The 60,948-nt window shown below is 36.0% G+C and overlaps 8 protein-coding genes and 2 pseudogenes across 12 annotated transcripts; 7 read left to right on the top strand and 3 right to left on the bottom strand.

Annotated features, from left to right (window-relative positions):
* Positions 1 to 2,836: 2,836 nt before the first annotated feature.
* On the bottom strand, positions 2,837 to 4,444 carry LOC147278995 (transcription repressor MYB6-like). The gene is made up of 4 exons (XM_086250294.1): positions 4,312 to 4,444; positions 3,629 to 3,758; positions 2,989 to 3,512; positions 2,837 to 2,931 (listed from the first exon to the last, which is right to left on the bottom strand). Exons 1-4 carry the CDS (start codon positions 4,442 to 4,444, stop codon positions 2,837 to 2,839), a joined length of 882 nt encoding a protein of 293 aa, XP_086106420.1.
* Positions 4,445 to 8,028: 3,584 nt separating this feature from the next.
* LOC147278994 (replication protein A 32 kDa subunit A-like) lies at positions 8,029 to 11,167 on the bottom strand. Its single transcript, XM_086251904.1, has 10 exons — positions 11,041 to 11,167; positions 10,625 to 10,735; positions 10,347 to 10,444; positions 10,066 to 10,107; positions 9,887 to 9,964; positions 9,114 to 9,192; positions 8,881 to 8,985; positions 8,718 to 8,797; positions 8,477 to 8,545; positions 8,029 to 8,363 (listed from the first exon to the last, which is right to left on the bottom strand). The coding sequence occupies exons 1-10, from the start codon at positions 11,143 to 11,145 to the stop codon at positions 8,279 to 8,281; spliced, it is 852 nt and encodes a 283-aa protein (XP_086108030.1). The 5' UTR covers positions 11,146 to 11,167; the 3' UTR covers positions 8,029 to 8,278.
* A 3,115-nt stretch (positions 11,168 to 14,282) lies between these two features.
* ACDO1 (Protein kinase superfamily protein) lies at positions 14,283 to 20,773 on the top strand. The gene is made up of 14 exons (XM_086251615.1): positions 14,283 to 14,725; positions 15,176 to 15,382; positions 15,713 to 15,802; positions 15,922 to 16,068; positions 16,603 to 16,767; positions 16,934 to 17,074; positions 17,165 to 17,344; positions 17,758 to 17,953; positions 18,741 to 18,868; positions 19,193 to 19,264; positions 19,587 to 19,699; positions 19,795 to 19,942; positions 20,064 to 20,133; positions 20,415 to 20,773. The coding sequence occupies exons 1-14, from the start codon at positions 14,408 to 14,410 to the stop codon at positions 20,477 to 20,479; spliced, it is 2,040 nt and encodes a 679-aa protein (XP_086107741.1). The 5' UTR covers positions 14,283 to 14,407; the 3' UTR covers positions 20,480 to 20,773.
* Positions 20,774 to 22,558: 1,785 nt separating this feature from the next.
* Positions 22,559 to 28,972, top strand: LOC147278992 (Translation elongation factor EF1A/initiation factor IF2gamma family protein). 4 transcript variants are annotated; one of them, XM_086252230.1, is made up of 13 exons: positions 22,562 to 22,661; positions 22,996 to 23,158; positions 23,241 to 23,347; positions 23,840 to 23,998; positions 24,371 to 24,592; positions 24,765 to 24,842; positions 25,349 to 25,824; positions 25,985 to 26,095; positions 26,177 to 26,664; positions 27,296 to 27,464; positions 28,032 to 28,271; positions 28,357 to 28,491; positions 28,598 to 28,972. In XM_086252230.1, the coding sequence occupies exons 3-13, from the start codon at positions 23,245 to 23,247 to the stop codon at positions 28,727 to 28,729; spliced, it is 2,313 nt and encodes a 770-aa protein (XP_086108356.1). In that variant the 5' UTR covers positions 22,562 to 22,661; positions 22,996 to 23,158; positions 23,241 to 23,244; the 3' UTR covers positions 28,730 to 28,972. The 4 variants fall into 4 exon arrangements, with proteins under 4 accessions (XP_086108358.1, XP_086108357.1, XP_086108356.1 ...); XM_086252233.1 differs by having other exon boundaries at positions 22,586 to 22,661; positions 22,996 to 23,052; XM_086252232.1 differs by lacking the exon at positions 24,371 to 24,592 and having other exon boundaries at positions 22,559 to 22,661; positions 22,996 to 23,052.
* A 2,341-nt stretch (positions 28,973 to 31,313) lies between these two features.
* LOC147278991 (tubulin alpha chain pseudogene) lies at positions 31,314 to 31,724 on the top strand (annotated as a pseudogene).
* Positions 31,725 to 32,799: 1,075 nt separating this feature from the next.
* LOC147278990 (E3 ubiquitin-protein ligase, putative (DUF1644)) lies at positions 32,800 to 35,840 on the top strand. 2 transcript variants are annotated; one of them, XM_086251178.1, is made up of 4 exons: positions 32,800 to 32,981; positions 33,847 to 34,891; positions 35,317 to 35,353; positions 35,599 to 35,840. In XM_086251178.1, the coding sequence occupies exons 2-3, from the start codon at positions 33,990 to 33,992 to the stop codon at positions 35,351 to 35,353; spliced, it is 939 nt and encodes a 312-aa protein (XP_086107304.1). In that variant the 5' UTR covers positions 32,800 to 32,981; positions 33,847 to 33,989; the 3' UTR covers positions 35,599 to 35,840. The 2 variants fall into 2 exon arrangements, with proteins under 2 accessions (XP_086107304.1, XP_086107303.1); XM_086251177.1 differs by having other exon boundaries at positions 32,800 to 32,991.
* An 882-nt stretch (positions 35,841 to 36,722) lies between these two features.
* Positions 36,723 to 39,477, bottom strand: LOC147278989 (Zinc finger protein 622). Its single transcript, XM_086250512.1, has 5 exons — positions 39,243 to 39,477; positions 37,860 to 38,444; positions 37,591 to 37,760; positions 37,239 to 37,457; positions 36,723 to 37,109 (listed from the first exon to the last, which is right to left on the bottom strand). Exons 1-5 carry the CDS (start codon positions 39,345 to 39,347, stop codon positions 36,950 to 36,952), a joined length of 1,239 nt encoding a protein of 412 aa, XP_086106638.1. The 5' UTR covers positions 39,348 to 39,477; the 3' UTR covers positions 36,723 to 36,949.
* Positions 39,478 to 46,279: 6,802 nt separating this feature from the next.
* On the top strand, positions 46,280 to 48,139 carry LOC147278988 (PR5-like receptor kinase; annotated as a pseudogene).
* A 917-nt stretch (positions 48,140 to 49,056) lies between these two features.
* On the top strand, positions 49,057 to 54,989 carry LOC147278987 (flocculation protein). Its single transcript, XM_086252655.1, has 13 exons — positions 49,057 to 49,393; positions 49,821 to 49,894; positions 50,056 to 50,183; positions 50,447 to 50,532; positions 50,636 to 50,769; positions 51,106 to 51,288; positions 51,438 to 51,687; positions 51,852 to 51,925; positions 52,091 to 52,133; positions 53,015 to 53,093; positions 53,942 to 54,027; positions 54,109 to 54,208; positions 54,289 to 54,989. The coding sequence occupies exons 1-13, from the start codon at positions 49,144 to 49,146 to the stop codon at positions 54,725 to 54,727; spliced, it is 1,926 nt and encodes a 641-aa protein (XP_086108781.1). The 5' UTR covers positions 49,057 to 49,143; the 3' UTR covers positions 54,728 to 54,989.
* A 1,525-nt stretch (positions 54,990 to 56,514) lies between these two features.
* LOC147278986 (COP9 signalosome complex subunit 5a-like) lies at positions 56,515 to 59,899 on the top strand. Its single transcript, XM_086250605.1, has 6 exons — positions 56,515 to 57,046; positions 57,530 to 57,811; positions 57,907 to 58,054; positions 58,171 to 58,253; positions 59,331 to 59,408; positions 59,536 to 59,899. The coding sequence occupies exons 1-6, from the start codon at positions 56,624 to 56,626 to the stop codon at positions 59,623 to 59,625; spliced, it is 1,104 nt and encodes a 367-aa protein (XP_086106731.1). The 5' UTR covers positions 56,515 to 56,623; the 3' UTR covers positions 59,626 to 59,899.
* The last annotated feature ends 1,049 nt before the right edge of the window (positions 59,900 to 60,948 follow it).

The raw sequence follows: 60,948 nt of genomic DNA, 5'->3' as shown, positions 1-60,948 counted from the left end.
TTAGGAAACCCAAATCCCGGCCCAAAAGAAGGTTGGGCTGATTCGCAGAAATCGGGTCCCACAAAAGGGGAAAAAAAAATTTCATCCCATCAAAAGGTTTGGCAGCGTGACCACATGCACTACTTTTTTAGAGGCCATGAAATTAAACGTACAAGTAGAAAATAAGAAATAGATATGTAGCAGGAAATTACATTGCCCCCGGTACTATTGTCTAATGTCTAGCATATGCTTTATAGAATGAAGGAATTCCCATTTGAAAAAAACACTTCATTAATTTTTATTGGTAATATATGAAGGCAACAGCACATGCATGTTTAGTATACTTAATCAATCAAACTTCTTATATTAGGGATAAATTTTGACATTTGAGCAATCCTGAGATAATGTATATATAGTTACCATTAGATTAAATTTGTAATTGTCGAAATTAATAATCCATTACATCAATATAATAAATTCAACTATTAAGTGCAATAAGTGTTCAATAATGCTTTAAATTTGTCTTTAAGGTGAGCATGACTCTGTAATTAGTTTGCATTAAGTTGAAGACCTCATGGTAATGGTAGCTTAATTAGTGTGTTTTGTGCAGTGCGTGAGCTTCCAAAAATTTAATTTATACTCGTTCAATTTAATGTAATTTTAGAAACTCATAAAATGCAAGATTCTGATGATCAATTTCAATATTTGGAAAGTGAGAATAGAGATAATATAATTATTACAATATCAACGAAATTTATTTTTTGAAAATAAAGTACAAGCTAAGGTATTATATAAAAGAAATCTCATACTAATTCTTAAGTAGGAGTGGGTACGGTTCGGTTCCGCCCATTTTACTCCTGAAACCATGAGGCAAGCCCAGGAGGCTATTACGGTTCAATTTGGTTTTAAAAACCATGTAATACTTTAGAAAACTAAATTAATTCGGACATTTTTTGTTCTGGTTCAATTCGGTTGTACATTTCGGTTTTGGGCCTCAAGCTATTTGTTTTTTTAGGGTTCACATTTGGTTTTTGAACCATTTATGCTTCAAACCCAACCAAATTAACAAGTTTTAGTAATGAACTTAACCAAAAATACATAGTAAATTACAAAGTTAAGTTAAAGCACATCTTACCCTACAAATTTATATTACAAAGTTAACTTACAAACCAACCAAAAAAATAACAAAGTTAACTACTTAACTTACAGACAAAGTTACAAACAAAGTTAACTTAGAGACCAACTAAAAAAATAACATAAACCCAATTAATAAAAAGCAATTTAAATTACACTAAGTCATCATCTGCCAGTAGCCTTGCACCATATATAAAACTTAAGACCTGCACTAAACCAACATTATTTCAATTTTCAACTTAATACATTAATTTAACAGTTGTACCAATCGTTAATGTATGTGAATTAATCATCACCTACAGTTGCTCATGATTAATTGATTATAGACTATGATTGTCATGTCTATGGATATATGTAAATCTCAGTACTCTAGATCTAGGTTGTCACATAATATATACACAGGCGCTTGGACTGTGAACATAAACACGTGACATGAGGACAATGACCACGGGTGTTCAATTGTGTTACAATTAATAATTGCTAGCTGCACATGTTTTCAGTACTAGTGCCTAGTGGGATGGGCCCAGCAAGCCGAATTTAGGGTTGAAATTTCTAGGGTTTACCTAGGAATTGGGACATGTACTAAGTCTACTACCCAATAGCGGCCCAAAAAGAAAAAAATAGGTTATCAAATTCGATTGTTTTTTTGTCTTTGTATTGTTCAAGAAACAAGGTAGTTTGAAGATTGACTTTAATTAAAATCCAATGTAATGTTTGACAGCCGGAAAAATAGGAAAACGGAGAATGAAAACGTTTTGATTTTCTTTGTTTAAAATTACACGCCTCTGCGCGTATGGACGGACTATACTCTGGGATCCTAGTCTGGTGCCAATAAATCTGATTAGGGATCCACTTTCTTATAATTTAACAATATTACGAAAATCAATTAAAGTTTATCAAAACAATATTCATATGACAAATTAAGGACTGTTACATATGGTTGACCAGACCAGTGTTACATATGTTTTTTTTTTTTTTTTTTGAGAAAAAGTGTTACATATGTTTGAATTGATATTTTCTGAATCCAAGAAACTGAATTGATCAATTTAAATAATGGATTTTGATTTAATTGGTTCTAGTACTCGATCTCTTTTTGAGAAGGAATTAGTTCTAGTATTCTTAACTACATGCTTTTAAATTAATTATCTGTAAAATGAATTTATTTTATGTGCGACTGTGTTATACACTTATACATTTATAAAATTATACTAGTACTTCAATTAATGAGAGAAAAAGCCTCATCAGTTGTGCAACCATTCACTCAATCGTCCATGATTCACTTTGTATTGCCGAACAGAGGCTCCAAAACATAAACCTCAGCAAGTTTGTAATTGAATTTTCTGATTAATGACAAAACATTTTTCTTCTTGCATTTGATTTTGCCACTCTTTTATAGCTACACATTATTGATTTTCCATCAAATAATAAAGGAGATCGAGAGAAGGACACACACAGAGCTAGAGAAAGTGAATTTTGGTGGGATTAATTGGATGATCATCAAACACAAATTATTTTGCATGGTTGCCTACTCAATTGGACTAATAACCACGAACCCTGTGCTACAAATAGTTTTATGATCTCAGCCAAGATTTTACCCCACCCAACAGCTAATTAATTATTACTAGTTGCACTCATTATTCACAGTATTGAGACAAAACATATGGGGCCTTGGTAGCTAGTTAGCTATAAATTAATTAAGCATACAAAATCTCTAATTAATTAATTAGTCAGAAAGCATGATTTTTAGATCATTCCCAAGCCAATCCTCATCTGCCTCCAGAAATGAAGCCAAGGACCCAAAATCAGGAGCACCAGTATCTGCAGCAGCTTCATGACCACCATCACCATACTCATCACTCCCACCACATAGTTGGCTCTTCCCCATTATCTGCTTTGGTAGTACTAAAATTGGATGATGACTATGTTCATCATCAACGGCATTGCTCAAATGGTTCATATCAACCCCACTGAGCTTTGCAAAGTCACAGTCTAGAATTTTGCAAAAATCCTCATCTGTGTTAAAATCCATCATGAAATTTGGGCAATGGTCATCAGCTCCCATTTCACCCTCATCAGTAGAACTAGCTGTTGATGGTGAGCCTTCACTGGATTGTGACTCAAACTTTTTAACTACCAAGTTGGGATTATTTATAGGTACTACTCCCACCCCCACATTAGTGCTCTCATGGTTTTGATGAGCATCTGTGTGTTTCTGTGGAGTGACCATTATGACCCTGTTGCTAGGTGATGAAGGTTTAGTATTTATGGGTTTCTTGTCATTGTTTTTAGAGTGGAATGGTGGGAGATCTTGTGCCAATTTTTTGGCCAAATTGGAGTTCCAGTAATTCTTGATTTCATTGTCTGTTCGCCCAGGAAGTCTTCCTGCTATCAGAGACCATCTACAAACACACTCGTAGAATGAAAAATTGGTTAGAATTAAGATAAGTCGAGGGTTCGATCTTTTTCAAATTCTTTTATTTTATAATTACAATTTACTGAAGAAAAATAAAAGTACCTGTTGCCTAGGAGCTTATGCAGCCTGATGATTAATTCTTCTTCATCATCTGAAATGCTGCCTCTTTTGATATCTGGTCTCAGATAGTTCATCCAACGAAGCCTGCAGCTCTTGCCACATCTCTTAAGACCTGCAATATCATTATGTGGACACAAATCAACCTCATGCATGTGATCATGCATGTGCATGTAATTAACATGTATATCCTCCTCATTTATATATAGTTTAAATTTGTTTATTAATAATTATAATTAGCTAGCTTACTTACTATTCAACAGTCAACTAACTCCTTCCCACCCCCAAGAAAAACAAAAGAAGAAGAAATTTCTCTTTTTCCAAAACTGTTTCGATCCTCCTTTCATAAATTGTTGAACACAAAGTTTTATTGGGATTGCCATTCATAAAAGACCTTGTCATGAATCTGATTAATGAAAAATAAACCTAGCTCTCTCACTTAACAAACAAGCAATCCCATAATGGCTAAATTAAAGACCAATATTTCTCACGTAACAAACAAGTAAGCAATTAAATATAATGCTGTTCTTAATTAGTGGTCAAAATTCAAGTAATTAAACCCAAGTCTCTGAATATTGGGTTTGTTGCTGCATGTTCAATTTTACAACTTCAACATGAAAATGGCAGCTAGGGAATTGAAAAGGAATGAAGTTATAATTAAGATGTACCTGTTTGTTTGGCAACATTGCTCCACTTTCCTTCACCATTAGATTTGACATAATCCATGAGCAATTTGTCTTCGGCAGCCATCCAAGCCCCTTTGTTCAGTCCATCCTTAGAACACCTTGGACCTCTACCCATCTCTCTCTCTCTCTCTCTCTCTCTCTCTCTAATGAATAGTGGCAATGGCACAAATCACAGTCTCTGTTAGTTTCCAACTGTGGGGGAAATGAGTACTGATTTTTATAGATGAATGTTGATTCATGTGTACCGTACTGTTATGCACTAATTATATAATCTGTCACTTTTTTCTTAGAGATCTGAGCCAAGCATCCGACCAATTAGATCGAATACATTTAGCCTACAAAGAATTGGATCACACACACACATATATAAATTAACAAGTTCCAAGGTGCATGGACCCAACCATTAATAAAATGGAAGACTGCCATGTTCCACTTGTCTTGAAGATTTCTTTTAATTAATTTTGGCTTGGGAATGAATATCCTCTTTCTTCTGTAATATAGAGAACGTGGTCTGCGTACAAATACATCTTGTAAATCTATAACAATAAATGCTATGTACATGATCACTAAATACATCTTGTAAATCTATAACAATAAATGCTATTAACATGATCACTAAATCTGCTCGTTAATTAATGCATCAATATTTTATTTTGTAAAAATAATCGTGGTGATTCACTCAAATTTAAAGAAAAATGTTATTTATACAAATATTTCTTTCCAACGAATCTAATTAAGTAACAGAAACACCACCACGTTATTTGGTGAACAAAATTTGATAATTAAATTTAGTGAATGCAACGTTACTTAATTATCAATTTGAATAAAATACAACACTATCAGTACATCATTTGAAAAATAAACTTGGGTAAGTGTAATAATACGTACTCAATCTGTAATATACTAATTTTATGGTTTGAGAGAGAGAGAGATAGAGTGAGAGAGAGAGAGAGAGAGAGAGAGAGAGAGAGAGAGAGAGAGGGGGAGGGGGGGAAGGGAGGGAGGGAGTAGGAGCCATGCAGATAGTTTAAGTTTTATCGGGTTGCCACCCTTCTAATATTTTAATTAGGGTTTTGGATTCACGTGCTTGTATGCTTACAATTAATAATCTTGATTTTTCAATTAAACTATGAATTTGAAATGTGATCAACTGCCTTTCCTAGCTACATAGTTAGTTACTATATGACGTTTGTCATTCAACCAATGACTTTAGATACCAAATTATAATGTTTTTTCATTTCAACTACTAAAACATTTATGTCATTTCACTTTAGGTACTAAATTTTAGTTTAAGTACCAACTTTAAAAAACATGGTTATGTCAAACTGTGACTGTCTAACAATCAAAACTTTTTTATTGATTTGTTGTTTTTTTAATATTTGCAAGGTTTAAACTTTAATGTTTAGTCTTTGGGTTATAGGATTTCATCCCCCAAACCTAAATCAAAATTATGAAACCCTTAAAAATTTTGATTTTTTATAAATTTTAAATAGTCACAACTGTGACTGTTCGACAATTACAACTGTAACTGTTCGACAGTCACAACTGTATAACAAACGGATTTGTGACCTAATCCAAAATGTTTTACTCTAAATTAGTACCTAAACTAAAAAAAATTAGTGTCTTGCTGCTTTACTAAAAAAAATTAGTGTATTGCTGCTTTACTAAAAAACTATTGATATTTGATATTTAATCCTAATTTTCTATTAAATTTAGTGAATGCAACGTTACTTAATTATCAATTTGAATAAAATACAACACTATCAGTACATCATTTGAAAAATAAACTTGGGTAAGTGTAATAATACGTACTCAATCTGTAATATACTAATTTTATGGTTTGAGAGAGAGAGAGATAGAGTGAGAGAGAGAGAGAGAGAGAGGGGGGGGGGGGGAAGGGAGGGAGGGAGTAGGAGCCATGCAGATAGTTTAAGTTTTATCGGGTTGCCACCCTTCTAATATTTTAATTAGGGTTTTGGATTCACGTGCTTGTATGCTTACAATTAATAATCTTGATTTTTCAATTAAACTATGAATTTGAAATGTGATCAACTGCCTTTCCTAGCTACATAGTTAGTTATTATATGACGTTTGTCATTCAACCAACTCAAAGAGAAGTTGACATTCAAACAAGGTTAAGAAAAAGTTGAAAATTCGTTAGCTGCTGAAAGTTAATTGGTGCAACAATCTTTTTGGGAACACTAAAGTTAAGGTTTACTTAGGCACTAAAGGTCAAAATTTGATTAAGTATCAACCATGTCACAGTCACATACTCACATTACGTATGTAATCAATCTATTAATTTATTAATGAGTTCCTTAATGAATGATCGATCACATTGAAATTTAGGTGAATCATGGTCTTAATTAGTTGGTCCATTGTTTGGGCTCAGTAAGGCAAAATCTTTGTCATGATAACTTGTTGATTGATTTCTAACATTTTTAACTTACATGGAGGCACCATGCAAATGTATTTTTTAAGGAACTTTTAGTATGTTTTGGCTCTCCAGCTAATACTTTCATATTATATGAGCTAATTGCCTGTGTTTAATTAGTGCCTCAATTATTTCCTACAAGACTAGATCAATGCATCAATATCAACATTTTCATATCATATAGTCCTTGTCATAGCTTGCTTGTGTGTTACCTAAATATTGTTAAGGTTATATTCTAGCTAGCTACCTATATGCTTTTGGTAGTTAATTAGGGTTCTATTTTAGCCTATGAATATGCTTCTCATGAGTAAAACACAAATAAGCTTATTTTTTAATCAATAAAAATGTCTCTTTGAGAAATGGATCATACAAACAGCAATATTTCCTTCACCAGTCACTATATGTTCAATGATATTATTACATACATATAATTATCATGACAAGGGAATATTTTAGTCGACATTTCAATGTTTGAAGTATCATGGGTGACATCACATGATTTGTAGTAAATCAAAGAAATATTTATTCAACAGATTACTGATTGGATATCTAGCATGTTATTGTTATGTTGACAAACCTAGACTATATCTACGATAATAAAAAATAAAAAATTAGGCTAGACATTCAAACAAGTGGTTTCTAGATTGCAAGAGCCCAAAACAAACGTGCAAAAATAACAATTTAGACTTTGAGTAGTCAAGTGAAAAATAAAAATGTTTTACAATTTTCAACCTAACCATAGAATATACCTCCTCTTTGTTGGCCAACAGAGACCACAGTATACTTCTTAGCCTACTCGAACCCAAACCTAACTCCTTTTCGTGGGCCAATAGACCCTATGCGGGCCATACTGCTAGTTTTTCTATCAGCCCAAATTTGAAGCCCACTCGGAAATATTCCCTCCCCTCATCGTCTTGAGAAAAAGACAAGTTAAAACAACCCAAAAGCAAGTATGGGCTTGGGACAGAAATCTGAAATACTCGACCCAATTCTCCATTTGAAGCCCAATCCAAAATACCTAACCCAAGCTTCTTTCTCAAGTAAAATTTCTATTTAACAAGAGCATACAGTACTCAATATCTATCTCTTTCATTTGATTCCATATAGAAAGAAATGAAAATAACGTTAAAGTATCAAGCTACTATAGTAGCTGGCAATTTCAAAAATGCCTTTCAATATAAAAAGTTGATATATTTCAACCAAAAAATAAGAGTTGATATATTATTATTTCTAATAAGCTCAAATTATTAGACTGGTAACCCACTATTGTTTTATATTTTTATCCGAACTATTGTTTTATATTCCAACACTAGTGAATGTTCAATCTAGAAAATTGTCTGGCAGAGTATCACTCTTCACAACTAACATGATCAATCTAACCAGAACAACAAACAAGTCAAATTGCTTGAACTAGGGTACTAAACCACTTGAACATCCAAAGGTATGATTTTCTACATAACAGCATTCATACAAGTAATTTCCCACCGTATCACAAAGTTATATTCGTGAATAATATTAACCATATGCAGCTGACTTGTAGTGAAACTCATCAATTGTGGAATATATTAAGCCTTCCTCTTCAAGTGACCTAATAGCTTCCCTGGAATAGAAAAAAAAAGAAGGTGAAATTATGAATATAAATAAGTTACTCCTGCACACCTCAGCGAGTAAGTGTGTGTGTGTGTGTGTGAGTGAGAGAGAGAGAGAGAGTACAAGATCTTTTCCACAGGGATTTTCAGATGCTGGGCAAGTTCATCTCTGTGTATCCCTTTTTCTTTCCCACTGCAACAGAAAACTCATCCCAAAAGTTCAATATGGTCAGCACCAAGATAAATAACAGGTGAAAAAACTGCTACCAAACACCACCAACCAACACATTTTACATGGAACAAGGCAACAGTAAAAAAATTTAAAAAACTAGAACATGAAAGTTAATGGTAAAATGGTAACTCACATGCTTGAAGGCTGCTGAAGATAGTCAAGGACCAACTGGTCACATCCCTTTAGTCCATCAGCACTAATTTGCCCCGAGAACTACAAAAATTGAACATTAAAATCACATGCTAAACATAAGTAGGATAGTTTGAAATGTAACTTCTCATATTCAGATAACTTACTTGGTTGGATGGAGCTGTCTGATATCCAGTTGAGCCACTCCGCACAGGAGTGTGCAGATCAGATGCATCCACAGAGTGCGGTTGAGTTGCACCATTTCCTTGCAGCTACAAATTGAAATACACCATATATAAATAAAAGGACACAAGATGCGAATAATATTCAAATTCATCTTCAAGTGAATGCATACATAAAAAAATGTTATTGCTTCATCAATTCAAGTTGGTATTGATACCTGTAGCTTGGATCTCTGTAAGTGGTTATGTATGCATTCAATAAAGTGGAAGCTAACTTCATCAAAGTTTGTCACAGGCCTGGAACACAAACCAAAGTTCAAGGTTGACAAGTCTGAGTACCAAGAAAGGCAGCGTCAACAAGTAAGATACACAGCAGCCATAGATTTTTCAAAATTAGAAACATCCAACCAGACTATTACTAGATTTTGTTTTCATTCATGCAGTGAACCAGTAATTACCAGAAATAACAATTCTCCAAATAATGTCTCACGAAATATTACAACCAACAAAGAAAGAAAATAAACTCACCAAAAAGTTAATCAAAGATCCAAAATTAAAATCCAATTCAAAACCGTTTTTCAACAAGAGTTGTTTGGATCCAACTTCTTTAACAGTACAATATTTTAAGATGTCGACAGAATCAAGGAAAAAGAAGAAAAAAAATCTCCAAACAAGTAATAAGATTGATACAAATTTCCATGTTTTGCTTCAACCATATGAGATGCAATGTTCATGTGTGTGTGTGCGCGCTCTCACACTGTGCCCCTGCGTGTATATTATGTGTAAATATATATGCGGCACCTATTTCAATGGCATCATCCTACTTCTATTAAAAATATATATATGTGTAAATATATAGTCAAATGAAGCATTGACGACAGTTATTTGTCTAAGTACAATGAGAATGGTTAAACATAAGAATTAAAAACAATTAAAAATATCCTCAGACATCCAATTTGCTCAAATAAAGAGAGAATTTTTATACCCATACCTCACAGAGAAGGCAACTATTTGTCGAATGCCTTGAAAGACTTTCAAGTGTCCATTAACACGAACATACATTCCATCTCTGTTGCAAAACAAGTTAGAAAATAATATATAAGAACCTCCAAATGTTTTGATTGTTCATTAAATCTGATATCTATGAGAGGGCTTTTGAGTGAAACTTACTGTATTTCCTCCATTTCTTTTGAGTCAAAGCTCTCATTCACCCTATTAAAAGAATAAAACACAGAGTTTTAACTCATATTGCAGAAATCAGAGTGGATTCAAAACTTAAATTACTACCAGCCCATCTATCTATGTCTGTGGATGCAATTGGTGTGTATAATTGAAAAACCTTTTAGCTTCTGTTGGTAAATTGTACATTGCAATAAACGCTAAAATCCAAATGAACTCTTCAAAACTTCTAACAAAGTAAAATTTTAAACTGGAAAAATTGAAAAGATTACCATCTTCGACATTTTATTTGCCCTGTTCCATCGTCTACAGTGAACCCAACATCAGTGTTCCTTTCAGCTTTATCAAAAACCATCCCAACCACCGATACCTAAACCAACCACACATATCAGGAATCCCACATAATAAAACAATCAGGGAAAAACATTCAATCTCACAACTGCACTAAAAACAGTAATACTGAAAATGCTTTCCAAAATTAGAAAGGAAAAAGGAAATGAAAGTTAAATATAATTTAATTGACTGCTACGAAAGTTAAAATGATCAGTACATTGGCAACATCTGCACCACTGATCACAAAATTTGATTTTTCATCACCAGCCTGATGAGCTTCACTTATCTGCTTCACAGTCACAGGAACCAATCCTTGAGTCTCGCGACTCTGCAACAACAATCAAAGTAACAATACTTTAAAATACAGAAATAAATAACGGTAACAAAACATAAACCACTGCTTGGTCGCCAAGAAAGCAGCCAAACACTGACTTTGGTCAAAACCCTAAGTCGTATAAAAACCCTTACTTAATCAACTATTTTTAAATTTTCCTTTAATTTATTCGATAATTGTGCAATTTCATTTGACCTAAAGTTAATTCGAGAAGCTAGAGAGGCAGATGAGAAAGTAGAGAGAGAGAGAGAGAGAGAGAGAGAGAGAGAGAGAGAGAGAGAGAGAGAGAGAGAGGTTACCCTGGCCGGAGAGGGAGTGGAATCGCCGAACTGAGTAGACTGAGAAGCCATAAAGCCGCCGCCGGTGAAGGTGGAGGTGGAGTCAAATTGGCTGCCGGAGAACATCGCTGAAACCGTTAGAGAGAGAGAGAGATCTGAGAAAGAGAGGGAATGAAAGTGGCGCTAATGAAATAAATTAATGGTATTTATATGAGATAGTTATGAATGTAAAGGGTCTTCCCGCCGATCTTGTTTTGATTTTCCCGCTAAATCTTTCATCTTTTTCCTATTCAATCCCTAGTTATGAACCCGGCCCACCCCTAGTTAAGGGTCGGATCCGAATTATCCATTTGGATTTTTTTATTTAAATTAAATTTACATTCGCCGATTCACGTACTTTGGATCATTTTTCATCTTGGTTTTTATGGCTTTGATACTTTTTCTTTTTAAAGTTTAAACAATATAATTAATTTGAACTCATTAGTCTACTCTCTGTTACTACTTGGACTAACTTTAATATTTTTTTGGCTTATTTGCACATTTGTATTCTGATTTTTAGGTTTTTTCTCACTTTGCTTCCTTATATTTATTTGTATCCTATAATCCCCTGAACTTTTATGTCGTATCTCACATTACCCGATTCCGTCAATTCCGTCTTAACTTCCGTTACAGATGCTGACGTGACGTGGCCATGTTTGTGCCATGTTGTGGATTTGTGGGACCCAACACTCCATGTTGGCAATCCTTCCACATTTTAAGTAATAAAAATAAAACTAAAAAATTATTAACACAAAATAAATAAACAAAAAACCATCAAAACACATTCACCCCTCTCTTGCTTCCCTTCCACCACCAACAGCAACCCACCACCACCACCTTCACCCTCCCTCCCTCCCCCATCAGCCGGACCACCATCCTCGTCAGCCGCGCACCTCCTCTCATTTCTCTCTATCTCTCTCCTCATCCCTCCCTCTGTTCTCATCTCGGTCTCTGCTTTGCATCTTGATGATTCAAATCACCAAATGCTCACTGGTTAATGAGCAATTTTTGGTTCTTTTTCTAGGTTATCATGCTCAAATCAGCAAAACCACCAATCCACCAAAACCCCAATCAAAATTACAGCTCCAAAACCACTATAGAACCAAAATTCGACCACTAAATAGAATCCATCAATTTGATCACAACTGAAAAATAAAAATGTAAAACTTAAATTTAAAAAAAAAATCAAGTCGAAACCCAGAGAGATGCGAGGCACAGGGTGCGAAACCCAGTCGACGTGCGAAGCCAGAATACCATGGCTGCCACCGTGCCACACCGAATCAAGGTCCAACCCGACTCGATTTTTTAAATTTATATTTTAATTAAATTTTAAGATTGTATATTTAAAATATAATTATAATTTTAAGTTTTATAATTTTATTAATTTAAATATAATTTTAACTATATTTTATGGATGAAAATACGATATTACCCCGCCACGTCAGCATCTGTAACGGAAGTTAAGACGGAGTTGACGGAATCGGGCAATGTGGGATACGACATAAAAGTTCAGAGGGTTATATGATACAAATAAATATGAGGGGGCAAAGTGAGAAAAAACCAAAAAGTCAGAGGGCAAATGTGCAAATAAGCCATATTTTTTTTTTAAAAAGGACTTAACTCTAAATTAAGTATAACTAAATTTTTTTGAATCAAAGAAGGAAGCAGAGAGGCGAGGATGAGGAGCTATCAAAGTGTGGTTTGGGAGAAACAAAGAATTCGTCATTAAACAAATGCGTTGACAATGGACACACTACTAGTCGTTTGTGAGTGTTGTATGGATTGAGAGGCCTAAAACCCACCTCCTTTGTTTCAGCACTTCGGACTTGGCCTTCAACAAGATGATTCGGATCCTAATTCATAGTTGGTTCCGCCATCCGGATCCTAACCATTTTTTTTTTCCATTTTTTTTTTTTGTGACATTAAAATAAATAAATGGATCTATCTCACTCACTCTTACTATTTGGACTAACTCAAATTTTTCATATTTGCCCTCCATCGTCTACAGTGAACCCAACATCAGTGTTCCTTTCAGCTTTATCAAAAACCATCCCAACCACCGATACCTAAACCAACCACACATATCAGGAATCCCACATAATAAAACAATCAGGGAAAAACATTCAATCTCACAACTGCACTAAAAACAGTAATGCTGAAAATGCTTTCCAAAATTAGAAAGGAAAAAGGAAATGAAAGTTAAATATAATTTAATTGACTGCTACGAAAGTTAAATTGATCAGTACATTGGCAACATCTGCACCACTGGTCACAAAATTTGAATTTTTTTTTTTTTGGGGTAAGAAAGGGGGCCCAAAGGGCCCAGAACAACAAACTAAATTACATAAATCTACCCAAACCAATTAAGTCAAAAAAAACCAACCCAACGGGCCAACACAAGGAGGAGGATCATTAAAAGATGAGGCCCAGCTGAAGAGAAAGACCACAGTCTGCCGAGCAATCGGCACACATATAATTTCCTCTCTTAAATTTTTTTTATCAAGTTTCACATGTGCTTAAGCATAACGAAATTACCCTTAAAAATAAGGATTTTTAATTTTTTTAAGTCTAAAATGACAAAGTCCATGATCGGCCGGATTATCTGTAAAAACACAATGACAGACCAGTCCACTTTAATGAGTCAAACGCTCAACATTGTTCACCGAGCACTCAAAAATTGTCATTGTGCACTTGAAAATTATTACTGTGTGACAATAATGACAATCATTATTACTGTGTAACAATAATTATTTGAATTGAAAAAAACACCCAATAAATTACCATTGTCAAACAATACAATAACAATGGCAATCTGCCCTATTAAAAAAAAAAAAACCTATCGAGTGCTCGGCTCCAAAAATACAAAACAAAACATAATGTAAGATTTATTTGTACAAAGATGATTTATTTGACATTACAACATTTTAGGTGGGCTTTATTTGTACAAATAGTCTAAAAGTAGATTTTATAGTACTTTACTTAAAAAAAAATGAATTTTTTTAAAAAATTTGACAAAAATAAATTTCTTTTTTACCAAAATGACCCTAACCGTATATCCGGTGGAAGAAGAGATTTGCGTAGCAGTGCAACCCGCCACTGTCAGTTGCCACTATCGCGACTTTCCTTTGCGTTTTCGACTATCCAAAATGTCCCAAACAAAGTTCATGTGGCTCGCCATCGCTCACAGAAATATATATAATTTAAATATCTTTTTTCTTTTTGCAACTAATTTTTGAAGTGGTTGCTCACTTGCCATTTGCCTCTTCCCTTTAACCACCTCTCTCTCTCAAGTCTCGACCTCCACTGAAATCTCAACCTTCACTGAGAGCAGAAGCCATTCAATCAAGCCATGGACTTTGTCTATGTGAATTGCATAAGCACAGCTCCTTCTCCAACCAAGCACCTAAGCGCCAGAACTCATCGTGCTCTTCCGAGCCACAGAGACGCCCCACCATCGCAAACTTCAACTTCCTTCAATTACAGGCTACGAATACGACGATGCAAGAAACCCTTGCCGTTTCGAGTTTCGAGCGTCGCTTCCTCCGCAACCGAAACCACGAGGAGCTTGGCGTCGTTTGAACAATCGACCAAGCCTAGCGCCGCCATGGAGCAGCTCGACTTCGAACGCGGCGTTTGCGTGCCGTTTCGCAAGTACACTCCCGAGACTGTATGAAATTCAACTCTAGCTGAGTGAATTTATCTTCTATTCTATTCAATTATTCAGTTTTTTTTTTTTTTTTTTCTAATTTTTATGCGAAGTTTTATGTTAATGTTGTTGATAATGAAACGTGAATGTGACGGTACGCAAATGATTTAAGCCTGGTTGGAGTTCAGTGTGTTTCATATGAATTTTTGTTTAATTTTGGGTGAATTTTACGAAAAAGTGGATAATGATAATAAAAAGTATGAAATTATAAAAACATTTGGATGGACAAAAATTGTTTTGTGTTTAATTTTGGGTTAATTTGATGATCCACTAGTTAAAAAGAAAAGGCTGCATAATGATAAGGTATAAAAGTATGGAACTATGAAAATATTTGGATGGACAGAAATTGCTGTTGAATTTGTTAGGCATTGGTATTCACTTTGGTATGGATTTCATGTTGCATATAATTAGGTGAGGAATAAGGTGTTGGAATCCAGAGGGGCAACATTTTTGCTAATTTCGCGAGGTGTGAAGATAGTGTGGAGCTTGGGATTTTACTGGTCTACCTTGATGTATGACTACTTCGTTGGAAGGGATGAAGAAGTCGTTCCATTTCGTGCTCGGCAGCTTAGAAATCTCCTATGTGATCTGGGGCCTTCTTTCATCAAAGCCGGCCAGGTTTGCACCTCAGTCATATCCTATTGTCTTTGTTGAGTTATGTCAGGTTACTCCCATTGCATTAATTGCAATGCAATTTTGTTCTAAGATACAAGAACTAGATCATGACACACACACATGAGTTTGTTAGAATAAAAAAGTTTAACAATTACTAGAACTAAAACAGAATATATTGAGTTCAAATTCAAGAAAGATGCAGAAAACAGTATATCCACTAGTGATAGGATTAGAGAAAGTAGACTTATGTGGTACAAACATATTCCAATTGAATTTTAAATTCATATGTTTGCTCAATTAAACACATGCCTGATGTCACCCATGTATTGAAAGGTTCTTGCAAACAGACCCGATATTATCAGAGAAGATTATATGAATGAACTTTGCATTCTTCAAGACGATGTTCCTCCCTTTCCCAATCAGGTAAAAAATCATGTTACCAAAAAATTATTGTTTCCAGTTACTTGTATTTGCGATGAGACAGTTTTATTGTGTGGGGGTTTAGATAACCTAAAATAGCATATGGTATGACATTGGTTCAGATTGCCTTCAACATAATAGAAGAGGAATTGGGCCGACCCCTAGAAGCTGTTTTTAGTAAAATTTCATCACGGACGATAGCAGCGGCAAGTTTGGGGCAAGTTTACCGAGCTACTTTACGTGACACTGGCGAGGACGTTGCTATTAAGGTTTATCTGATGGCCTTTTTCTTATGTACTTAACATATCTGCAATTATTAATTTTGTAAAGGTTGTAAACGTGTCCCAGTTGTTGGATATTGTTGTTCGCCATAGATAGAACCACCTACATTTGTTTAAGCCACTAGTTTCTGTATTTCCATTTGTTTAATTTTGTAGTCACATAGACATACATAGTAGCCTTCACCCTGGACAGCAGCTGTTCTAGCAGTTTCGTTCTTTATAAATTTTTAATCGATCTTATTAACATGCAATTGTACAACATTTCTGCCAATAGTGCAACTCACATGTTATATGATGGAAAGATAAGAGGTATTGAACCTCTTTATGAGAAATAATTGGGTTTTGGTTCACAACTCCCATCTCCAGGACCTGTTCATTATGTCATGCTTAAGCTTTTTTCACATGAGTGCTATTTTTGTGCCAAAATTCAGTTTCAATCTCCATACTACTTTGAACTTGGAAAGGTTCCTGTGAAAAAAATGATGAAGAAAATCTAAAATTTATATTTTTTCATACCTACAGGTTCAAAGGCCACAGATAGAACCTATAATTTATCGGGATCTTTTTCTGTTCCGTACTCTTGCTTCATTCTTAAATGGCATCAGTCTACAGAAACTGGGGTGCAATGCTGAGCTGATTGTTGATGAATTTGGTGAGAAGCTTTTGGAGGAGCTTGATTACACTTTGGTACCTTTCAGACCTGCTCTATAGAAGCACAAAAATAGAACTTTGGCTGCTTTGTATCTATGCCTATGGCTTTATTATCATCCCTTGAATTGCAATTTTAACCACCATTGTGGTTGCATTTTTCTTTTGAAGTTTCTAATTACTACGAACACTGTGTCCTATACAGGAAGCTCGCAATATTGAAGATTTTCTTGAGAACTTCAAAGATGATCCTACTGTCAAAATTCCTCGGGTTTACAAACAGCTTTGTGGTCCACGTGTTCTAGTAATGGAGTGGATTGATGGTATTCGGTGCACTAACCCACAGGTATGATTGGCCAAGATAACCAGTACTACTTTAAAGCAACATGATAAGATATCATTTTTATATCAATAATATGCTTCCTTGTATTTTCAGGCTATTAAAGAAGCTGGTATTGACATAAATGGGTTCTTAACAGTTGGAGTCAGTGCGGCATTGCGGCAATTGCTAGAATTTGGGTTGTTCCATGGAGATCCACATCCTGGAAATGTTTTTGCTATGCGTGATGGACGTATTGCATATGTGGACTTTGGGAATGTTGCTGTGCTTAGTCAGGTGAGAAATGTACTTCAAAAACATTCAACAAAAAGATGATTGAGAAAGTAGATAAGGCCTCTGTTTCTTTTCTCTTCAGTATACAGGGACCAGATTTTACATTTTGTTGATTTGGGGTCAAATGGTCAATGGAAGAAATCAATATACTTCCAGTAGATAGGATGTCTCTTTTCCATTGCATATGCGGACAACATACAAAGATGTATAACTTTCACTTTATACTAAATCTTGTAATATAGTCTTGTAAAATATAGTAACCATGCATACATGTACAAGGACAGCCCAACCACTAAAGCTAGTGCATTTCAATGATCTCTATGAGAAATTGGAATGTATTTATATCTGTTATTTTCTATTATTCTTTAGTTTGTCTTACTTTGCCGCCTTCATACTGATCTGTCTTTATATTTCAGCAAAATAAACAGATTTTGATTGATGCTGTTGTCCATGCTGTAAATGAGGATTATGTTGAGATGGCAAATGACTTCACCAGGCTTGGCTTCTTGGCTCCTGGGACTGATGTCTCTCCTATTGTTCCAGCTTTAGAATCAATCTGGCAGAACTCTGTTGGAAAAGGACTGTCTGACTTTAACTTTCGAAGTGTTACCGGTAATTTCATGACCTACAATTTTGATGTTTATTTTAGCTTTACTTGCTGGAAGTCTGTAATCAACTTTATTTCAGAACTATTGGAAATGCATTTCCCTTCTCTACATTATACATTGTGGTTTAGATTGTCTGGTTCGTTTCGGGTACTCATAAGTCTTGAAATACAAAGGGACGGTAAGGATCATAAGTATTTAAAGATGACAGCTAGCATTAAGGGTTTTATCAGATGACAGAGGGCTATATCTTATTGTGTTTAGTACCTCCCAAAAGAATACAAATTATTATTGTAACAATAATGTTTTCACTCTCTAAAACATGACAAGAGTAGCCTAAACAGTGAGGGTAGCTACTTAAAAGCCACATTAAAGCAAGAGCTGATCTTGGTTCTCTAAGTATGATGATTTTACAAGTTGACTACCTGGCCTCTTTGTAAGATTTAACTGGAAATGATATGACCCTCTTGCTCCAGCTTACTTGTCATGATTATATATTTTATGTCAGGGTACCTGCAATGTTGTTAGTTACCTTGTTCTTATAATAGAACATTATATTCTAAATCGCTGTGCATGTGTGCGTGTTTGTAGATATATTTTTATATTTATAAAATGCTTCATATAAATCATACCCTATTTAGGTATGATTTAGTTGCCTGCAGGGGTTTCTGTTGTTGTGTGGGAAAGAGATAAGTTAATTGTGTTTTATGTATGACCACAAATTACTTCCTATTGTTTTATCCTTCCTAATGATATACTAACATGCGCTATGATTTCTGCTGGCTCTGCTGCAGGGAAGTTTAATCAATTAGTCTACAACTATCCCATCCGTATTCCAGAGAGGTTTTCGCTTGTTATCCGTTCTTTATTGACTCAAGAGGGCATCTGTTTTACTTTGCAGCCAGACTTCAAATTTCTTGAGGTAAGGACAGATCTTGTTCTTTTTCTCCTACACATTTTCTGGGTATCATATCTTCTGAATTGACGAAATTAGGCATGTAGAAATTTTCTCTTAGAGATTCAACCCAATGGTAAAAATTGTTGAAATTAAAAATGTTACCTTTTTTTTAATTAAAAATGGTACTTGAGACGTGCATACTAATTGCTACAATGGAGCACCTGCCATGTTTTACAATTAGAAACCTAATTTCCTAGGTAACATTTTATTATTGTGGTGATAGCCATCTGTGTTATATGACATGCTTTCTTTTCCCATACGATTCTTGACATTATTCAGTCAAAATAGGTCGCCTATCCATACGTGGCAAAGCGACTCCTAACAGATCCAAACCCGGCGCTACGTGAACGCCTCATACAGGTCAGTTCAAGGCTATTATGTCTTTAATGTCGTTAGAAGTGTGTTGAATTTTTAAGATACCTTCGTATGTTAAAGAACCTTCCATTCTCAACTTGCTCTGAATGAAATGGGCAGTGTTAACCATGGGAGTACTTACCTTTTTGAGGAATTTTCTGGTTAGCTTAAGCTATGAGAAGATCTTTTTTGGCACGCATTATGAATCAAAACCATGATATTTATTTCTAAAATTAGTCAATTGGCCATGTCCATGAATCATCAACTGTAGCCTGTAGGTGGTTTCTGAAATTGAAATCCTTTGATAATAATCTGCTTCTGGTTTTAGGTACTATTTAAAGATGGTGTTTTCCAATGGAAGCGGCTAGAAAAACTCCTTGTTCTTGCAAAAGAAAATGTGGCCAAGATGAGCAGCAATCCTGCATTGCAAGCAAAAGACATGTCTGTATCTTCTCTTGCCCTGCTGACCAGTTTTGTTTATTCTTCTGCTTGGGAGTTATTTAATTCCTTACATTTTCTTGGGCTTTGTTGTGTAGACAAGGATCAAGAGAGTTGCCAGTTGGTCAGAAACTGGACCTCACTGACACCATCAAAGATGGAGCTCGCCTTTTCATTTTTGATGAAGGAATTCGTAGACAGCTTCTTCTTGCTTTCACGGAAGATTCAAAGCTTCACATTCAAGAGGTATGAAAATCTGAGAAGAAAACTCTCTTTTTCTGTTTTTTTTTTTGTTTTTTTCCTTCAAAAGTGTTAGTTTGAGACCAAGTTTTCACAAAACTATGTTGTCAATATGTCTTCTCTGTAGCTTGTGGATGTATATAGATTGGTCGAAGATCAAATAGACATGCCGTCAGTTGCTGTGGAAGTGGCCCGAGGTAAATGCTTCATTTAACCATTTTAAACTCAAATGCCAGATTAAGAATAAAAACATTTGTACCCCATCCTATTTATTGACTAAATCTTTTATAGAAATGAGACCCGCGTAGGATTCACCTATGTCAATGGGTTCCATTTCTGTGAGCGAGTTAGTCAGTACATGTGTACAAATAGCATCAAACTCGCCAGATTAAATATTGTGTGGCACTAGAAAACCAATCCTTTTTCTTTTTCCAATTTTCTATGTTTATCTCTCAAAACTTTGTTCTGGGACTTGCAGACTTTCCAACTGTTGTGCGAGATCTGATGCTTTCCTGGAGTGAGTCAGTTTTATCTGATAGGTAGTTCGAGCTTTTGGAGTAGCTGCAAAACGACACCAAACTTACTACATTACACGAGTATTATACGACACCAACCTTACACGCTTTTATTGTACGAGAGCCTGTTGTCTCGAGTTGTAAATTGCCTTTGCGAATGTTGTAAATGAGAAACGTTCACTGCATCTGTATAGGAGGAAGCATTATTGGGTATAGCAAGTATCTGCAAATGCAGTTTTTTGGGCAAATCACAATTCTCCCACCCATAAGTTCATGAGAAAAGTTTTATTTTTTTATCAATGTTCAAAATATATCAGCATAAGTTTATTTTTGGTAGTTTTAAATTCCAACTAAAATATGTAAAATGTTACCCATATATAAATGAAAAATATGAATAAAGTAAAATAAGAGATAAATGTCATTTTGCTTACTGGACTATTATGGTGTGTTTGGATGGAGGAAAAAAAACTCGGAATTTAAACAAAACTCAGCATTTAAGAAATTACATGCTCTAATTTCTTTGTTTGGGTCAATAAATACAGAATTTTGTAAATTATAGGTGGAAAAAAACTTGGGATTTGAAGGCTATAAATTTCAACTTTAAATTTCACATAAATTGGTGTCATTTTCAAAATTCTAATTTTTACAAAAGAAAAATAAGTTATGTCGACCATGTCGACACTACCACCACTGCCGCCAACGTCACCACCACTAACATCACTGCCCCCACCACCCCCGCCACCACCCCCACTGCCGCTGCTGCAGCCACCACCACCACCACCAACACCGAGACCGCCACCACCGCCGCCGCCACCACCACCATCACCGTCACCGTCACCACCATCACCATCACCGCCGCCACCACCATCACCGCCATTGTCGACACCACCACCGCCAACACCTCAATTTTAGCCGCCACCATTTCTCCCACCGCTTGTGGGCCATCACCCCTACCAATATGGTCAACTCACCATAAACATCATTTTTATTGTTGCCACCATCACCATCACTCTTTTGAATTGATGCATCAAAAATTAAAATTACCATAAATTCCGTATTTAAACTCCATTATGTTTACATGTTATCCAAACAAGAGAATTTACATATTCTATAATTTTAAATCATATCATTTTAAATTCCGTCATTTGTGAATTCCTTAGTAATTTCAAACTACTTCATCCAAACGCACCATTACACTTGTATCAGTTTGTTCTCTAAACTTTCAATTTGGAAAATTAAAAAGGTACTTGACTTTTCAATTTTGCCAATTAAGGTAATTTTGTGAATTTGCTTACTTTCCATCTATAACTTTGTTTACACAAAGTCAAATCCCATATAAAAAAAGTCTTTATTGAGAGAAAAATAGTAGTCACTTGTCTATCACTTATATCGATTTATCGAGTAAATTGGCATAATTACCTTAATTGGTAAAATTGAAAAAGTTAAGTACCTTAATTTTTTTCAAATTAGAAATATAAAGAGCAAACTGATACAAGTAAAATAGTCTTGGAAGCAAAATAACACTTATCCCAATTCTAAAAGATGAAACCCCTTCTCCACTGCAAGTTTTGGCCTTCACACTTTAATCAGTTACTAGTTCTACCAATGGAGAGAACATTTCAAGAGTTTCTACCAATAACAAGATTCATTGAAAATAAGTAATATATTAGTTAATGATTCAGATATCCACTTTACTTTTCAGATTATAGATATAGTTAGTAAATTTGTGTATAATATGCGTATTATATGCGTATGTTGTATTTATGAAAAAACTTATGTTTCATACTTAACGGGAGAAAGAAAAAATACATATATGTTTTAATTCAAACATCTAATACATGTATTATGTAATTATACGCATATCATTATCATATTAAACATGTATTACTTTGTATTTTTTACATATTATTAGCATATTTTTAAAAAATTACAAATAAAAAAAACTAAAGATACTGTATTTTTTGAGCAAATATTTTGAATAATATAGGTATATTCATACACCTATCGATAGTTATTATTATTATTATTATTAATTTATATATTTTTTCAGTTTACATTATAAAACGGTTCAAGCAATGTCTTCAAAATATTATTCCTCCTTCAAATGAATCGTATCTAGTCCAGTATAAAGCGAGAGAGGCAGAGAGAGCGAAGAAGCAGAAGAAGGAAAACACCATCTTCTTCCTTGCTCGTCACTACTTCTGCACCAGGTAAACCCTAATTCCTTCGATGAAGAAGCATTGGATTACATCGAATTTCAATGTGCGGCAGTGTGTGCTTGTTCTTTTTTTTTTGTCTTCGAATTATTTCATTGGATATTACTTGATGGAGAGGTGTGCGAATGTAATTACTGGGATGTGTTAACAAGTTGTTCAAACTTCGCCTGGCTGCTGAGAAAGCTGGCGTAAAGTTTTGATTTTTTATTTTATTTTATTTTTTTGGAAAACAGAGCATGTTTGTGATGACAATGGTGTGAATGCGAGAATAGCAACTGAAATTTTACAATAATTACTGATCTTTAATGGCCTGAATGTTTGGGTGCAGCTTCATTCATATGGGAGAAAGACAAAGCAGTATATCCCATAGCTCAAAACCAAACTCGTACAATACTTTCCAACATTGATTAAGCATTTGTTGTGTATTAGATTAAGGTCTTAATAATTAAACCAACCCCTAGTAAGGGTTGCTCGGCGTATGCATCTGCTGGGTATGTGCCTCTTTTGTCCATTCAGTTACGCATTCCTGCAAGAAAGTTTTAATGTCTTTAATTGAGCCAGTTCTTTCTGTAGGACCATGCCTCGTAAAGTAAACTACGGAATTGATTATGATGATGGCTACGATGCCTATGAAGATTCTGCTTATGACTATGATTACGATCCCGGCATAGAAAATAATGGTTAGTGACTTTTTTAACTTGAATTTATTTCTTTGTTTCGCCCTGGCTTTTCCTTTTTAGTGGCCTGTTCTTGAGGCAATTGTCAATGGTAGACGATGGCTTTATTTGGTTATGTATTCAAATTTTGTAGTTCATTGACTAGAAGAGTGGGTAAGCAGACCATTTTCACTCTGCATAGTATTTTACATGTTTTGAAGTAATTTTTCCCTTTTGCTTCTTTCCTTTTTGATGCAACACTGATCTATTTTGTTGAAGATGCTTATGCAATCCAGAAGATGTTGGTTCATACATTTTATTGAAAATCTCATATGATGTCATACTACATTCCACTCTGAAAAATGCTAAGTTTGTAAAATGTCAAGTCTCTTTAAGAAAAATTTATTCATCTGTTTGCATCATTCTTTTGCTAATAAAAAGCCTTCAGGTATGAATCTGTAGCTGATGTTATGTATCTTAGCTGTTTACTACTCAATATGTATTTTACTCTTATAGGCAAAGCACTTGAGTCAAAGCGGGAAACTGTAAGGCCTGAGGTTTGGAGTTGTTCCATTTGCACATATGATAATGAAGAGAGTATGTCTGCATGTGACATTTGTGGGGTTCTTCGCAATCCTTCGAGTAAAGCTGGAACCAATAGCGGTAATAAAACAGGTAATAAGTGTATCCTAGGCTCCTAGCAATCTAATTTATATCATCTACCATTCAGGGAAGTGAGCTGTTGTATGAATTCCTTTGTTTTTTTTTCTTTTTTTTGAGTTCTGTGTGACAAGGACACTCCTTCTCCTTAGCCCTACTCTCGTTTTTGCTATTTAAGAAGAAGTTGTATGTTTTCTTGGTCTGGGCAAGGATTCCATATTTAAGTCCATTTTCTTTTGAGGTCACCCTTCGGGTGGATCTCATCTGTTTCAAGCACCAGTTTCTAGGTTAGTGTCCTTGTTACTCAGGTTTCATTTCAAGTTCATTGCCTCCTAAAGAAAGAATCAAGTTAATTGCCCTTTTTTAGAGTAGATCTCTTTCATGCAGTTGAAGGCAGATGCAAAGATTCTGGAGCATCCATAATGGCCAAGTCTCTTTTTGCATCATTGCCGCGCCAGATACCCAAAAAGCCTGTATTATTTCATCAGCAGAAAGATGATTTTGTGATAGAAGAGGGCAATAACTTCCACAAGCTAGGGGGCATCCAAGGGCCTATCCGTGAATTTGTTAACGCTTTTAATATTCATAATAATCCCCATATTAATATAGGTCTGCACTCTTTCCAGAAGTTGATGTAGTTGTGTAGAATTGGAAAACCACCACTTTCACACTTGATAGATACTTTGTAATCCAAGCAATCTTTTGCTTCTTAAAAAATATCATTAGATATAGATTGTGACATATTTTTGGAGTTCTAACTTCACTTGTGATGATGATACAGCTCCTTTCAAGTTTGATGTTCCATCCCCAGATGATTTGGTTTCCAAAGGATTGTGGTCCTCCAAAACGGGTTCAAAAGGTATCCTTTCTTATTGTTATTAGAGCTCCATTGTGGATGTGAATTTGGTTTGTCACAACTTCCGGTCCAAAGAAAATGTTTACGTATCTTTATAGTAAGATATGGAAAGAGTTAGAGAATGCTAATTTGAAATTTAAATTTTTTATTGTCTAATATAATATAATGGAAGTAATGTAAACTTGTGATATAAAAAGTCTAAAAGTTCTTGCCAAAACTGGACAGAACTAACTTTGCATGGTTTTAATTTGTTTGAGTCTTCAACAATGAGTTTGTTTCAGGCCTGCAATTGAGAAACTACCTGTTTGTTGGTTTGTTCTGGCCTGAGAAGAATCCTGCTACCCTAAATGATTGCAAAATAATGCTTGCCTAGTGCACCAAGTGATTCTTCTAATTGTCTATTTTTTCAGAAAACTGTGAACTATATTAGTCATTTTTTCACAATGTTTTGTCTAGTATTTTAAGAGATTTAATGCTTGATCTAATTATCTACTATGTAATACTTGCAGCCAGTGTTAGTGACTTAAAATCTTCAAGATCTTCATCGAAGGTTGCTAAGAAGAGTGGTCCAGTTAGTGTACAATCAAGTGCTGAAGGGTCAGATAGCTCATCTACAGTGGAACAAAAAGGCCAAAAAAATAGATTAGATGAGGGCAATCAGTTGGAAAATTTGGAAGTTAGCCATAATCACCATGCAAGTAGTGGCACAGTTACTATACAATCAAATGGTAAAAGCTCAGACAGTTCTGCATTGCAGCCAACAAGCAGACATGACAGTGTGGATGAGAGCATTAATTCTTCAGTAATTAGGGGCAAACCGCAGATTCTTACCAATAACTTAAAAAACATGGCTTTGGATGCTAGATCTGGATATTCTAATAATGTTAGTGCTAGAGGGTCTCATTCACAAGCGGACTATAAACCTGAAAAATGGATGCTTCCTGACCAAGCTGTAGATACATTGGCTCAACTGAATCTTGCAATAGTAAGGCCACTTAATTTTGTCTTATTATCCATGGAATGAAGCTATTAGCTCATCATGTTAATATATATCTACTTAATCATATTAGTTATGCCAATTACTACTACTGCTATTATTATTGGATAGGAAATGAAGCCAATTATTATATCCCTTGTCATTGTAGGTTGGTCATGTTGATTCTGGAAAATCAACACTCTCAGGTAGATTGCTTCACCTTTTGGGACGGATATCTCGAAAAGAAATGCACAAATATGAGAAAGAGGCCAAGTTACAGGTAACATCATTGAAGTTTTGTATGTGAGTGCTTTTAAAGCTTGAATTTTTTGGTTTCAACTTGTGTTCATAATTTATTCAGGGCAAGGGGTCCTTTGCATATGCTTGGGCATTGGATGAGAGTGCAGAAGAAAGGGAAAGAGGAATAACTATGACAGTGGCTGTTGCATATTTTGATTCCAAGAAGTATCATGTTGTTGTGCTCGACTCCCCTGGGCATAAAGATTTTGTTCCAAACATGATATCTGGGGCAACACAAGCTGACGCTGCGATACTACTCATAGATGCTTCAATTGGTTCATTTGAAGCTGGTATGGATGGTACCAAGGGACAGACAAGGGAGCATGCACAACTTATCAGAAGTTTTGGTGTTGATCAAATTATAGTAGCTGTTAACAAGATGGATGTTGTTGAGTACTCCAAGGATAGATTTGATTTTATCAAACAGACACTTGGAACGTTTCTCCGTTCCTGTAGTTTCAAAGATTCTTTGGTGTCTTGGATTCCATTGAGTGCCATGGAAAATCAGAATTTGGTTGCAGCTCCTTCTGACAACCGTTTTTTGTATTGGTGAGTTTTCTTGCATTCATCTATTTAAAATCACTACTGATGATGGATAAAGAAGAAAATTTGTACTTATATATGGTTGCAAGCTTAGAATTCAAGTTTATTTTATTTAGTTTTTTTTTATTAGAATTATAATTTGGGTATTAAAATTATTGGGGTTTATTTATAGTAGTTTAGGGTCTAGTTCTTAGGGTTTTGTATTATATTAGGATGGGTATTTATTATTATGGAACTGTCCATATAGAAAGGTCTGACTGTGATAGTCTCAAACTTTGGCGCATGGATTTGATAATAAAGAATTAAGTTTACCTCTCTCTCTCTCTGAGGAGAAGAGAACATTTACAGTAATGACAGGAAAGTGAGGCGTTATCTCTTATATAATAAAAGAAGTTTGTACTGGTTCACAACAGAATATTGGAAGCCAATATAATGAAAATAATGGGATAGTAACTTCTTTTATGTAAGTTACATGTTTCATTAGGGCCCATATAATGCAATTCTATGTTCATGGTTTGATAATAGCTCACCTTAAGAAGTAGAAATTGTAGCATTCTTAATGCAACTTTTCTGAAAACTTTTCCTTATGTGCATTTGACATTGCAAAAGAAAATAGATTGAGGTAATTCAAATGCAGGTATCGTGGACCTTACCTGTTGGATGCAATTGATTCACTCCAACCTCCCTCAAGAGATTTTTCAAAGCCACTGCTCATGCCTATATGTGATGTCATTAAGTCTACTTCACAAGGGCAGGTGTCTGCTTGTGGTAAATTGGAGACAGGAGCTCTTCGGAGTGGATTCAAGGTATGTTGGGGTAGTAATAGCAGTTTCTGTGAGTAATCTAACTCCAAATTGGTGATTTCCCAAATAGATAGTTCAATAATTGGTTAAAATCATAGATTTCGTCTATTCAAGGATATCCACACTTAGATATATATGTGTGTGTGTGTGTGTGTGTGTGTGTGTAGTGTGTATGGGAAAATGTTCTGTTAAATGGACAATTCGAAGCATTGATTAGATGAAAACTAGTTTGACCGTGTGGTCTGTATTAACAGTCTAGCAACAGTATGCATATATATGCTCAATTAGATTTTGTTGGAATTATTATACTTATATAGCACGGTTTTTTGCTCTTTGGTTTTGGTTGCATGAGCTATTGAATTGGCAATGTGTTTCTTTACTGCTTGCTGGATAAAGGTGATCCATGTGATTTGATGACAGGTTTATTCATATTCGGATGCAAGTAATCCATCTAATTGATATAGATCCCTTGTCTAACTAATTCAAGTTTATACAAGCCAACAGATCCTTTGCTTCACCACTCTTGTAAATTTTTTTTCTAATATAGCCATAATGAGTGAAATTGTGTAGGTTCTGGTGATGCCTTCTGGAGAATTAGGGACTGTACGCTCTTTAGAACGTGACTCTCAGGCTTGTGCAATTGCAAGAGCTGGAGACAATGTGGCTGTTAGTCTGCAAGGCATTGATGGAGGTCATGTGATGGCAGGGGGCGTGCTCTGTCACCCTGGTTTTCCAGTGGCAGTTGCGAAACATTTGGAATTGAAGGTGCTTCTTTTGGATATTACAACCCCGATTTTAATTGGCTCTCAGGTGTGTATTTTGTTTGCACGACAAATTCTGTTTGCTCCATCACTGTTTTATGGAAAACGACATAATCTTTGACTGAAATGAGCAGGTGGAACTTCACATACACCATGCAAGGGAGCCTGCAAGAGTTGTAAAAATACTGTCACTACTTGATCCAAAGAGCGGCAAAGTGGCAAAAAAGTCTCCTCGCTGTCTTACTGCAAAGCAGAGCGCTGTCATAGAGGTGAATAAAAGCAAAACCATTGCTTCTGTTTCAATTCGCTGGTTAATTGTACTGTACTTCGGTAGCAATAGTAATTTATTCCAATCCTTGTCTGCACTTATTTCAGGTAATCTTGAATGAGCCGGTTTGTGTAGAAGAGTTCTCTAATTCCAGAGCTCTTGGGAGGGTGTTTTTAAGGGCATTAGGAAGCACTGTGGCCGTTGGTATTGTAACCCGGATTATAGAGGGGCAGGAGTAGTTCATGCATGGTTACGGTTGTGCCGGGAGAAGTTTGGTCATACCCTCACATACTGACCCGCGATGGGGTTCCAGAGCTTTAGGCCAATTTTCGTAAGTGGCGGTCTATTTTGGGATTTAATTGTTGTATGTGCATTAAGCTGTCCCGGTTCATATGCAGATGTACTCCACAGTCCACACCAAGTGGGTTTGTACGTTGTAAAAGACCAGAGGCAATTTGTATAATTTATTTGGTTTTTTGATTCATAGTGGTTATATGGTCTAAATAATAATCTGAAATCGAAATTCATATTTGACAATTTTTTTCTCAATGATGGCATTATGCTAACAAATAGGAAACTTTAAATGGTTATCAGCTCTACGCCTCTACCTAGTGCTATTGCTTGCAAAGTTTTGTTTGTTGGATTAAGTTTAGGTTTGTGGTTTTGATGGACTGGTGAGATTCAAAGCTCTTTTAGGTTTAAACACAAGAGACAAGAGATTGTTGGCTTTGGAATTTGGAGGTCTCAACTCTCAACCGAATTCAATGGGAAAGAAACAGTGAAGTCCATGTTAGGTAGGTCCCGGACTTTTGCTTTCCATGGTAAAAGTAAAAGTTGTCTGCAAAAAATGAATAAATTAAGACGCACAAGTTAATGCTAAAGCCCAACTTGTTCCTATCACCAAAGAAAGAAAAAAAAAAAAAAACTAACTCAATACTGTGAAATACAATCAATCAATTTTGTGAAGACCTTTGCCCATTGGTGACTCTGGTGAGTGATATCCGCTTTAATCTTACCCAGCTAAAAAATGTTTGCCTGAGATAAATTTTTTTTTCCTTTCTGAAGTGTTTCACATGATATGAAATTTATAGTATTATGGGACCCATATGAAATTAATTTTATGTAAGATCATTGAGAGAAAAAAATTTAAAAATAAAGATTTGGTTCCTTATTTCTTTCTTATTCTAATTAATATTCTAATTAACATATTAGGTATTAGAATCAGCCACTTGTAATTTTTAAAGTTGCAAAAGCAGTATCATATTTTTTTATTAAACAATGTGCGTAAGATCATGAGAATCGATTAGGACTCGCAGTCTTGCACGTATATAACTGTATATTTAAACACTACTAAAACTTGTGGCAAAAAAAAAACACTAATAAAACTTACAAAATTCCAACTGCATGCCATGCTTCTTAATTATTATAATGGAGACTACAGTTCATTTTATGAGTTTTTTTTAAACTAAGACCGATAGTGATTGAATATTTTTAATCAAGTCTTTCTATTTTTCTTCTTTGACAGCTTTATATTAGACTTTATACAACTTCTATAAAACTCACTCTACACCTTAAGAAGAAAAATACCCTTCAAATCGGGAGAGAATTTTATTATAAATTAAAAAAAATTCTTATAGATTAAAAGTACTTTATTATGAATTAAAAAAAATTTATAAATTTTAAAACATCCCCGAGTTCTATTTAAAAACTATTTAAAAAAAAAAACTCAAGTCTAGTTATCTCTTATTATAATAACAAGCAAACCTTGAATGTTCGATATTCTTCTTTTTTTCAATCTTTTTGTGCTTTAACACTAAAATGACATATCGTTGCCCCTCGAAAAAAAAAACACAGTGGTTGACTTGGTTTGGAGAGCTAGAAATTGCAAGAAGAGTCGGCGTTGACTTTTGAGACACGCAAGTGGGCAACCAGGTTACTAGTACAACTCTGAACCTCACAGGCTCACAGCTACTCGAAGCATCCCCTCTTTTCTTTTTATTTTAAATAAAAATTATATTAAAAACTGTTGTTTTCAGAAAGCTCTAAAGAAATCAATGAAAAAACTCATCTAATTAGCAAAGATTGATCTAATGTACAGAGTTTGTGTTATAGTGTGATAACCATATTATAGTCTTAGCTCACTTATTGGAAAAAAAATTTTGTGTAATCGATATACCGTTACATGATGGAACTAATCTAATGTGTCATAATACGAGTAGATGTTATTAATACTATACCTTACTACTATAAATATATCATCTAATAATATTCTTACACGTTAAATTAATTTCACCATGTGACAATGTATTAAATAAAGGGAAAATGTTAGCAAAAGGACTATAAATATACCCCTATTTTTAGTTGAGGATCCCGATTTCACTTTGATTCAATTAAGGACTATAATTTTTCAAATGGCTCAATCAAGTACATTCCGTCATGTCTGTCACATTTACCGTTAAGAATTGGTCACGTGGCCCTCACGTGACCAATTTATAAGGGCAAAAAAGTCTTTTCTCCCCTCCCCACCCCTCCCCCCTCTCTTTTCTCTCTGCCCACCAGCCAGCTCCCCCTCCCCGTCACAGTCACCCATCCCTGCCCCCTCCTCCCCCTATACCATCGCCATCCCTCCCCCCTCCCCCACCAGTCCCAGCCCAGCCCAGCCCTGGCCCCATCCAGCTCCACCACCCCAACCCAGCCCCGGCCCCGTTGCAAAACCCAGTCAAACCCAGCCCCAGCCCCGTCCACCACACCCAGCCGCACTAAGTGGGCAATGCCTGCTGGGAGCTCTACTGCCTGGAGCACGGCATCCAGCCCAACGGCCAGATGCCGAGCGACAAGACCATTGGCTGCGGAAAGGACGCTTTCAACACCTTCTTCAGCGAGACCGGGGCTGGCAAGCACGTCCCCCACGCCATCTTCGTCGACCTCGAGCTCACCGTCATCGACGAGGTCCGCACGGGCACCTACCGCCAGCTCTTCCACCCTGAGCAGCTCATCAGCGGCAAGGACGACGCCGCCAACAACTTCGCCCGCGGCCACTACACCATCGACAAAGAGATCGTCGATCTCTGCCTCGACCGCATTCATAAGCTCGTTGACAACTGTACCGGTCTCCAGGGTTTCCTCGTCTTCAATGCTGTCGGTGGAGGAACCGGGTCGGGTCTCGGCTCGCTTCTCCTGGAGCATCTCTCCGTTGATTACGGAAAGAAGTCTAAGCTTGGATTCACTGTGTAGGGGGAGGGATGGCGCGTAGAGATATGAGAGATGGCGCCAGGGCTGGGTGTGACTGGGTTTTGCGATGGGGCCGGGGCTGGGTTGGGGTGGTGGAGCTGGATGGGGCCAAGGCTGGGACGGGTGGGGGAGGGAGGATGGCGCGCATAGATACAAGAAAAAAGAGAGGGGAGGGGAAGGGAGGGAAGGGGAGAAAAGACTTTTTTGCCCTTATAAATTGGTCACGTGAGGGTCACGTGACCAATTTTTAACAGTAAATGTGACAGACATGACGGAATGTACTTGATTGAGTCATTTGAAAAATTATAGTCCTTAATTGAATCAAAGTGAAATCGGGATCCTCAACTAAAAATAGGGGTATATTTATAGTCCTTTTGCTAACATTTTCCCTTAAATAAACCTAATAATTTTTTCATCTATAGAACTTAACATGAAGGATAAATGAGAAATAATTCATTCAAAATTTAAATTTACACAAATGAGTTATAGATTATAAAGAGTATACAAGGATAAGATAAGATAAGATTATAAAGAGTATACAAGAATAAGATAATAGACATTCCTAATATTGTTGAATGTGAGTGACACTAATCTAATTAATGATTCAAATTCATAACATGATAATATAATATAGAGATCTAATAAGAGAAATTTTCTCCTTGTGATATATGTGTGAGTTTGACACGTGTCTACACGTGTCAAATCCAAATTCTCATTAAATATAGTAACTAATTGAAGGCAAAAATAATTCCCGGCCTGCAGGGCACATACCCATAAGAAAAAATATTTCTGCATAAGAAGTGATCCATGATTCACTCCCACATATAAAACTATAAAAGTCATATGCTGGCATGCTGCTAGCCTGCTGCTGTCACTCTCACATGAACTTGGTCAAAGCAGAAGGGTGTATTAGTCTTTTCCTTCTGTCAGAGAAGGGTAAATTAGTCATTTGGTTAAATTGTGATGTCTATATAATATAATATTACTTTTTATATATCCTCCTTTATAAAATAAAATTAAAAAAAAAAAAAAAGTGAAGAACGAGAAAGAGACCCTACCTACTCCTCCTCAGAAAAAACTGACCTCCCCAATAACACACATAAACAAACAGAGACCATGAACGCTCTCTTCCCCAATAAATTAAACAAACAAGAAGAAAAAAATAAAATTCCCTTTGCCTCTCTCTCTCTCTCTCTCGGGTCTTATCTCCACCTGGGTTTCTTTTTCCCATTTTTCAATCCAAGATTCTCATATATTAAGGTGATCCCAGGTTCGAATTTTTCTCTGTCACAATTTCTGGGTTTTGTTTTTCCATTTGACTTCTAAGAGAGAATTTAGTTATGAATCGTAGTTGATTTTTATTGGTCTTTGTTGACTTTACTGAATACCCATTAGTGTGAATGTTTCATTTTTAACTTTTCATCAATGATTTTGCTGCCATAGTTGCTTTGCTGATCATTTTTCCATTTCACTGAATACCCATGTCTTTGGTGTGATCAATTTTGTTGTTACTTTTGATTCTGAATGCATATTTGCGCGGAATAGCGGTGAATCTTCTTGCTTATGCAGGGTCTTTAATCAATTTATTTAATTTCCATGATTTCGGATTGATTAATTTATTGTTAATATCATTTGAGCTTCCTTTAATGGATATTTTTTAATGGTTAGAGTTGTTATTGGATTTGTTATTTCTAATGTATAAAGCGTATGGGTTATTGAATTTGATAAAAGTCAATTTTAGTTCTAAATTTGGCCGAAGAAATTCCTTGTTGGAATTGATTTTGCTATGATGGCTATTTGAGCCTATTGACTTTTCTTTTTGGTTGTTCTAACCAACACACTACCTGAAGAGTTGGAGATAAACATACAACGTATTATATGTCGTATGTTGTTTGGTCAGTCAGCTCAGCTAAATCCATACAGTTGTTAGTGTTTTTTGGCTTACTACAACTCCATATTGTTAGAAGATTAATGAAGTTCTGAAGTTTTGTTTTTAATTCTTGGTTATTAAGTTTTCTTCCGAAGAGCATATAGTCAACAACTTTACAGTTCTTCATATTCTTAGCTTGCCTTGCACTATCCATCCATACTTACCGTGATAATTTACTATGTACTGCTTGTGTAGATGCTATCATATTGGATCAGTGGCTCTTAACCTAGAAGATCTGTTAGTTATGCGACAAAATTTACATTTTTTTAAGTGGTGTTTTTGATCCAAGTGTGAGGTGCATGACTTTTGCTTGTGCCAATTCTAAGTAATAGCTTCTCATGGCCTTTGAAGCTTCTAATGTTGAAAGGGGGCTTCATCCCAGTTTATTCAATATTGATGATATCGAGTTAAATACAAATTGGGAAGATGTCACTTGTCCTATATGTTTGGATTTCCCTCACAATGGTGTACTCCTTCAGTGCTCATCATATGAGAAAGGATGCCGTGCTTTTGTCTGTGACACAAACCACTTACACTCAAATTGTTTGGACCGTTTCAAAAGTGCATACGGTATGTCATCTCCTTCAAAATCTGATGTGAGTTCTACAGAAAACACTGAACCAGTGGCATCAGAAGACAACTGCAGGCCAACTTGTCCCTTGTGTAGGGGGGAAGTTACTGGGTGGGTTGTTGTTGACAAAGCTCGTGTACATCTGGATGAGAAGAAGCGTTGTTGTGAGGAGCATCAATGTACATTTATGGGTACATACTTGGAATTACAGAAACATGCTCAACTGGAGCATCCTCATTCTCGTCCATCAAAAATTGATCCTGCTCGGCAGCTTGATTGGGATAATTTCCAACAGTCCTCTGAGATCATAGATGTTTTGAGCACTATCCATTCAGAAGTCCCTCGTGGGGTGGTTTTAGGAGACTACGTGATTGAGTATGGTGACGATGAGACTGGAGATGAGTTTGAGGACTTCCATGGGGACGAACGTAACTGGTGGACCTCCTGTATTTTGTATCAGGTATTTGATAACTTGAGGAATTCTAGAAGCAGAAGAAGGTCAAGAGTCGGTGACACAAGAAGAGGAAGTCGTCGAGCAAGCTATGATACTTCAAATTCTGACGAAGGTTCTGTGACATCTGTTGAATTTGCAGAGTATAGGGCAGATGAGACCGATGATGATTTTATGAGTACAAGTGGCTCCTCCAGGGGTGGCTCCAGTCATCGCAGGTCTGTAATGCTTCTTTTTCATTTGTTTATGGAGATATGGATGCTTTAAAATATTGGTTGTTCTCTGATGTTTGCAACAGTGAACCTTATGACTTTACTGTATAAATTATCATGTATTTCCCTATATCCCCAAGCAATCATGGGTCTTGCATGGCTAGTTGATAGGGTCATTTTGGACAAGTACATTGGCTGCAAGAGACCTAATGCACCATCTTACTGAAAAAACCTAAACAAATGCACCATTTGATTGACTTTCTTGTTGGACGTGATTGTGCCATTAGGAATCTTTCAAGTGAGGTTTGGGAGCTTAGTACTTGCACATGCGCATGCTTCTGAGCTTTATTGCTCTTGTTTTAGTTTGTGAGAGTGAGATCATAGAATTCTTTGATTTCTTGTCTTTAACTTAGATTTATGCATATTTGCAGTTCCCGCAGACGTCGTTCTCGCTTCTATGACAATTAGGTATGCTCTATTCATGGATCACCTGCATCCTCCTTTATGCACCCTTAGTTTTCTGCACAATGGAAAGTCTTTGATAACAGTGTTTATGGGTATATTGATAAATGTTAATGAATTTTCACATTTTTCTCTCTTATCCTCATACCCTGTGTGTGTGTGTGTGTGTGTTTAAATACTTTTTTGGCGCGCTTATGTTTTAATTGCTTTGTAGCTTTATCTGATTAGATCTGTATTGTGTCTTCTGGCAGTGCTTAATATATAGAATAGAAGCGAGGGAAACAAAGGAAAGAGATCCATTGGAAGTCAGGAAGTGGAAAGGAATGCACTGGGATGCTTGCTGTGGATCTCTTTAGTGTTTAAACATGTAAAAGCTACATCTGGATTGTAACTTGCTAAAATCTGTAATGAGATGTACTGGTTGGACATTTGATGACATATCCTTTGGCTGCTTACAGTTAACCTTTGCTTCAAATCTTTGTTAATTTCTTTACTTTCGTCTGAAGAATGACAAATAGTATAACTATATAAACTAAGAGATTGCTTACCAAAATCTCAATCTCTCTAATCAATCTTTAATCTTACACCTACTACAATTTAAAAATTAACTTTTTATTATATGTACCACTATAATCCAGAAAATAACCATTACCGGCCATGACGTACACTTTTTATTTTATTATTGGTACTGTTTTTTTTTTGTTCAGATTTAATAAATAACAATTTAGTATGTAACTATGTATTTATTATTTAGAGATATCATTTATTTTACATATTTTGGTTTGAAGGGGCATAATAAGTTAATAACATCCCATCTTCCCCTTCTATCTCACTATTCCTTTGCGTCTATATATGCGTGAAAAAGGCATCTCTCGTTAAAAAGCATATTCAATGAAAACCATAAAAGATGCTGTCTTGTGTGCGATTCCTTCACGGCATTTGTTGATGTTAATTTTTGTTTTTATTTTTCATTTAAAAACATAGCACATATTTTTATTAAAAAAATTAGAACTAAATACCAAATATCAATAAATTTTTAACAAAACAACAAAACACTAATTTTTTTAAGTTTAGGCACTAACCTAGAACAAGACATTTTGAATCAAGTTACAAATCGATTTGCTATAGAATTGTAACCATTTGTTTCAAATTCATAAAAAATCAAAATTTATAAAAATTTAATGTATTTTGATTTAGACTTAAGAGATAAAATCCTATAATCATAAACTAAACATTAAAGTTTAAGCCTTATAAATATTGAAAAAACAACAACATTTTGATAGTTCAAATAAAAAAAACATTGCAATTTGATATCTAAAATCAACGAACTCCACTTTTATACGTTTCAACTAAAACACATCGGTTTGACATCATCCTGAATACTATTTCATACCATAATATTTGCATAACATTGCTGCTAGGTCAATAGGTACATACAATATAAATAATGGCTACTTGCCATGAATCCTCACCGGTTTTCAAAATCTAAAGATATAAAGCGGATGTTTACTGGTAGGAACTATTTCTGAGTAAAGAGAAAAAAAAAACATGACAGGAAAAAATTGAGGCCACAACACTCAATAGGAAATAGGAAGCATAGGACTAATGTGTAACATTCTTGGGCAGGTTTCGGATGACATTGCTTTTCATCCCCATCTTACTGCGCATAGCCTCCACTCCTGATCTATTCATTTCCTTCAGTACTTTCATCCTGACCATTCGTTCTTTTGACTGCACAGTTGCCAACCCCATGCTCCTGTACCTGAAAATCAAAACACAGTTTCTCTGTCATCATAAGATCCGCTTCAATGTTAAATACTAGGGGGAGAGTCAAATCCAAATTCTTTTCTCAGAACTACAGAGAAGACCCAGTAAGGGATTAGAAACAAACCTTGAGGCCAAGGCAGCTGTAATGGCCGCATTTGCAGGTGATGGGCGCAGTTTCTGGCGATAATAGCGCAAATATTCCCGGGAACCAAGTCTTTTGGTTGATATTCCATCGTCAGATCTCCTAGTAATGATGAGCTCAGAGCCACCAATACCAAGTTCTACAGCGTTGGCCGCCATATCACCTGATACGACCAGTTGTTTGCCTTCCTCATCCACATAACTGAAACCCAAGATAGAAGCAGTCCAGCTAAGATATACCATCATATATAGAAGAAAAACTAATGCTTAAAACAAATAACACAATAGTGGTCCACAGAATTAAATGAAGCCCATGCTTGGGAAAGGACAAATACCTGCTGCTATAATCATAGAACTCTTCCAACTCTGCTTCTTCGTCATCGTCATCATCGCCATAATGTACCTTGCAATGGCTTTTTGCCACCATATGCTTCCTAACTGCTTCCAAACCGTTAAAAGGATGACGCCTATCATTGCAGTACAGGCACATGAAATCCCTTTTAACCTGAAAAGGTAAAACATGAGCAGTCAACAAACTCTGAAGGGGGAAAGCAAAAAGGAAACAAGTTTCTCCGAGAAAAGAACATGGCACATATTTCGGTACCTTAAGACCAAGATAAGTGAGGAGGCCTTTCGGATCCTTCAAATACTCAATATCAGGAATGAAGAAGCCATGCTGTTTGTGCATGTGAACCATGCAGCTCTCTATGGTATCATGCTCTCGATCACACATAAAGCAACATGATGGATCCAACTCCTCAAAGTCATCTTCATCATCTTCATCCATATCCTCATTAGAGGCATGCCCATCTACATTCAAATCAGTCAAAGATTTTGCAGTCTCACCAAGCAAGTCATCGTCAGAATCAACCTCCTCCCACTCATCTTCACTTTCTTCACTTTCCTCATTGTTTGCCTCTCTTTTTGGGGGAGCTTTATTAACAACACGACTTGGAAGTGGCTTAATTATTGCCTTCTCCTCTTCCTGATCACCGGTCCCTTGAGAAGCCCGCAAAATGTGACTTCGTGATTTGAGATGCTGAGCATGAGCCTTAGAGCTTCTATACCCTTTGCCACAAAGACCACAACTGTATAGCATCGGGGTTTCATTTAAACCATTTTTCTCCTGAGCAAGTGCAGCTTGTCTAGCTATAAATAATGCTTCTGTCACTCCAGGAACCCCAGCTATCTGATAGTTTCAAAAAATAGTTAAAGAATTTGTTAAAGCTCATCAACCATGTTTGTCGCTGAATAAGCTGGTTCTTACGAACAACAACAGCATGCCGTGACATATTCAATGAATGCATTTCATCAACTGAGTACTAACATGACAGCATCATACCTACCCATTTAGAACTTAGTTTCATGGAAACTCAAAACACAAGCACATTAAAATTGATTTGATAGGGAAAAATGATGCAAAAGCTATTCTGGTCAAGCCACATCTATACCAGACGATATAAATACATAAATTCATAGAAAAAATTTCACACAGAAAAGCCCGGAGAAAAGAAACCAATAATTTTCTTTCACCCCCATTTACTCGATAAATACTTTATGGCTTTAAAAAATAAAATATAGATACATCCAAGCTTTCTCCAGAATAAAACACATATTTCTCATATTGATACATGCAGATGTATATTCTATGGGAACGAATAAACACCCAAAAAAGGATTAACTGCTAGGTATCTACCAAATCATGTAAAAAGATGATAAGACCTTAACAGTTAAAAATGAATGTTTTAAGACATTTTCAGCTCAGCTTCATTTGATATGCCTAAAAACCGATATACATTCACAAAACCATTAAAATTAAAGAAACATCCATAATGCATGTACTTTGTATTTGTCCCAGAAAATTGGAAATCGTTCTCGTAATCTAGCGTTTGGGAATTCACCTTTCCCATCTCATATGCAATCAAACCCTAACCCTAGAAATGAAATTTACGTAGATGAACAAAAAAAGAAATTTTGAAAGACGGACCTTGCGCTTGAGATTGTAGCGGTGCCATTCGGACTTGTAATGGAGCCTCTGCTCCGAATCGTCCTTCAACTCCTTGTTGCAAGCGTTGCAAGTCAGCCCTGGCATTCTTCGCAGAGCAAAAATGTTAGGTTTGGATTGTGAAGGCGGCTGTGGTTCTGTGCGTGGTTTTATATTGTGGAAAAAATTAGCGACGACTCGCAGTCGGTGAAATGGTTATGGAAACGGTGTGTGTTGTGTAATACCAGGTGCTTGATTGCGCAAGCGCAAGCCTCAGCGTGAGAAGGAAGGGTAGGTATCTCATCAACCTGACTTTTGGGTGTTTGAGTGAGGCCCACAAGGAAGTTGTGGGCTTTCTGAAGGTTCAGTTTTGGGCCCATATGTCTAAGGCCCGGTTATATATGACTACAATAAAATGTGCAAAGATTTGCGCTATTATATATATATATAAATATAAAAGTGTTGTAAATATCATTAATTATGTGGCTGTCCATTATCATGTTCAATATTTATCTCATGTATTATCTAGAACAATTATATAGATAATTATGAGGAGTCCAATTCATTGTAAAAATAGGAGACCTTAAATAGAGGCCTTATGTGAATGAGAAAGACACTCTGATTCCTCCCTAATTCTCTCTTATGTTTTTCTTTACCTTTCTCTTTATTTTATAACACGTTATCAGCATGATAGTCTCTTCTATATTTTATTTTCTTATAAACTCTTTTAGATTTAAGAGTTGCAACCTTGTTGCTTTTGACCAATACTCTTAATCTTAGAGTTGTTCTATTATGTTTTTTGCATCGAAACAGTACCTAGATGACTAACTGTGTGCTTTATTTATATTATTATATATATCTTAATTCTTTTGACTTTCTGATTCAAGCAATAGTACGTATTCTATGAATATTGGCTTCTACATATTATTCCTTTCAAGATGCTTTATATCTCTATCCTAACCAATATGTATATATGTATTGATTGATACCTGCGATGTTATATTACCACCTATATCGTTTACTTGCTTTAAATGTGGTTGTTATATATATACTTGCTGTTAGATACACTAAATGATTATTATTATCGGCTCAAGTGCTTCTACATATATATCATGTTAATTGATTAATTACTACTAGTTGATTCATGATGCTTGATACAAATATATTTAATTTCATGGTTGTTTATCGGCAAGTACTAGAAAACTATGATTGTTAACTTGTATCATTATTTTATTCATATGTGTACTCTTGTAAATATGGGTGTTTGCTTGATCCTTAATTATCACAAAAGTGATCAAGACCATAAGTTCTTCGATCATCAAATTAAATTGAGGGCCTGAAGTTCCTCAATTGCATGTTATACAATTAAATAAGATAAAGACCTGAAGTTCCTTATTACTTAACATACAAGGACCTGAAGTTCCTTGCTCATATACAAGGACCTGAAGTTCCTTGATCCATACAAAAGTCTTAAATTTCTAGTACCTAGTTTGAGAACCATAGTTCTAATGGGTACCAAACTTTCGAACCCGAAGTTTCGAATATATCAAAACTGATGACCTACAGTTTATGGATCATAATAATATGAACCTGAAGTTTCATAATTAATATGATTATATTATATGAATTTTCTTGTGCAATTTTAATGTCAGTATTATTTTAATTATGTTTATATTTCACTACCCATTCTATATTATTATGCATTGAATATATGATTATTCATACATAAATGAGATTAAGGCCTGAAGTTCCTTATCATACGATCCAATCGAAACCTGAAGTTTCATGACCCAATCGAAACCTAAAGTTTCATGACTCAATCGAAACCTGAAGTTTCATGATGATTAGTCAATATTGGAACAATATGCAATGAAGTACACGTTCGATGATAGTGCAAATATGACATATTTGATCATTGAGGTCTTGATATTGTTGAGCACTCAATTTTGCTTTATATATGATATACACGACGATTATCACATATTATATTAGGACCTGAAGCTCTTTTATTTTGATTAATCATTTAATCATATGAAGATTTGAAATTCTTCCATTTTTATGAGGACCCTAAATTCTTTGGTTCTTATCATGTGATCAAATCATAATCTTGAAGTGTCTTGTTTTTATTATATATAATAAAGACTCGAAGTTCTTCAATCTTTATCCAATCGTGTAATTAAATAAGAACTTGAAGTTTCTCAATCTCTATATACAAATCATGACCCGAAGTTTGTTGATTCTTTTTATTGGAACTAGAAGTTTCCATAGTTTATTTTAATGAAATGTTTTACAATTTCTTCTTTAATTTCATCGTTCTATTTATTTCCTTATTTTAATTTTAGCTATGCAGAATTTCATCATTCCTTTTTATATGGACCTGTAGTCCTAAACATCGAACCTGAAGCTTCGAGTATAGATATCATTTTGAACTTGAAATTCTAATTAATGCAGCCTCAACCTGAAGTTTTGTGCAATTTATTTTGGCCTGAAGTTCAAAATATATGAATCTTGTTAAGAACCAGAAGTTCTAACATAGTACATACATAAAGGAAATAAGGACTTGAAGTCTAAATATATATGAACATGAAGTTCAAAACTCAAACATTTTAGACTCAGAAGTTTACAAATTAAATTTAAGTCCATGTTTTAAATCTGAAACCTGAAGTTTCAGAAATATATTAAAATGGACATGATGTTCATGTTATGACTTTTGAGGAGCAAATATTTAGAACCCGAAGTTCTAACTTACTCCAAATTCGAGATTTTGGGAATACATAGGAACATATTATTGGTATTTTGTCAATATTAATTGAACCAGAAGTTCAATTCTATAAATTTAGATGTTGTACATAATTATATTTCTTGTGTACACTAATTGACTATGTCATTTTCTTTATATAGAACCTGAAGTTCTAAATCGATCTTTGAGCTATACTTCATTTATGCTTCCTATTACGGAATGAAAAGATCAAACTTATAAAGAAATTGATATTCTAACGCATACAATGTGAAGTTCCTTATTCCTTGGTTTTACTTAAAACCTGAGACATTTGAAGTTCATGAAAAATAGGATCAGAACATGTAGTTCTACAGTCAAATAAGAACCTGAAGTTCTTTGACATTTTGTTTCTTTATCAGAAGTGGATGAAATTTGGAGATGCGATAGAACGTAATGTTCTTATGATTGATTAAAATTTGTAGTTCAATGTGCATTACTTAATCAAGTCAGAACCTGACGTTCCTTGATTTTCATGCTCTATGTTATAGAATCAAATTGAACTAGAAGTTCTTTGATCTATCATTCCATGATTTAGAACTCAAATTTTTCATAACTCCATAATTTTTCTTATGAACCTGAAGTTCTTGATTAAGTTTAGATTAAGCAGAAAACCTTTATTCATATGAGCTTGTAGTTCTATACTTTAACAAGATTTATGAACCCGAAGTTCTGCTTATATTTTGTATAGAAACTTGAAGTTTCATGGTTTTTTATGAACTTGAAAGTTTCATAGCTTCAATTTAGAACGTATATGGCGTATATGTTCATAGTTGTTCATAATTAATTTATTGATTCTTATTATAACCTGAAGTTAGATGTTTGAAGCATTATTTGAAACCAGAAGTTTCATATACCTACATGTGCATTGCAAACCTGATTATGTTTCGTCTTTATATAACCTGAAGTTATATAAGCATTTGAGTTTGTATAACTACTCACTCTATTGATCTTTATATATGCACTTATGAAAATTTTCCCGCCGTTAGGGGGAGAAATGACCGTTCCTGAAGAACGGCGTGAAAATAGTATAATATGCATATACTAGTCTTTTTCATACCATTCAATATGGGAATGAAATATGAATGATAATGCAAATCTAGTGAATGCATTTATTTGAAAGCTAGATGCATATATATACAACAAAACTGCAAAGTCACATATGGAAGTTTTATATATGTCAACATGGATTGATGTCCTAACATGGTAGTCCATCAATTTGGCGGAAAATGGTTTATTGCACGCCTGAAGCGTGACAAATCTATAGGTTCCAAAGTTTAGCTCCCCAGAAGTGGAGAGTATATGAAATGGTCCACATAAGCCCAATTAATTAAATTTAAAGATCCACATTCTGTACACAAATCATCCTAGAAGAGATGACAGTCCCTGAAGAGACTATAAAAGCCCCTGAAGAGGCATGTGTACCTATTACAAAGATATATATTTATAGCTAAAGCATGCAAATGAGAATTGTGAGATCGTTGATATATTGATGATGTGTTTTGTCTATGGTAGCTACTAAAAATCATCATGGGCTATAATAATGTGGAACTACGTTTACTATAAATGTCGACAAAATTAAATGATTGGCCAAACTGGAAAGAGGCACTTCCAGTAGAATTGAACATCATTATAAACGTGGAATAATGAGAACCTATAGTTCATACACCAAAGATGTTAACCCTGAAGGTTATAGAGTGTTTGAAATAAAGTAAATAAAATCACTATTTATAATGGCACAAGGTTTCTCTAAAGAAACATGGGATTGTGGTTATATATTCTCCTGTTATAGATGCAACCACATTCTAACAAATTTGGTAAATTTAATGTGTTCATTGCATATGGAGAAAACCTTTAGAGATTATGAAATGCCTGAAGCATATCGCCTAAAGCGATTTCCTATAAGATATAGGACAAATTACTAAGTCAAATCCTAAATTGAAAGTGCCATGAAATATTATGTGCTTGAAGCAAATCCTTGAAGGATTGAAAGAGCCTGAAGCTCAAAGTATGTACTCAACTTTAACACTATAAATATGGTCAAAATTGCCTTATTGAGTACTTTGATTAGAACCCGAATTCGGAAATTGTTGCAACATTTTCAAACTTTTGAAAGAAGTTATGAATTAATTTAGGCTCCTGAAGAGCTCATAAGATTATTGGATGCTTGAATATTGGATTTGATATAAATAACCTTGGGAAATGAAATAGTGTCTCGAGCTGCAGATCGAGTACTGTACTAGTGAAATTGTTATGCCCAACGGTTATTCAATCTATTGGCACTAAGAATGATTACTTGCTTCCTAAGGAAGATGTAAGAAAGATCTTTGGTCCAGAAACACCATATCTTAATGTGCCTTATTCAACTTAAACACAATGCAGTAGACCGAATAAGCATCGGTGATTGTGTCATATAATTTTTCCAATACTCAAAGTATTTTCATAAGAATTCATCTCTTTTAGAGATAATTGTTTCTAACCACTTTATTTAGTGGAATTATATTTTGTTTGTATTGCTCCAATCTCAACAGAATTTCAATATATGATGACAAACATATAACCCCTGATGATATAGAAGCCATGTTCATACAGGCATTGTCAAACTCCATTCTCTAGAAGATGGGATGTGAGATATCATTATTTACTGGATTATTGAGCCAGTCAAATTAAAGCTTGTTGTTATCAGGGGGAGCATCCAACCATTTTGCGTGTTGTACTCTTTTCCCTTCGACTAGGTTTTTGTCCCATCGGGTTTTTCCTAGCAAGGTTTTAATGAGGCAAAGCGCATCCAACATTGTAGCAGTGATATTGCAAAAGTTGTATTCTTTTCCCTCGCTTTGGTTTTGTCCCATTGGGTTTTTCAAAGCAAGGTTTTAACGAGGCAACATTCACTGATTGGAGAAATATATCAACATCAGGGGGAGCATGCCATCAAACATTGTACTCTTTTTCCTTCGTCCAAGGTTTTTGTCCCATTGGGTTTTCCTGGCAAGGTTTTAATGAGGCAGTGTCATGCGCCCATCATATCTATCAGAAACACATGAAGATTGTACTTTTTTCCTTAGCTAGTCTTTTTCCCATAGGGTTTTGGCTAGTAAGGTTTTTAATGAGGCAACTATCATATTCAATGGACATCCAAGGGGGAGTGTTGTAAATATCATTAATTATGTGGCTGTCCATTATCATGTTCAATATTTATCTCATGTATTATCTAGAACAATTATATAGATAATTATGAGGAGTCCAATTCATTGTAAAAATAGGAGACCTTAAGGGTCCATCTCAGGTCATCCAAGAACCTATAAATAGAGGCCTTATGTGAATGAGAAAGACACTCTGATTCCTCCCTAATTCTCTCTTATGTTTTTCTTTACCTTTCTCTTTATTTTATAACAAAAAGTGGTTAGTACTAACTGGTTAACTCTAAAGCATTTTTGTATATATATATATATATATCATGTTTTGGCAGCATTACCAATTAATTTTGAGGAGAGATTCTTCAATAGAACAGTCGTGTCATGTGTTTAATTTATAGTAAAATGATACTTTGTAGTTAAACAACCTTATTTAAGAATTTCATGATTTTAAATTTGATGCTCTAATTCTTATGTTATGTCAAAATTATTAATCTCAATGATCACATGTAAGTGAGAAACTTGTCGAGAGTTATCATACATTGAAAATATGGCGGATTGATTTTGGGCTCTTTTTCTTTGGCCATAGCAAAGTACTTTTGTCTACACTTAGTGAGAGTTGACTTTGTTTCTCTCCGAGAAGGAAGACCTCCTTGAATAATTTAAAAAACAAAACAAAAAGCTGAGAATGTCCTTTTACTCTTGGAATTATCATCCAATAATGGGGTTCATTAGCTTGAAAATTCATAGAAACTCATCTGTGCTATCTTCTTAATCCAATTAAACCTAGGATTCACACCATATGTTTCTTGTTCTAGTTGTCATTGCTTTGTGGGTATCTTCCTCTCCAAATCCTTCATCCATTTCAAACTTTGTTTTTCCTTTATTGGCTTATGTGCCAAGGAAGCTGCCAACTTCTGGTACAATTCTTTCTCTTACCCACTTGCTATATATAGTGTGTTCTAAACCTCTCTCAAATGTGAGTTAATTTATCTGAGTATCTGAATTCTGAAGGCAGTAGTGGCAAGAAGGAAGAACAAGGCAAGAGCTTGCTTGCAGTGGTATTCACTTGGTGAAATAGAGTTGGTGATCAAGGACTGATCTTTCAAGAAGAGTGAGTGCCCTTGGGAATGTCTTCATTTGATAAATCTTCTCTGTTGGATGATTCCACTGCTGCACTACTTGAAGGTTAGCTCTCACATCCCCAAATGTAAGAAAATGAAGAATTTGGTTTTCCTAATTTGGGTGTTTTTCAGCTAAATTAATCTTTATAGTTTTAATTCGTTGAATTAGATCTCCTAGATAAGTTTTATGTACAATTAAAGACAATTTAAAAAAATTCATCAATTAGTTAAATGAATTTTTTTTTTCAGTCAAGTGCTTATAGTTAGACTTTGTTTATTAGAATCATGTCTTGACTCTTGACGTCAAGTGACATTTCCGTTTAAGTAATTCACGCATTCTTTAATTTGTTTTGATTGTAAGGAAATCCAACAACATGGACCTATTTGATAAACAATTATACTATAGGGACTAAATAAGTTATTTTTTCAGAGAGAATTAAAGGGTGTTACACACTTACACATCATGTTGTTAATAGATTGCTATTGTGGAGCTTGTGACTAAAGTCATAGAAAGCATTTACGTACTCCCACACATAATGTTAAAATTGGACTGTTGTCCTTCCCTATTCAGACTCTAGGCCTCCTTTGCACCACAAAAGTATAGGTTATTATTACTTACTAATTCAACTTTTTTCTTCTTTTTAATTGCAATCATATTGCAAAGTTTTGGAATAATTGTAGTGGTTGGTTTTGGGGCTTACATTTTCTCAAAATTAATCAAGATCAAGGAAGCAAAAGATGTAGTTGTTTCTGCAGACAATAATGTAGTTAAATTCTCTGATGTTGAGACACCCATAATAGCAAATTTCCTCCAAGAATTTGCAAGAGAAAGACCACTTAGATTCACATCTCAGCAGCTACACAGTTTCACTAATAACTATACAAAAAGGTTAGGCTCTGGAGGTTTTGGAGTAGTTTACAAAGGGGAATTGGTGAGCATTGCTGTGAAGGTCCTGAATAGGAATTTAGACAAAACAGCTAGAGCACAGTTTATGGCAGAAATGGGCACCATTGGAAAAACATACCACAAAAATCTGGTCAGGCTTTTTGGGTTTTGCTATGACCACTCAATGACAGCAATTGTGTATGAATACTTGGAAAGGGGTTCACTTGACAAGTACTTGTTTGGTGAAAAGTCACAGGTCTTGGAGTGGGAAAAGCTACATGACATTGCAGTTGGGACAGCCAAAGGCATTACCTACTTGCATGAACAATGCCAACAGAGAATCATTCACTATGACATAAAGCCTGCTAATGTGCTTCTTGATGCAATGTTCTTGCCTAAGGTTGCAGATTTTGGGCTTGCCAAGCTGTGTAACCCAGAAAATACACACGATTCTGTCACCGGGTATAGAGGGACCCCGGGCTATTCTGCGCCGGAATTCTTGCTGAAAAACCATCCCATAACACATAAATGTGATGTCTACAGCTTTGGTATATATGTTGCTGTTTGAGATAGTTGGGAGGAGAAGGAATGCAGGGGGCAATTGTTCGAATAGCTTCGATTGGTTTCCAAAACATGTTTGGGATGAGTATGAGAAAGGGGAATTGGCAGCAGTTATTGTGGCTTGTGGGATTGAAGAGAGGGATAGAGAGAAAGCAGAAAGGATGTCAATGGTATTATGGTGTGTGCAAGAGTCACCTGAGGCTAGACCACCAATGAGTGCTGTTGTGAAGATGTTGGAGGGAGGGGTTGAGACCATTTCATTACTTGTATTCAATAGGCAAAGATGTGCTCAGACCAAGTAGTAATGGCTTTGGCAGTTCTACCTCTTCAACAGCAGGAGGAGGCAATTCTCTTTGGTACCGGAGTCGACGCCGGTCATGGCCAAGTTTGGAATTCAGATGGCTACGTCCCCCAAATAGGGGCTTGCAATTGAATCTCAATGCCTTAGCCATGTTTTGCTGCTGAAGAAAGGGCTGGATTAAGGAGAGAAAGTAATAGCATTACTAAGCATTGCTTTGAATCAATAACACTTGGACATCTGGATCATGAAATTTTCCAGCATAGCTTATGACTACATTTGTTGTGTCACAAGTCACAACACAGATTCTCCATGTCAAGGTTACATTTGTACTTGTGTTTTCTTTGTGAAAAAAACTCAGCCTACAACAAAATGGGGTGTTTACAAAACCAAACATCTCTACTTGTATTTTATATCTTAAAACCATGCTGCATTGAGTTAGCCATTTAAATTTAGAGTTTAGGGTTTATGTTGGAATTACAAATAATTGACAGTCTAAATAATACGTAGTTTTGGCCATATAAACATATAAGCCAAAGTTTGTGTCACAATAATTATATTGACACATCCAAATTCAATAATGAAAAACTATATCGTGATAGAAAAAAAATGAATCTTTCAAAATTCATAAATAAAAAATATATTTATATATCGCATGTAGTGTCTACAGAATACCTTTTTTTCTCAACTTATGCATAATTAAAACACTTCAACTCGTCCTCTCACATTTCCTTTTTCCCAAATTTTTAAACAAATTCCACCTATTGTTTTGTTTCCAAAAATTCAAGTCTACTCTACTTTTTTATATTAATTTTTAAAGTTTCCTGATTAAAAATAATTTTTTTTGGTGAATAATTTAAAAACAATTTATTTTCCAACTTATAACATTTGCAACCAATGAAGCTATTACATGTCATCAAATGAAATGGGGATTGAGTTGACTCAGTTGAGTCCCTCTAATCCATCCGTACACCAAAATTAATAACCGCTAAAAAACCTGGGTGTCGTCAACGAATCTCTTAAACAGACAGAGTGCGAAACACAGACACCCCCAAAACCCAACGCCCTTAACTAACTTTCTATCCCTCCTCTCTTTCGCTTTTCACGCACACAGAGTATCTGAGCATGGCCACCATTTCCAGATCCCGGCGAACCCTAGAGGCCCGATCGGGCGGCAAGATAGTCCGGCCGAGACGACCCGCCGGCGCGAGGACTCCGTATGACCGCCCGAGATTGACCAATCCCGACCGCGACGAGAACCCTAATTTGCTCTCCAGGCTCATCTATTCTCCGACTCGTATGATTGTCAGCGGCGCTGGGAAAATCCTCTCCTCTGTGTTTGGCCCTGACTCTTCTTCCTCTTCGTCTTCTTCAGGTACTCATGTAATTGAAGTTCACATATGTGTTATAAATATATATATATGCACGTATGTTCATGCGTTGCAGTGCTTTTATGAAGCTAATTAACATGTTTTGAAATTTTTGGACTAGGAATGCCTAAAGTGATAGTGAACTTAGTTGGAGAGTTTTGAGTGCGATGTGTAGGTCTTTTAGGTTTTGGTGTTAAGGAAATTGGAGGTAGAGAAGAGAGGGAGAAATGTTAAGTGCTATGCTATGTGCTTGGCAGTGAGGAACAAATTAAAAATTGGGCGGTTTTTTTTTTTTTTTTTAAACCAAAAAATGGGTTCTTGATAACATTTTTTGTTCTTTCTTGAACTATTTTATCGCACCAAAACATTGATAAATTCACTTTTTCTCTGTCATTTTTGTGCTGTTACTGAATTTCTTGTCTAATTTTTCAGAGGATGGTACTGACGATGAGGGTGGTGATGATGATAATGATATTTTTACTCAAGAAGATGATGCATTAGAGAAGGTAATAGCTCTACATGTTGTTTGATTCTATTGTGTTGGAGGTGTCACTATGCTTGACATTGGGCAATTCTCTCGATATTTTTCAACTTACTTGATGCCCATAGATAGTTTAGTGTTTGACAAATTCAGTAAATGCAATATTGATTTATGTGGTTGAACCAGAGGAATGGGACATCAGAAATGACCACAGAACTGACCAAGTTTGTTAGGAAGGAGCCCACAGAAACATTAGGCAAGAGTGAAACCAAGCATTTAATTGAGCAGCAACTTTTTCAGGAGACCTTCTCGAGGTAATGATGTACTTACTTGATATTAAAAAATAAAACATTGCCCGAGTTCAAGTTTAAGACATGCATTGAGTCATTGACGTTTTCTTCAATTGCTAAACATTCATCATGAATATATAGAGTTTATGTGAGTTCTATGGTGACTGGGTTGGTATAAAATCTGTCTTTAGAGGGGTTTTCACTAATTGTATGGCATCATGCAACTTTTCTGCTCATTAATCATTTATATTAACTAGTTATATGACTTCAACTTCACCTTTGACCAGGGAAGAATGTGATAGGTTAATAAAGATTATTAAATCGAGAGTCGTGGATTGTACCACTGCGGAAGATGCGGAGAATACAAGAGCAAGTGAGATTCCTAACAAAACAGCTGGCAGTGGAAGTGGTTACAGTTGCAGGACTAAAACTTGCCAATTATCCATATTTGACTTATGGTGCTAATTATATTGCAGATGTAGACACGCCTGATCGTGGCACAGCTGTTATGGAGGCAAAAAAATGGTTGAAGGAGAAGAGGTTGGGATCAACTTCAAAGTCAGATTTGGATCATGGAACCTGCACCTTGAATTCTGTTATGCTCCCACAAGTTAGTGCTCTTTCATCTGATACTGTATCATGGCTATCATGTGCTCTCTGTCTCTATGTATCTTAGTGAAAAAATCTTTCATATGTTGTTGTACAATCTTTTTATGTCAGATTTTGGTTTAAGGAGGTAATTGTAAACTTCTAACCTATTTAATGAAAAAAAAAAATTTAGAAGATATGTGCTATTTCCTCCTTCAGTTTACGGTAGAAGTTTGGAAGGGATACCAAAGTCTCATGATATTTACACTTTAGCACTTTCATTTATCATAATCTTTTCTATCATAGGAAATGAAAATATCATGTTTGTTGCTTTTTCAAGTTGATTCTGTTGGTGCAGGGTGCTGAAGATGAAGTTGGTTCACCAGTGGATGTGGCCAAATTGTACATGCGGGAACGCCCTCTGTGGGCATCTCCTTCTGTTAAGCATGGAGAACTGAGATCTTCATCCCCACTAGGGACACAACTTTTCAATGAAGAAACCCCGTATTCAATTGGTGGCAATTCTGTGTCCAAGTCCAAGGTTCGGAAATTTTCTTGTTAATAATTCTTTTTCATTTATGGGGTTGTGACAGGTAGGACATGGAATATGGACCCAAACTTATTGCTAATGGAAGTTAATGTGTACACCTTCATTGATAATTGTGTTTGTACACCTACATTTCAATGCAGCTGAAAAGGGATTCTGCTGCCACAGGGTCCTGGAATATCCAGGAGGAAATACGAAGAGTGCGATCTAAGGCAACAGAAGAAATGCTAAGGTCCCTACCTTCTACAAGAATTGATTGGTCTGCAAGTAGAAGTACCTTGGATTCTTTTTCAGATGGAAAATATGAAGCTGATAAATTCCACAATTCTAAAAAAGCCTTAGGTGCAACTTTGAACTTGTCTTTAGGAATAACTACATCCCATGGCTCCGACGGTATGTTTTCTTTACTGAATTGAGGTAAATCTGTTCTTTTGTTCTAGTAATCTATTGGCACCAGTAGATGAATAGGTTGCCTAATTTTAAATTAATTTTCAGAATATATAGAAAATTAAAATGTAGAAAATCTAAGACATGGAACCTCATTTCTGCTCCTTCAGTTTTGGAGAATCAAGATGAGTTGCAAAAAGAAGCTTTGCCACTTCCGGCTATTATCAGTTCTGTACAAAATCAGGTTCCCAAGCATTTGATTATAACCTTTTTCATTTCTAATTTTGAAAATTTCATGCAATTTGACTATCCTAACATATGTTTTTATTTTTTATTTTTAAACCCGCTTTAAGTTTGATGAAGACTGAGCTATTAGATATCCTGTTGTAATTTTTTTACCTTTTTGAAGGATTCGGATGCCGCTTCTATTGATGGAAAAGGAGGTGCTTCATGTAATTTCCTTTTCATCTTAAAAATTCCCTTAAAGCCCATAGTGCTCTTCATTAATATAATGTTGAATTGCATATCTTATTGCAACTTTACTGTAGTTCTATTCCTTATTTGGGTATATTTTAGCAACTAGGGTACTCTATGTTTTAGCAAATGAAAGACTTTTATGTCATGCACATCTATTTATCAATTTAGTGGAAACAATATCTTTATTAAGTTCTAAATTTAAAGATTTTATAGGGAAACTTTCCATTGTGCTTTATTAGAAAGTAATAGAAGCCGCTGATTACTGCAAATCCATCTCTGTTACTTATGAGCAGGGGATAGGATTAGGAGGTGGAAACTATTTTAACTTGGGAATCTGAAGGAAATTGAAATGAATAGAAACAGTTATGGGTGGTAGAATTCCATCTACCCCCTTGGTCCTCTGCATTTATTTATCATCTCAACTGCAGTTTAATATCAATTATTCATAGTGAAAACCCTAGAGATTTCTTAGAACATTTAACAATTGAAATTTAAAAAATGAAAACATTAAACATCTGACAGTTCCAACTACAGCAACAGTTCCAAACTCTCTATGTGCAGAAACACTCTTCAAAACACACTATCTAGTCTTTTTAAGGATGACTGTTTCTCTTTTGAATCTGTACAAATAAACTGTTCTTTTCTTTTATTTTTAGGGAAAATGATTTGATCCCCTTTAAACTTTTATTGACAATGATTCAGATTGGTAATACTTATGTGCACATGCTTCTGCTTGCACAGATGCGCGCACAAGCACGCACAAGCACGCACATGCATATTAATGCATAAATACATATGTATGTGTATACTAACCTTCTAATTAATTTTCTACTCACTAAGTCTGTCCATCTAATAGGTTCTCAGAATGCCTTAGAAGAGATGTTAAGCTCTGGACGAAGACTCAAGGTATCTGAAGATATCAAGACTACTCACAGGTTAGCCCCTGCCTCTAATGTTAACTTATTTAGCCAACCAAAAGCTTCCATTAACCAATTCCTATATATTCTTCGCAAATTTTCAATACATACCAAAAAATGGTTATTAGAATACAGTTTTCTTCTAAAACGGCTGAGAATTTTCACGTTACTTATAGTTTATGATTATATGAATATCTAGATTACTTGAACTGACATGCATAACCAACAATTTCATGTAAAGGTGTCAGGTATATCTGACCTCAACATGGTATGGCATGGTAAACTTGTTATATTATTCAGTCATCTTATACTTTTAAATCATACCAGACCACTTTTTTTTTAAGATTATGTAGAAGTTGCAGTGAATGTCCTTCAGAAAACTCAGTTTCTTCTGAAAATGACATCTTAAACTTTTGCAACCTGGCTTCTCATGGAATTAATTCCTCTCCTGAGAGTAAAATGCCACTGTTTTCCTTTCTCTTTGTCCACAAAGAACAGGGTTCAGTGTTTGAGGAAATGTTCTAAATAAGTGGGAAAGATATTAATGATTAATATAATCATCCTGTCTAGAAATAAATTGCCTAGGCAGAGCATGCAAACAAAACATTTCCTAAAATTATCGCCAATGTATAGAGTATTATTAGTTGATAATGCATTTTCTTGCATTTATAATGCTTGCAGTAGTTATTATAGTTGGGCATGTCCTTTACAGGGGCCCAGCCATGCCTAACTCTCATTCTGTACCTTACCAGTTTGGACTGGTAATTCTGATCTTCCCCTAGGGAAGCCCTCCCTCTTTTCCCTTTTTGTGCTTGAAAGGGTCAACAATTGCGTCATGACATTTTTAATCCCATTGTATGTCATAGTGATGCTGCTGCTAGTGATTTCAATGAACATACGGACACTAATGGGACTGAACAGCAAAACCCGGTGGTAGGAGGAACCATACTAGGTAAGTTTTCTTGACCCTTTTGTCCCCTAGTTAGAAGCAAGTACATTTATTCAAATTATATAACCTCAATTTACTTCTCAGTTCCCAATTCGGAGTTACATGGCAGAACCTGCTCAACAACAGAAGTGACTGGATCAAGAAGTGGTTATACCACCAATGGTTTCCCTTCTTCTGTACCTAGGTAAGCAGTCGTTTACATCATTGCTTTAGTGCTGCATTATCCAAGTAAAGTTCTTATTGAATTGGTTTCCTATGTTTTAGTTTGTCTGCACAATTGGTTACAGAAGAAAACGCTATGCTCAATGGAGAAACTAATCCAGTCAGTTCAAGTCATGAGAAGATAACTACAAGTGTCCCTGTGGAGGAAACCTTTGAGCCTTTGGATGAAACTATTTTCGAGGTCTCCAATATATACGAAAATGATATTGATGGTGCAAAGGACAATGAAATTTTGCTTTTGGATGAAGCTACTTTTGAGTTCCGCGATAGTAATGAAAATGATATTGATGGTGCAAAGGACAATGATAGCATTGCCAGTGGCTCCCAAAACAGTTATATGCACAATGAGTTATCGCAGGAACTGACCCAGCCAAGTCCAAAAGGCACCCCGGCAGCCAAGACCAGCAGTGTTGCTGAGAAGCAGAAGGGAAAGAGACTCACCAGATACAACAGGAGAGGCAGGCAAAGGGGTGGCAAATGACACACACTGAGTTGTGTCTCTGTACTTTATTGTATCATTTGTTGTAAACTAGCCTTTGTAATTTGGCAGATTGATTTTTTCTCCTTTTTGGGTGTTCTATGTGAAGGAGGTAGGAATTACTGTTGGGTATTTATGTCGCGGGATTTAGACCATGTTTAGCTGAACTTAAAAGGAATTGGAGAGTAGAATTTCCCTAAAAAATGATTTGTTAAAACTGTGAAAACCTCTTGTTTGAGCATGCATAATGTGTGTTGTTTGATCTCGTCAGTATGTCATGTGGTGTTATTAGCACATAAAAATTTTGTTACAGACACCCGAATACTTGTACCACTGTATGAATATTTAGGGTCTGAGGGTTAATCCTTAGAATGATGGAGATCACACTCCCTGGAAAAAAACTTTTATGAGACGGTTTTTTACACTTATTAAATCTCTCTCTCATATCGTGACTTGTTACGTGATAAAAGAGATAGACACATAAAATATACATCGTCCCAAAAAAGTTTTTCTCCACTGAAAGGGGAGGACAATTGTTGGAAGGACTTTCTCCACTCTCCTGTTCTATATCCTCCTCTAACTTGTTGGTCTTTTTTTTTTTTAAATTAGAAGGGATATATTATATTATGAGGGCTGCTATTTGCACACCCCTAAATTTCTTTTTGCACACCCTTCCTAAAAGAAATAAAAAAGATTAAAGGGAAAAGACTCTTCTCTCCTTCTCTCACCCAAAGCCCAATTCCATTTTCTCTCTTTGCACACCCCCATCAACAGAAAAAAAAAAAAAAAAAAAAACAAATAAACAAACACCAGCCAGCCTATTTCCCTCCCTTACCCCAACCAAAAAAACACACACACCAGCCCTGACTCCCAATTCCGCCGGAAACGGAATCAACGCCGGCGTGGTGCTTTTGGTTTCGGCGCCGTCGCTGGTTTTCTGGGTGGTTGGTGGGTGTCTCGTCGCCTGGTTCGCCGACGAACGCCACCGGGCTGAGGAGATCGAGTTGCAGCAAAGGTTCGGTGGGTGGCTGCTGAAGGAAACCGCCGGTTTCGACGGATGGCTGCTGAACGAACCCGCAGGTTTCGGCGGATGACAGCCGAACGGCCTGCGAAGCTCATCCTTTTGGCTGGCACTGCGGCGTGGTCGTGCTAGTTGGGCAGAGCGAGGTCGGGCGTCGGCGGCGTGGTCGGGCGTTGGGGCTGTGCGAGCTTGGCATGGTGGTGGGCGTGGTTGTGCGAGCTAGGTAGAGCGAGGTCGGGCGTCGGCAGCGTGGTCGGGCGTTGGGGCTGTGCGAGCTTGGCATGGTGGTGGGTGCGGGGAGAGTGGTGCAGCAAGGAGGAGAGAGAGAATGAAAGGGTGGTGCAGTAGGGTGGCGCATGCAGGGGGTGGTGCTGCACCGGTGTGTGTTGACAGAGAAGGAGAGAGAGGGAAAGAGAAAGATGGGGTGTGTGAGTGTGTAATGAAATGAGGATATTTTGGTAATGGGTTAGGTGTGTGTTGAGAGGTTTTGAATTTGAGATGAGTGTGTGAGGTGTGTAGGAGAAAAAAAGAGGAAAAGGGTGTGCAAAAAGAAATTTAAGAGTGTGCAAATAGCAGCCTTCTATCTTATAAGTTATAATTAACGGAAATGACCAAAATAATCCTCAACTATGCATCTTTTAGCTTTTGGGCTTGGCTATAGACTAGAGCCCAAACACCAGTGTGTTCCTCGAAGCCCTAGAAGCCCAAAACGAGCCCAACGACGATTTATTTGTCTAATTGAATTTTTTCCATTACCGACTGAGAAACAGTGAAACACTAGTTTCCCAAAAGGAGCAGACGCAGAGTGACAGTGAGTCTCGTATATTACGTTACGCAGAGCGAATCGAGTCTCTGAGAGGCAATTCGACAAACACCTAATGGAGCCCTTTTCCTCTGCGCAAATAGCCCAGCAAACCTGGGAGCTCGAGAACAACATCATCCCCATGGACACGCCTCCGAGCTCGGCGATGACGTCGAAGGCGGCGGACCCCTCGGCCGACGCCATATTCTACTACGACGAGGCGGCGCAGGCCAAGTTCCAGCAGGAGAAGCCCTGGGCCAATGACCCCCACTACTTCAAGCGCGTCAAGATCTCCGCCCTCGCCCTCTTGAAGATGGTGGTGCACGCGCGGTCCGGTGGGACCATCGAGGTCATGGGCCTCATGCAGGGCAAGACTGATGGTGACGCTATCATCGTCATGGACGCGTTCGCTTTGCCCGTTGAGGGGACTGAGACTAGAGTTAATGCTCAGGCCGATGCCTATGAGTATATGGTGGATTATTCCCAGACTAACAAACAGGTCCGGGTGTTTTATTAGATTATTTGTTTCATTTATTATTTGATTAATGTTTTGGGGATGTAATTTGAGGCCTCTGAGAAACCCTAGTTGCAGTTTTGGTTGGGTTATTGCGTCTTGGAATTGCTGCATTGGTGAAAATTGTTCAATATGGGACTACTAAGAAACCCTAGTACTATTCTAAGAAATAGCCCTAATTTCGTTTTTTTCTTTTTCTTTCTTTGGCTGTATAGAGGCATTATTTGGTTTATGAATAAAAGGAAGGAGCTGGCTTGTGAACGAACTATTACATTGAATACGGTGTCTATATAACCCTATTGTCTACTTGGGTGCTGAGAAATTGAGTTGATAGGACTCTTAGTGGTGCTTGTGCAAAATTTGATACGTACAATTTCTCAAATTTTTTTAGAATAGACTAATATTAAAGTCCCGTGTATTAGCTCTCCTTCCAAGGTTAATCCTCTTACAGAGTATGTTATGGTGTAGGCGGGGCGGTTGGAGAATGTTGTTGGGTGGTACCATTCTCATCCTGGTTATGGATGCTGGCTTTCGGGTATTGATGTTTCGACACAGATGTTAAACCAGCAATTTCAGGAACCCTTTTTGGCTGTTGTTATTGATCCAACTCGGACAGTCTCTGCTGGAAAAGTTGACATCGGTGCATTCAGGACATACCCAGAAGGATATAAGCCTCCAGATGACCCCGTCTCCGAGTATCAGACCATTCCTCTGAACAAAATTGAGGACTTTGGTGTGCACTGTAAACAGGTTAATAATAGGTTATTATGTTTTGATCTTTCAGTTCTTTAGCGGAATCTTCATTAGTTTGTTGTCTGAAACTCCATTTGCATTTGTTTCTACAGTATTATTCTCTGGATATCACTTATTTCAAGTCTTCTCTTGACTGTCACCTCTTGGATCTGCTCTGGAACAAGTATTGGGTGAATACTCTTTCTTCCTCACCTTTGTTGGGTAATGGAGACTATGTTGCTGGGCAAATTTTGGATCTAGGTACTTTCCTTGCTGTTGCATATTACCTATTTAAGTATTTTCTATTTGATATTTCTTGTAATCATTTGGATTTAGTATTTTAGTGAATATTAAGTTGTTTCCTGTTGTCATGCTAGCTGAAAAGCTAGAGCAAGCAGAGAATCATTTGGCCCATTCCCGCTTTGGACCATTAATAACACCCCCACAAAGAAAGAAGGAGGTAAGTCTCTCTCTTTCTCTCTTGTTTGATTTACAAGAAGAGTTCTCATTTCTTTGAGCCTAAGTTAGATGATGCTATGAACCTGGTCTTATTAATAGGCTTGTTATGCTGACAGTAGTATCAGAATCCTAATGCATTTTATTGGTGTTGAGATTTTCTTCTATCATTATGTCCTAACAAATATCTTTGTTCAAGATAAACTTCCACTAGCTATTCCCTAATATGTAGATATGGATTTGTACATACGTGGGTATGTGTGTATTTGTATGATGATGCGAATTTTTGCGGAGCCTGTGGGTTCCAGATTTATTTCAAGTACCACCATAAGAGAAATTTGGACAGGAGCTTTGCTATGTTATTTTGTCCAATATTGAAAGATCTAATTTACATGATAAATAAAGGTCTTTACCTAGTATTTGTCCCACTTAAGCAGGGTTCCACTATTGGAACCATGGTAGTTGATCAACACAATGAGTTAGATGCTTTGATAAAGAATCTAAGCGATCAGGCGCTCTTGATGCTGGCTTGGGTTGCTGACGGTTGGAGGGTGTTGACATGAAGCCAGTGAAGATGAGAGTGCATTATAGCATATGGCTTTTTCAATGGGTATCCTAGGAATTTGTAGAAATGCTGTCTAATGGGTTCCTGGTGGCATACCCATATGACACCCATTTAATTTGCACTTAAATGGGCTATTACCCACCTATACCAGAAATGCTGTTTAATGGGTCCCTGGATGTCATGCTGTGGGGATATTCAACTTTTTATTTTCCATAATTCAACTGTCTAGCAGTATCGTATTTGTACCCATGTTAGTTTTCCTTTTGTAAATGATGTCTCCCCTCTTAGGGGGTCCCACTTGGTCCCACAGATAGGCCATTTAGATCCAGGTAACCTTGCAAATGCATAGCTGGGGATTTCATTCCTTTGGAGGACAGACTTGTGATTAAAGAGGAATAAGTTACCCAATTTGGCTTTGTGTAATAACTTGTTCTTGTGATTGTTTAGCCATCATTTACGTTGCTGGTTGCCTCTCTATTGCTAGTAATTTAATTTCAATGCCTTCATGAATTGCAGGAAGAATCACAACTTGCTAAAATTACTCGTGACAGTGCAAAGATAACTGTGGAGCAGGTGCATGGTCTGATGTCACAGGTAGCCCTGGCTGTGCCAATCTTCATATTTCCTCTGTGCTTAGTGCAGAAAGTTTTTGTAACAATTGTTAGTTCTCAACTTCTCATATAACCCTATATTAACGTTGCTCTTATCTGTTTTTGCTTAGGTTATCAAGGACATTCTTTTCAATTCTGTACGTCAATCCAACAAATCCCGCACAGAACCTTCTGGCCCTGAACCAATGATTGAAAGTTGATTTTGTCATTCGCAGCAGCAACTGAAGGTCGATGCTTTACCTGCCTGAAGTTCAATCTTGATGCAGTGTTGGTTACAGTTCATAAATCCTGATCTTTGAGTCCATTGTTGGTGACATTCTGTTACTTCCTACTCTTTTGTAAATCCTTGAGGTGGCAGTGGTTATTTTTTCGGAATTACCATTTTGCTAATTTTAGCATTTATACATTGTATTTGGTGCATGTTGACAAAATTAACAATTATAATGGAAGTAGGCTTTTGGCTCCGATGGTGAATGATGAATATATTATATTAGTATTTGCTTGGTTTGCTTCACTTTAGGTGGCTTTTAGTAGTGGGTTGGGCAAACAAGTTTGTTTTGCAATCTGAATATCTTTCAATCTTCCTTTCAAGATGTACATTTTCCATGCAAGTTGATAATTAATAATTTAATAGATGCCTGCTTTTTTTTAGGTAATATAGGCCCAAACTGTCCCATAGACAGAATGAGAAATAATAATGTTAATTATCATATAAGGTGGTATGAAATTGTGATATAAAAATGTGGTAAGTGTAGTATTATTAAATGAAAAATGGTTTGGCTTTCTAAAGTCGAATGAATACAGTTCAAAATCCTTGTAACCCATTTTTTGATTTTTTGGTCTGATTTCCATAAACCCAGTTGAGCATGGGTTTTCATTTTTATTTTTATTTCCTTAGAGCTCCAAACCATCAAGTACCAACCCAAAGTCTTGATCGTACGGTCGCCATCCCTTTCATCAAAATCTAATGTTCCCGATCGCATGGTCACCATCGGTTTCATCAAAATCTAATGTTCAGTAAGACCCTGTTTGTTATCCTTTCTGAAAATTGTTTTTGGTTTTGATCTATGGTATTTATAGATAAATCAAGGAATAAAATTGTTGAAAACGGTTTTTAAATAGGTATACTTTATCGAAATTTAAACCGGGTTTGAATGTTAACAGTTAGATTGTGATCCAATGGATGGTGATTGGTGACTATGCATTTTCATGATCATCAGTGAATCAAACACTGGATCATATATTGGCTCCAAAAGCGAACAAAATTTCATGTCTAAACGTACAAGCATACATAATAAGCTCCTCTCATCAAAAACTTTAACATCAGATTGTCAACTGTCAAGGACGGTCGCTAGTCGTTTTGGTCCATCGCTAATTGAGCTAGAAATTCTAACAGATGAGGCACCATAACATCAGCATGTTTGAAGAGAATTAGAAAGTCTAAAAGAAATTAAACATACACAAGATACAAACAATGACAGAGTGACACAATTGGATGGTGTGTAAGAAAATGAAGCAAAATT

This window comes from Dryas octopetala, chromosome 7 (genome assembly GCF_963921425.1).
Source record: "Dryas octopetala chromosome 7, drDryOcto1.1, whole genome shotgun sequence".
NCBI lineage: Eukaryota > Viridiplantae > Streptophyta > Magnoliopsida > Rosales > Rosaceae > Dryas > Dryas octopetala.
This window is presented reverse-complemented; position numbering and strand designations above follow the sequence as displayed.

Bases quoted from the DNA above. Each gene is read 5' to 3' on its own strand.
- LOC147278995 (XM_086250294.1), bottom strand. From the start codon at position 4,444: ATGGGTAGAGGTCCAAGGTGTTCTAAGGATGGACTGAACAAAGGGGCT. The intron at 3,513-3,628 runs GTACTTTTATTT...GTGTGTTTGTAG, and splicing joins CATAAGCTCCTAGGCAACAG to ATGGTCTCTGATAGCAGGAA. The intron at 2,932-2,988 runs GCCAACTATGTG...AAGCTGCTGCAG, and splicing joins AAAGCAGATAATGGGGAAGA to ATACTGGTGCTCCTGATTTT.
- LOC147278990 (XM_086251178.1), top strand. From the start codon at position 33,990: ATGGCCTTTGAAGCTTCTAATGTTGAAAGGGGGCTTCATCCCAGTTTA. The intron at 34,892-35,316 runs GTCTGTAATGCT...GCATATTTGCAG, and splicing joins GGTGGCTCCAGTCATCGCAG to TTCCCGCAGACGTCGTTCTC.
- LOC147278989 (XM_086250512.1), bottom strand. From the start codon at position 39,347: ATGCCAGGGCTGACTTGCAACGCTTGCAACAAGGAGTTGAAGGACGAT. The intron at 37,761-37,859 runs GTACCGAAATAT...TTACCTTTTCAG, and splicing joins TCACTTATCTTGGTCTTAAG to GTTAAAAGGGATTTCATGTG. The intron at 37,110-37,238 runs GTTTGTTTCTAA...TTTGATTTTCAG, and splicing joins ACAGCTGCCTTGGCCTCAAG to GTACAGGAGCATGGGGTTGG.
- LOC147278986 (XM_086250605.1), top strand. From the start codon at position 56,624: ATGGAGCCCTTTTCCTCTGCGCAAATAGCCCAGCAAACCTGGGAGCTC. The intron at 58,254-59,330 runs GTAAGTCTCTCT...CATGAATTGCAG, and splicing joins CCCCACAAAGAAAGAAGGAG to GAAGAATCACAACTTGCTAA. The intron at 59,409-59,535 runs GTAGCCCTGGCT...GTTTTTGCTTAG, and splicing joins TGCATGGTCTGATGTCACAG to GTTATCAAGGACATTCTTTT.
- LOC147278987 (XM_086252655.1), top strand. From the start codon at position 49,144: ATGGCCACCATTTCCAGATCCCGGCGAACCCTAGAGGCCCGATCGGGC. The intron at 49,394-49,820 runs GTACTCATGTAA...CTAATTTTTCAG, and splicing joins TTCCTCTTCGTCTTCTTCAG to AGGATGGTACTGACGATGAG. The intron at 52,134-53,014 runs GTAATTTCCTTT...TCCATCTAATAG, and splicing joins TGGAAAAGGAGGTGCTTCAT to GTTCTCAGAATGCCTTAGAA.
- LOC147278992 (XM_086252233.1), top strand. From the start codon at position 23,006: ATGGGAGAAAGACAAAGCAGTATATCCCATAGCTCAAAACCAAACTC. The intron at 24,593-24,764 runs GTCTGCACTCTT...ATGATGATACAG, and splicing joins TAATCCCCATATTAATATAG to CTCCTTTCAAGTTTGATGTT. The intron at 26,096-26,176 runs GTAACATCATTG...TAATTTATTCAG, and splicing joins AGAAAGAGGCCAAGTTACAG to GGCAAGGGGTCCTTTGCATA.
- LOC147278994 (XM_086251904.1), bottom strand. From the start codon at position 11,145: ATGTTCTCCGGCAGCCAATTTGACTCCACCTCCACCTTCACCGGCGGC. The intron at 9,965-10,065 runs GTAAGTTTCACT...GTTTTGCAACAG, and splicing joins AAAGAAATGGAGGAAATACA to AGATGGAATGTATGTTCGTG. The intron at 8,798-8,880 runs GTAAGTTATCTG...CAATTTTTGTAG, and splicing joins AGACAGCTCCATCCAACCAA to TTCTCGGGGCAAATTAGTGC.
- ACDO1 (XM_086251615.1), top strand. From the start codon at position 14,408: ATGGACTTTGTCTATGTGAATTGCATAAGCACAGCTCCTTCTCCAACC. The intron at 15,383-15,712 runs GTTTGCACCTCA...ATGTATTGAAAG, and splicing joins CTTTCATCAAAGCCGGCCAG to GTTCTTGCAAACAGACCCGA. The intron at 16,768-16,933 runs GTACCTTTCAGA...TGTCCTATACAG, and splicing joins AGGAGCTTGATTACACTTTG to GAAGCTCGCAATATTGAAGA.